The 71,757-nt window shown below is 32.3% G+C and overlaps 6 protein-coding genes across 10 annotated transcripts in view; 4 read left to right on the top strand and 2 right to left on the bottom strand.

Annotated features, from left to right (window-relative positions):
* Nucleotides 1–15,474: 15,474 nt before the first annotated feature.
* Nucleotides 15,475–25,471, top strand: LOC108345595 (paired amphipathic helix protein Sin3-like 2). 5 transcript variants are annotated; one of them, XM_052866838.1, is made up of 23 exons: nt 15,475–15,823; nt 15,954–16,038; nt 16,581–16,784; nt 16,894–17,074; nt 17,149–17,247; nt 17,355–17,528; nt 17,613–17,895; nt 18,620–18,756; nt 19,503–19,578; nt 19,678–19,707; nt 19,963–20,156; nt 20,248–20,402; nt 20,614–20,741; nt 20,895–21,149; nt 21,827–22,495; nt 22,598–22,680; nt 22,848–23,468; nt 23,551–23,648; nt 23,732–23,870; nt 23,948–24,100; nt 24,216–24,379; nt 24,549–24,660; nt 25,006–25,471. In XM_052866838.1, the coding sequence occupies exons 2-23, from the start codon at nt 15,956–15,958 to the stop codon at nt 25,138–25,140; spliced, it is 4,173 nt and encodes a 1,390-aa protein (XP_052722798.1). In that variant the 5' UTR covers nt 15,475–15,823; nt 15,954–15,955; the 3' UTR covers nt 25,141–25,471. The 5 variants fall into 5 exon arrangements, with proteins under 5 accessions (XP_052722798.1, XP_017439700.2, XP_052722800.1 ...); XM_017584211.2 differs by having other exon boundaries at nt 15,475–15,828; XM_052866840.1 differs by lacking the exons at nt 15,475–15,823; nt 15,954–16,038; nt 16,581–16,784; ... (1 more) ...; nt 17,149–17,247; nt 17,355–17,528 and having other exon boundaries at nt 17,756–17,895; nt 18,620–18,841.
* Nucleotides 25,472–25,620: 149 nt separating this feature from the next.
* On the top strand, nt 25,621–29,179 carry LOC108344856 (uncharacterized). Its single transcript, XM_017583373.2, has 3 exons — nt 25,621–26,619; nt 27,039–27,105; nt 28,084–29,179. The coding sequence occupies exons 1-3, from the start codon at nt 26,569–26,571 to the stop codon at nt 28,908–28,910; spliced, it is 945 nt and encodes a 314-aa protein (XP_017438862.1). The 5' UTR covers nt 25,621–26,568; the 3' UTR covers nt 28,911–29,179.
* A 4,397-nt stretch (nt 29,180–33,576) lies between these two features.
* LOC108344890 (probable galacturonosyltransferase-like 10) lies at nt 33,577–35,118 on the top strand. The gene is made up of 2 exons (XM_052866837.1): nt 33,577–33,820; nt 33,916–35,118. Exons 1-2 carry the CDS (start codon nt 33,592–33,594, stop codon nt 34,965–34,967), a joined length of 1,281 nt encoding a protein of 426 aa, XP_052722797.1. The 5' UTR covers nt 33,577–33,591; the 3' UTR covers nt 34,968–35,118.
* Nucleotides 35,119–41,073: 5,955 nt separating this feature from the next.
* On the bottom strand, nt 41,074–44,796 carry LOC108343842 (uncharacterized). Its single transcript, XM_017582249.2, has 5 exons — nt 44,314–44,796; nt 42,759–43,029; nt 42,101–42,199; nt 41,726–41,943; nt 41,074–41,278 (listed from the first exon to the last, which is right to left on the bottom strand). Exons 1-5 carry the CDS (start codon nt 44,721–44,723, stop codon nt 41,203–41,205), a joined length of 1,074 nt encoding a protein of 357 aa, XP_017437738.1. The 5' UTR covers nt 44,724–44,796; the 3' UTR covers nt 41,074–41,202.
* A 13,677-nt stretch (nt 44,797–58,473) lies between these two features.
* Nucleotides 58,474–64,923, top strand: LOC108345656 (alpha-mannosidase 2). The gene is made up of 4 exons (XM_017584312.2): nt 58,474–59,353; nt 60,605–60,754; nt 61,089–61,121; nt 61,747–64,923. Exons 1-4 carry the CDS (start codon nt 58,814–58,816, stop codon nt 64,477–64,479), a joined length of 3,456 nt encoding a protein of 1,151 aa, XP_017439801.1. The 5' UTR covers nt 58,474–58,813; the 3' UTR covers nt 64,480–64,923.
* Nucleotides 64,924–68,608: 3,685 nt separating this feature from the next.
* Nucleotides 68,609–71,757, bottom strand: part of LOC108343775 (uncharacterized) — a 6,114-nt gene continuing 2,965 nt past the window's right edge. Inside the window, exons 9-15 of the mRNA XM_017582152.2 lie at nt 70,716–70,764; nt 70,301–70,417; nt 70,063–70,210; nt 69,592–69,684; nt 69,451–69,519; nt 69,221–69,263; nt 68,609–68,942 (exon numbers count right to left, since the gene is read on the bottom strand). Coding sequence (XP_017437641.1) covers nt 68,842–68,942; nt 69,221–69,263; nt 69,451–69,519; nt 69,592–69,684; nt 70,063–70,210; nt 70,301–70,417; nt 70,716–70,764 — 620 coding nt within the window. The 3' untranslated portion in view covers nt 68,609–68,841. The remainder of the gene's footprint in view (nt 68,943–69,220; nt 69,264–69,450; nt 69,520–69,591; nt 69,685–70,062; nt 70,211–70,300; nt 70,418–70,715; nt 70,765–71,757) is intronic.

Raw genomic sequence — 71,757 nt, 5'->3', positions numbered from 1 at the left:
TGGTCCTTTTTAGAAATTTAATTTTCTTAGAGACAAATTTCCAAACAGTTGATGTGCATAAAACAGTAATCAGTATAGAGAATAGAAAAAATCACACAAGCAATTTTTATCCTGGTTCGATTCAAAAGAATCTACGTCCAGTTGTTAATCACTATAAAAAGTGATTAACGTTTTCACTAAAATTAGTTTCACAAGTTTACAATAGAGTAAATGAAACAGAAAAAAAAATAAAACCTTCCTTCGAACGAACGAACCGGAAGAACAGCAACTTTGCCAACTTGAAGAGAACCGCTCCGACCTTTGACCCACAAAGTGCGAGCTTCTCCTTTTCACAAGACCAGGCAATGCAATGAACTAGCTTTTGGAACTTCCTCAGATCACACTGTATTCTCAAAAGCTTTTTGTTCAACTATCTTTTTCTTTGTTTAATCTTCGCAGAAAAACCACTATATAGCCAGCTGCTCTGAATATCTAAGGTTAAGTTTCAACTGCCACGAATAATCGATTATTGTAAGTGATAATCGATTATTCAAGTCCGTTACAGGGTTTTCAAAATGTGATAATCGATTATATGATGTGATAATCGATTATTCCTGTATGACTCTGTGATAATCGATTATTGTCATTCCATAATCGATTATTGCAGTTAAAAATGCAAGTTTACAAGGTTTACAAGAATTTCCTACTACATTTAATTTCTACAAATTGCTTTTAACTAATTCTAATATCTTCTTCAACTAAAACTTCTTGTAGCATCATCAAAACAAATTTCTTCAAGATTTACCAATACTCCTTATTGGTAACAATCTCCCCCTTTTTGATGATGATCAAAAATTCGATTTTAAAAGCAATTTTGGCTTACCTGCAAAACATACAAGCTAACAGACAACAACAAAGTTAGCAATACCTGTAATAATTTATACTTCCCCTTGTATTATTCTTCTCCCCCTTTTTGATCAGAAGCAAAAAAATCGGATGTTAAAGGCTCCCCCTAAATATGATCTCCCCCTCAATTAAACAAAGGATGCATATAATCAAGAGATCATTTTATTTATGAAAATAAAGATTACATTATAAGAAGACACATAACAAACAGAATTATAACATAGATGAAATGGCAAGCAAACAACAAAACAGTCTAACATAGAATCTATATCTAAAACTCAGGACTAGGAGATCTCTCTGTAGGTTGAATGTTGAGATGATTCTCGATGTTAGATAGGCGAACATCAAGATCAAGAAATTGATCAACCATGTACTCATCAACAGATTGTTGCCACTCATAAATCTCCTCAAAGTGTGTTCTTTGTGCTAGACTCATATCCTCTAATTGCTTAGATAATCTAGCAAAATGTTCTTCCATGGAGAGTGAGGAGGATGAGGGCATGGTAGATGGACCAGCATCAGAAGGAGCAGCAGCATTAACTGGTTCTGCCATATGAGTATCGATATCATCATCTTCATCTGCATCAGGATGGTCATCATCTTTGTGAATGAGAATGCGTCCTCTAGTAATGAATCCCATCTGACGAAAGGTAGTATCGCCAATTTCCGAGCCAACAGCTTGAATGGCTTGGACAAGTTCTCCTTCAACATTTACACCTTTGTACTCCAAGATTCTAGAAATAAGAAGAGCATAAGGAAATTGATAAGAATGGGATTTCTTAGCTTTTACCATAGTGTCAGCAATGAGAGCAGGCCAATCGATGTGTATGTGATTTAGGATCCCATACAGAAGAAGTAGATCCTGTTCAGAGCATTGAGCATGATTGGTTGCTCTAGGACATAGGATCCAGACAAGTAAGTAGTGAATCATCCTTTCTTCAACCTTGAAACCTCCAACAAGCAATTGCCTTCGATTAGTCTGTTGTTCAGGGTGACGTAGGAAGGATTGGAAAGTCAATAATCGATCGAAATCTTGGAGTCCGAGATGAACTTTGACAGCATCATCCCAGATGGGTAGTTGGGCAACGTTGGTCCACACATCATCATCTAAAATTATGCGGACACCCTTGACTTTAGTGGAAATAATCCCATCTCGATATCTTAAGTTGAAATAGAACACTCTGATGAGATCGGGATAAATGCAACCTTTTTGCTCCACCAGATTTGAGAGTCCTTGATCATTAAAAAGCTCTGGAAATTGAAATCCATAGAAACGGAAAAAATCAAGGCGAATATACTTTACCGCCATGATTCTTCTTTCTTGCCAGGAAGTAACATAGTCCGCATGTTTTCCTTGATCTGAAATCCATCCATCAATAGTTGCCGGACGTGGTTGAGAGGAAGAGGATGCTCCAACAGCTCTGTGGCGATGTCTCCTTGAATCTGCCATGGAGAAAAGTTGAGGGAGTGATAGTTTGAGAAAGTGAGTAAAATTGGAGAGATTGAAAGCTCAAGATTTTGATTTCAGCAGTTTCTGGGTGCAAAGAGATGTCTAATAATCGATTATAGGGGCCTATTTATAAGAAGAAGGGAAAAACTAGCCGTTTATGGCCGTTTTTAGCCGTTATGGGAGGCTCCAACGGCTTTATTTTCGAAACTGTTAGCGTGATAATCGATTATCGTAAGTGATAATCGATTATCTGCTCGTTGATCACTTTCCAGAAATTGTGTGATAATCGATTATGTATGAAGATAATCGATTATTTGCTCATGATTTTCCAGGGGTGAATTTGAAGATTCATAATCGATTATTGGGTGGGGTAATCGATTATCTCAGTGTAGAGGATGTTGCGCAGGTTTGTAATAATCGATTATGACCTAATGATAATCGATTATTAACGCTGATCTTACGAAAATTTGCAAAGAACCATAAATATGGAGTCTAAGACATGTCTAATACCCCTAACTCTCTTCTAAGCTCATAGAATCTATCTTTAGGTAGGGCTTTAGTAAAGATATCAGCTAATTGATGTAACGTGTCAATGTATTCAATTTGGCAATCTCCTTTTTGAATGTGATCTCTCAAGAAGTGATGTCTAATTTCAATGTGCTTAGTTCTTGAGTGCATGATGGGGTTCTTAGTTAGGTTGATAGCACTAGTATTATCACATTTCAGAGGAATGTGATCAAGGAAAATATCAAAGTCCTCCAGCTGTTGTTTCATCCATAAGATTTGGGCACAACAATTTCCAACAGCAATGTATTCAGCTTCAGTAGTAGATAAAGCTACACAAGCTTGTTTCTTTGAATGCCAAGACACTAAAGAACAACCCAGAAAATGACAAGTGCCACTAGTACTTTTCCTATCAATTTTACAGCCACCATAGTCTGCATCAGAATAACCTATTAAACTAAGTGAAGCATCAGATGGATACCAAAGTCCAAAAGAAATGGTTCCTTTAAGGTATTTCAAAATCCTTTTGACAGCAATTAGATGAGATTCTTTAGGATTAGCTTGGTACCTAGCACACACACATACACTTTGCATAATGTCTGGTCTACTAGCAGTTAGATACAGTAAGGATCCTATCATTCCTCTAAACATGGTTTCATTTACCCCTTCACCAGATTCATCCTTATCTAAATAGCAAGACGTTGCCATAGGTGTGTTGGCTACTTTACAAGTATCCATACCAAACTTCTTAAGCACTTCTCTACAATATTTAGTTTGGGAGACAAACGTCCCCCCATCTATTTGCTTTATTTGCAGCCCTAAGAAGAAGGTAAGCTCACCCATCATAGACATCTCAAATTCACCTTGCATTATTTGTGCAAATCCCTCACATAATGAATCATTTGTAGACCCAAAAATAATATCATCTACGTATACTTGAACAATCAAGATATGTTTTCCTACTTTCTTAATAAACAGGGTGGAATCAACCTTTCCTCTAGAGAAATCATTTTCAATCAAGAAGGTACTAAGTCTTTCATACCAAGACCTAGGTGCCTGTTTAAGATCATACAAGGCCTTTTTCAACTTATAAACATGATTAGGATATTTAAAATCCTCAAAACCAGGAGGTTGACTAACATATACCTCTTCTTTAATAAAACCATTCAAAAATGCGCTTTTCACATCCATTTGGTACAATTTAAACTTCATCAAAGAGGCATAAGCAAGTAACAATCTAATTGCTTCTAACCTGGTTACTGGAGCGTAAGTTTCATCATAGTCGATACCTTCCTCTTGACAGTAGCCCTTTGCAACTAACCTGGCTTTGTTCTTTGTGATGTTTCCATCTTCATCAAGCTTGTTTCTAAACACCCACTTTGTTCCAATGATTTGAAAATCATCTTGTCTAGGAATGAGTTCCCAAACATCATTCCTTTCAAATTGATTAAGTTCTTCTTGCATAGCAACACACCATTTATCATTTTGAAGAGCTTCCTTTATGTTCTTAGGTTCTACCTGAGACACAAAAGCTACTGTTAAGCAGAAATTATTAAGATTGTGTCTAGTAGTTACCCCTTTTAATATATCTCCGATGATGTTGTCCAGAGAAAGTCCTCTTGGTTGTTGATAGCTTTTAGGATCAACTACTTGATGTTCATTTTGAGTTTCTGGTGGATAGTTTTCATTTAGATACATCTCTTCAAGAGCTTCCCTCAAATAATCCTCATCACCTGCAATTGGTTTATTTGACTCAAGAGGGTTCACCTCAAGGTCCACAATTTCATCAAAGACAACATGCATTGATTCTTCAATTTTCAAGGTTCTTCTGTTAAACACCCTATATGCTTTGCTAGTTAAAGAATATCCTAAGAAGATTGCCTCATCAGATTTAGCATCAAATTTGCCTAGATTATCTTTACCATTATTCAAAACAAAACATTTACATCCAAAGATTTTCAAATGAGATACATTTGGTTTTCTACCGTTAAACAGTTCATAGGGAGTTAGCTTAAGAATAGGCCTAATTAGCATTCTGTTCAACACGTAACAAGCAGTACTAACTGCATCAGCCCAAAAGTATTTTGGCACATTAGATTCATTTAAAAGAGTCCTAGCTAGTTCTTCTAATGACCTATTTTTCCTTTCAACAACACCATTTTGTTGGGGAGTTCTTGGAGCAGAAAAATTATGAGCAATTCCATGTTCTTCACAAAACTTTTCAAAAGATTCATTTTCAAACTCACCACCGTGATCACTTCTCAAGGTTTTGATTTTCAATTCCTTTTCATTTTGAACACGTTTTGCAAACGATTTGAATGCTTTAAAAGCTTCACTTTTAAGGGTTAAGAAGAATGTTCAAGCAAATCTAGTGTAATCATCAACAATCACAAGAGCATAGTAGATTCCACCAAAACTTTTAATTCTAGATGGACCAAACAAGTCCATATGCAGAAGTTCTAAAGGTTTTGATGTTGAAATCATGGTTTTAGATGAGAATGAGGATTTGGTTTGCTTTCCCTTTTGACATGCAGAGCAGAGTTTGTTTTTCTCAAATTTTAAATTTGGCAAACCAATCACAAGATTTTTTGAAATCAATTTATTCAAATGTTGCATATGAATATGTGCAGCTCTTTTATGCCATAGCCAAGGGTTTTCCTCTTTAGCAACTAAACATGTTATATTATGACTAGATGCATTTTCAATATCAATCAAGTAAATGTTATTATGTCTAACACCTTGCAAAGCAATTTCAATAGAATCTTTAAAATATACGGTGCATCTATCACTTTCAAAGGTTACCTTGAGACCCTTGTCACATAATTGACTTATGCTTAGGAGATTGTGTTTGAGACCTTCAACACATAATACGTCCTTTATAGTCAATGTGTTTCCTCCTCCAATGTCTCCAGTTCCAATGATTCTACCTTTGTTGTTATCTCCATAGGTCACAAATCCTTGCTTCTTCTTCTCAAAAGAAATAAACCTTTTCTTGTCACCGGTCATGTGTCTTGAACAACCACTGTCAAGATACCATAGTGACTTCTTTGACTTAGTAAGTTCCTACAAAACAAATTTGAGCAAGACTTTAGGTCCCCAATCTTATTATGGGTCCTTGAGGTTAGTTTATGCAAACATACATCATTTTACAGTTTTAACCCATGCATATTTGCCATTTGGAACACCAAAATGTTTGATGATGCATTTGTTTGAGGTGTGACCAAGTTTCATGCAGTAAAAACAACAAGCCTCATACACTTTATTTTTCACAAAAGTCCCTTTTTCTACCCAAACTCTACGAGTTCTTATCACTTTAGATTTTTTGTGTAGATGCGTGTTTCCACTTCTTGCATTGCTTTTCTCAAAGTTTGTTTTGGCATATGACTTAGACTTAGTTGCCTTTGCAAGTAAATTCTCAAGAATGTCAATATCAAACAGATGACTTTTACACGATAGACATTCAATAGGTTGTACAATAGTATCAGATTCAGATAATGTAGTTTCCAAATTACTAACTTTGTTTCTTAAAACAACTTCGTCATCTAGTACTTTTTCATACCTCAATTTCAATTCATTATGCTCTTTCTTTAGCTTTTTATGAGCAACATCAAGTTTTTCAGATTCATTTAACAAATCAAGAAATGCCTTTTGTAAGTCAAACTCATTACTTGACTCTAAGCTAGAATCACTTACTTGGCTTCCTGCATCTTCTAAGTCTGCCATTAAGCACAAATTTGCTTCTTTATCTGAATCGCTTGAGCTTGAAGAACTAGAAGCATTCTCTTCCCAAGCTATGTAAGCTTTCTTCTTCTTTGGAAACTTTCTTTCTTTCTTTTCTTCACTTTTCTTATTTTTAGGACAGTCAGTCTTCACATGACCTCTTTCTCCACATCCATAACATTTTATGCTTGAAGAAGATCCATGATTTTCTTTCCTTTCTTCACGGTATTTGTCTCTTCCCTTTGCTTTCATAAATTTTGCAAACTTCTTAATCATAAGACTCATGTTTTCTTCATCATCATCGGAGTCATCATCTTCAATCCTTTTAGAGTTCTTTCCTTTGGAGATCTCGGACTTGAAGGCTAGTGTCTTTCTTTTGCCTTGATCTTCTTCAGCCGTCAATCTTCTCAACTCAAGTTCATGCTCACGGAGTTTCCCAAACAAAATTGGCATCGACATTTGAGTAAGATTTTGAGACTCAGAGATGGCAGTCACCTTTGGTTGCCAAGACCTGTCCAATGATTTCAAAATTTTTACATTCAATTCATCAGTATCAAAAGTCTTACCCAACCCTGTCAAGTGGTTCACTATGTGAATGAACCGCTTTTGGACATCAGAAATTGTTTCTCCAGGTTGCATTCTGAACATCTCATACTCCTGAATGAGAGTGTTCTTCCTTGCACGTTTCACATCCTCTGTTCCTTCATGTGTGACTTTGAGAACCTCCCACATTTCTTGTGCTGTCTTACAAACTGAAATTCTATAAAACTCATCAAGTACAACAGCAGATGAAATAATGTTGCGAGCCTTAATATCAAATTGAGCTCTTCTATTTTCCTCTGGAGTCCAGTTGAAGTATGGTTTTTCTACTTCTACACCATCAATAGTTCTTTTTGGAATATAGGGACCATTTAGTACAGCTTCCCAGATGCCTCTGTCAACAGACCCCATAAAAATTTCCATTCTGACTTTCCAGAATGCATAGTTATCACCAGTAAAGAGTGGTGGTCTGTTGATGGAAGCACCCTCGGCATATACTTGAGTTTGATGACTGGCCATTTTCGAAAAATTTGAAAAAATATCAAAGCAAGCTCTGATACCAATTGTTGGAACAATCGGTACCGTTATAGAGTTGCGCAGCGGAATAACTTATAAAGCGGAAGGCGTGTTCGGTCAAACTCTTAATAAGATGGTCCTTTTTAGAAATTTAATTTTCTTAGAGACAAATTTCCAAACAGTTGATGTGCATAAAACAGTAATCAGTATAGAGGATAGAAAAAATCACACAAGCAATTTTTATCCTGGTTCGATTCAAAAGAATCTACGTCCAGTTGTTAATCACTATAAAAAGTGATTAACGTTTTCACTAAAATTAGTTTCACAAGTTTACAATAGAGTAAATGAAACAGAAAAAAAAATAAAACCTTCCTTCGAACGAACGAACCGGAAGAACAGCAACTTTGCCAACTTGAAGAGAACCGCTCCGACCTTTGACCCACAAAGTGCGAGCTTCTCCTTTTCACAAGACCAGGCAATGCAATGAACTAGCTTTTGGAACTTCCTCAGATCACACTGTATTCTCAAAAGCTTTTTGTTCAACTATCTTTTTCTTTGTTTAATCTTCGCAGAAAAACCACTATATAGCCAGCTGCTCTGAATATCTAAGGTTAAGTTTCAACTGCCACGAATAATCGATTATTGTAAGTGATAATCGATTATTCAAGTCCGTTACAGGGTTTTCAAAATGTGATAATCGATTATATGATGTGATAATCGATTATTCCTGTATGACTCTGTGATAATCGATTATTGTCATTCCATAATCGATTATTGCAGTTAAAAATGCAAGTTTACAAGGTTTACAAGAATTTCCTACTACATTTAATTTCTACAAATTGCTTTTAACTAATTCTAATATCTTCTTCAACTAAAACTTCTTGTAGCATCATCAAAACAAATTTCTTCAAGATTTACCAATACTCCTTATTGGTAACAACTTAGACAAGGAAAATAACTTTGAAACCATCACCAACAGTTTCGGAAAGGCCCAAAACCCCTAAGACGACCTAGAGAACGTCCAAAAATGATATCCGGAGCCCCAAAAACCACCCAAAACTATCCTGGATTATTTTTCGACGACAATAATCGATTATCATATGTGATAATCGATTATTTGCGAGAGCTTTGAAGAGGATACAACTCTCTGACTAGAATAATCGATTATCAAGTGAGATAATCGATTATTCTTATCAGTCTGTGACAGTAACGTGATTTTTTTTCTGGTTTTGGTGCATCTTAGACATATTCAAATGAACAATTTCAAATCTGTAACACTAATATTGATATGAAACATGTTTATAGATGAAAGTAAAGTATTGCATTGGTCATTTGGATAGGAATTAGATGTACTAAACCAACTCAATTTCTACTCCAAAACATCAAACTCAATAACTAGAGGACCCCAAACCCAATTTTAACACTTTGTACCTATTCTGACCAATTAGGTGACTCAAACAAGTCACAATCCACTTGCTAAGACTGCCCCCAATTATACCCAGAACCCCTAACTCTCAAATTCACTACCTAACTCTTCATTAAAGTCCTAATTTTATTAACTCAGGACCCAATTTCAATCCTACCATGTTGCTAATGGCTTTGCTCAATTTTATGACCCTAATCAGTTCTAATAGACTCATACCAGCCAGTCCCACTGTCCAATTTCACTCAAGACTCCCTAGGCTCAAATCCTCTACCTCAGTTCTTCTCAAAAGGCATAAAACATTACTCTCTTAACCCTTTACTCTTCTCACAAGACCAACTCATCAATTCCATTCCAACCACTCTTTACTACTCAGTTGGTCAACGGAGAAGAATCAGATGTCTGAACGCATCAGTCTCACCTTCGACGCTGTTGAATATAGTGAAAAACTATATATTAGATTGATCTCTCTTGTGTTAAATACACACATAGGGTTCTCTATTTATAATAGAAGAAATATGGGCTAAGCCCAAAATACAAATGAGAAATAATAACAAACTAACTAAAAGATAAAAGATATAATATATCTAACACTCCCCCTCAAGCTGGAGCATACAAATTGTATGAACTAAGCTTGGAATAGATGAACTCAGTGTTGAACTAGATGATTTGTCTTCAAGAGTGTGAGGCAAACATAGATGGACTAACAGCAGCTTGTGAAACTTCAACTTCAAAAGTGGATGAAGGAAAGCAGTGGTGGACAATGACAAACTGCAAGGACTGATTTCCAATCAATGATGGATGAGTGACAGGATCAACAGTGGTAGCTGAAAGCTAAGAGCTACAAAACTGCAGGGACTACACTAAATCCTCATCAATGATGGCTGGGTGACGGGATCAACAGTAGTAGCTGAAATATACAAAATTGTAGGGACTACACCCATATATATGTGACTTGCAGTGTCTTGGAAACGTACTCCCCCTTAGTGTGAAAGGCGGAAATGTGGAATATCACAGTTGCTGGACCACTAAAACAGAAACAAAATATTAAGCTATAATGCTGAAATAAAGGCATCAAAGATCCAAAGATACGTTGGAGGTCCAAAATTCTTTGCTGGACAACTCCCAAGTGGTGATACTTAGCAGTGTATCACAAGAAGATCGGGCTAACTCTAGCCCAAGAAGAACTGACGCAGATGCGTCTGTCTGAGGCGGTAGCGACTGTAGCGGCAGTTGACTGCTATAAAACTGTAGGGACTAAATTGCCATCACTGATGGGGCCTGTAGTGGCTGGAAGCGACAAAACTACAGGGACTGCCATCACTAACTGACGAGGTGATGGGGGCCTACAGTTGTTGGAAGCATACGGCGCCTGGACAGCGGCAAACGGCGCCCGAACAGCGGCAAACAGTGCCCGGACAGTGGCAAACGGTGCCGAACAACGGCAAACAGTGCCGAACAGCGGCAAACAAAGATGGCAGCAATGGCTGCTCTGAGGGTCTGAACAGAGAGAGGAGGTCCAGACGACGGCTATGGAGGTGTCGCGGAGACTTTCCGGTGGCCAGGGGGCGGCGCGTAAGCTGTACGCGCCTGTTCGCAGCGAACATAGAAGCGGCGCGTGGCGGAGAGTGGGGAAGAATCAGACGCCGGCACCGGCGGGGTTGGCCGTCGCTTGAGGAGACGCTTCAGATCTGCTGGTCACCGGTCGAAACTGTGACGGCGGCCGACGACGGACTGGCCGAAAAGAAGCGTTGCGTGGAGGCGCGTGATTGACAACTGGCTCTCAAAAGTGGCGTGGTTGGCCGTCGCTCGAAGAGACGGTCCAGATCCGCAGGTCACCCATCGAAACTGTGACGGTGGCCGGCGGTGGCGACGGCGGCGGTGGCGGAAAGTGACGGCGACAGCGATAACAGCGACGATAGCGGAAAGCGGCGATGGTCGACGGCAGAGGCGACTGGCTGCACTGAGAAGAAGAGAAAATGGACTGCCGACTAAAACTGTAGGGGCTGCCGGCGGCCATGGCGGCCGGCCACTGGCAGACAGCAGAGATCACTAGAAGAGGATCAGAGAACCTGCTCTGATACCATGTTGAATATAGTGAAAAACTATATATTAGATTGATCTCCCTTGTGTTAAATACACACATAGGGTTCTCTATTTATAATAGAAGAAATATGGGCTAAGCCCAAAATACAAATGAGAAATAATAACAAACTAACTAAAAGATAAAAGATATAATATATCTAACAGACGCCAACACATATGACTAGTCACAACGTACTGGACCAGGCCAGGGCTGCTCTATGATCAGGGATGTGCCAACTCAGGTTTTTAAGATTCCTCTATCCTACCAACACAGTACTCTCAACAAGTCCCAATTCAGTAACCTAAGTTATCCAAACTGCCCTATAGTGTTTTAGACTGTACTTGCCTCATTTCCCTTATCTCACTTCCCTTTACCGTAAGCTAACACAATACCTGCACACCTATTTATTAACCCCAAGACCAACATTACATACTCCAGTCCTCTCCAACAACAGTCAGTACAACCAACAAATATATCCAGGTAAAATCAACATCTGTACAGCATGATCACACAATTTCTTCACTTTCAACCAACACAATCTAAACATGTTCATCGCCAAAACAGCATAACAGTAAAAAGCAAAATAAATCAGACAAGCATATCATACATCATCTAAAATTGTAACTAGCTCCCCTTACCTCAGAGTCGAACTACCAAGCTCACAGGAACGCTCCTTTACGGTGTTTCACCAAATGAGAACTCAACCAAACCCTACAAACCACCAAGGTGGTGACAGTAACAGCTCTTAGAGCTTGATTTAACAAACGCAAATTATAAACAAAACCCCCTAGTAACATACAACCAGTAGCATTGCATGTTCTAGGTTTGAGAATGGAGACAGAGAAGGGAAAAGTTGACTCACCGGTCCAATCGAAAATGCGATCGGTTCAAAAGGAAGCTTTCGGTAGATGAACATTTGAGCACCCTCTCCAACTCAAGATTGAAAGGTTTAAAGAGCTGAAAATTTAGAGAGAAGGCAGAGAGAGTCAGGGCTTGAAATTTTTAGAGAGAGAAACTCAGAAAATTAGAATCTGCTCAACTCTTTCAGATTGACTTAGAGAGATGGGCCAGCTGTCCCACATAGGACCCAAAGACCCTTTTATAAATTTACAGGCCCTTACATATTTAGTGCATCACACAAAATTTGAACATATTAGCATTGAAATTGAAAGTCATTACAGATATATTATATTATGATTGAAATTGGAAGTCATTACAAATTTAAAATTTATATGAATGATAAAGAAGTGGGAGTGGGGATAAGTTTCACAATCACATATTTATTTAAAAAAAAAACGCATCTTTATTTTCATATCAAATTCAATAAGTACAATTTTTTTGTGTCATTTTCATCCCAGTAAATAATAGGTATATATACATATATTTGTGTCCATTGCTGTATATTTTTTTTAGTGTTTTGATATCAACTAATTAATTTTTATAAAATAATAAAAAATATTGCAAAAAAAATAATATTATTATTCAATATAAAAATAATGTATTCTCATTTATTTAATATTAAATATCTTTTAAAAATTATAATTATATACATTTCAAATTATGTTATTAAATAAAATTTTATAAGAATCAAAACATTTATTAAAGTTATAAAACTTATTAAAAAATCGGGTGAGGTTTGCACTCACTTATAAAGTATGAAGATAGACTTTAACCAGACTTTGATACGAGGTTAGAAGTGAACTTTAAGCCTAAACTTAATCCCACAAAACCAGTTTGTAGGATGAGATTTACACCTACTTATAAACTATGAATTGACTTTATCTTTAATCGATGTGAAATTTCTAACATAAACACTTATAAGTATGAAAAAACCATCTATGTGTGATATTTTTTAAACATTTGATGATTTGAATGTGATGTATGAATTTTAAGGTGTATAATTCTTATAATATTGATATTTAAATTTAATAATATAATTCAAAATTTTCTCCAATATTATTAGTTGTGGATGTGATATCTATTTGTAATAATTATGTATTTTACGAAAATAAAAGATAACTTCAACAACAATAGCAAAATAATACCAAGGTTATATTATAGATGTCCATATGAAGTTGACGTGTTCAGTGTTTCGCATAAATAAATATATGTATATTTTGTAACAGAACAATCCTTATTTTTTTTAAAAAATTATTTTAAAAACTCTCAAACTGAAAAATGATACATAATATTGTCTATTTTTCAACTTTGCACTTAATTCTAACTGTGTGATAACCTGATTAGTAGACTTATCTATTATAACTCAGTCCTTACAATTTGATTAAAGATAATTTGTAGTACAAGTTTTAATATAAAAGTTAACCAACATATTATTTTTGGCAATTATTTTAACAACAATTAATAAGCGATATTTTTGTGCAATTATTTTTGAATGAAAGAAATGGTATTTTATAAAAAAAAATAATTCTTTATTATAACAAACAATTTAATAAAAACATGGTGACATTTTTATATTAGATCATTTATTATAATAAAAAATAATTATACAAAATAATATTTAATAAATGTTGTGATGAAACATTATTTTGTCATGATTATATTTTTTATAAAAGTTAACCAAATTAGAAATAAAAATTTCTAAGTCTACATTACACAAAAATACCTAACATAATAAAATAAACATTTTAATACAAATTTTTCATTCACAAAAATGGTACCCAATATATAAACATGAAGGAATACAATTTTTTTCTATATAGATAGTCATTTTAGTCTTACCTTCAAAATTTTACAATAATTAGAACCACTAAAATTAGACTTTATGAATAGACCTAGATAATTGTGATTTTAGTAAAACAAAAACTATTCGAATAAGAAATATTACAACTAGAGAAAACATGTGTCATTTTAATCGTATTTTAAAAGTGAAAATATAAGGTATTACTAAATATTATAATTAAAAAAGTATAAAAATAAAAATAAAAAAAGTATATTTTAAAATTATACTATAATGTGTTTTCTTTATTTATTGGATGTTTAAGACATTTAAACTTTAACAATTGAATAAGGTTGTTACAAGAAGTTATGTGTTATGTGTCTAAGAGAAAATAATAATACTTAAAAATAATTTTAAAAATATTGTTGTATAAGTCAAAACGGACCAAAAACCATTTAAAAAAAAAGTTAATGTACACATCAAACAAGAGCAATATCCATTATATATTGTCTATATTAAATATTATATATCATATATATTAGAGAAAAATTGGGTAGAGTGAGAAAATCCTATGATATACTAGGAAAAACATATTTTTTGTCCATTAGGTTGTCTTCTAATTCTTTTATAAATAAAAATATATGTATTACTATTTATCTAAAGTTTTATTTGTCTTATAAAAAATAAGAGAGTTTTATTATATTAGATATTATATGTATTGATGTTATATTATAATAAAAATATTAATTACATAGAACTGAAAACTGTTAAATACTTATAGTTTATAGTTTAAGTAGAATGTAAACAATTATAATATATGGGGAGTCTTTTCCCATTATTTCTGATATTTTCTTCTCATATGTTTTCATTGTTTTTTATTTTTTTATCAGTGTTTTTTATTATAAATTTTGTATTTAAACAGTAAAAAGATTATAAAAAATAAAATAAGAAAATAATTTATTTATATTAAATAAAAAATTTCAATTTTAATTGGTATAGATTAAAATATTATTAAAGAAAAAATACAAAATAAATTATATTATTTCTATTATACATATACATAAGACTGTGCATATATAGAATAATGAAATTATAATTATAAAGATAAAAATAAATAATTTTTACCATTTAAATTTAAATGTAGGAACTTTTATTTATTTTGTAAATGATTTTTTGAAAATATATTAAATTTAGAAAGAACAATTGAATAAACAAAGTGACTTGAAAGATAAAATTGAACAAAAATGGGAATACAAATTTAGTGAAAACACATTTTCAAATTTTTTTATGATAAAAATAATAAAATTATTATTAAAATTATAAAAACAAATATAAAATAATAAAAATATAAATAAATTTTATAATTTTATTGTAAATATTTTTTATTTTTCAGATAATATTTTATCATAGATAGTTATTTTAATTTAAAAATAAATTTAGTAATATAAATTTGTATATTGATTTATGAATAAATTACAATAAAAATATTTCACAGACCAAAATATAAAAACTTTAAAACCAACAAATAAAACCCATAAACTAGAGAACCAAAAAGATGAAGAAGAAAAGACTATGGGCTTGGATCAACCCACAATAAAGTCCAAAAAAAGAAAAATCAAACACTGAAGGATCCTCCAACAATTGGAATAATAACAACATAAAAACACAACACTTCTCTCAGGTCTTAACATAAATCACCATTTCCTTTCATATATTTTCTCTTCATGTTATTTTAATTTTTGCCTTCTGACTCACAAATTTTGAGTTTGAGTTTTGAGTATTCAGAGTCTGCTTCTTCTCTTTACCCGAATTCTCTCTTTCTCATTCTCTATGTGTATTTTTGTCTCAATTCTTGTTCCAACTTAACTCAAGAGAGGAGCACAAACACACCCAACCGAACCTATTGTTTTGTTTTATTTTGTCTGATCAAACTCCTTCAGTGGTTTTCTTTCTCCTGGTCCTCGGAGATCTAGTCAACTTGTTTTCCAGCAACTTTCAGAGGAAAACAATCTGGGAAACTCAGTAAGGTTCAATTTTTTTCCCTTTTCACTTTCTGGGTCATCTTTGTTTTTGCTCAATTCAAATGGTTTTATGCCAAGAACCATACTTTATTTCTGTTCTTGTTTTAATTGGATTGGTTTTGATTTTGCAGGGATGAAGAGGGCAAGGGATGATATGTACTCTGCCTCTGCCTCTCAATTCAAACGCCCCCCTTTTTCTTCCTCGCGTGCTGATTCGTATGTTTGTTTTTTCTTTTTCCAAGTTTTTGCCCTACTTTTTGTGTGTGTCAATTTTGTGTTTATCCCTCTGTAATTGATATTTTGCCCTATTTTGTACTGCCCAAATGGACCCTGGACTTGTTGTTAAGTTTGTGTTTCACTTGATGGGTTGAATTGTTGCAGAATTTACTTAGGGTTGTGTTCAATTTAACCTGAATTGACTTTGGAATGGGTTATCTTGTGGGATCATGGGTTACAAGAAATGAGTGTGGTAGTTAGGTTATTGCTGAAACAAATTGATTTGTTAAAGCTGGATGCGAGAATCTTATCAGACAAGTAGTATGAGTAGTGTTGCAATTGTAAATTACCTCATTTTTAATTTAGAAGAGGGATACATACGTGGGTTCTCTTGTTTCAACATGAGGACTGAGATATAATAACTCTGGTTAGATAGTTTGTATGTTGAATATGTGGAATGCTTGATATCTTGTAGAGATTAGCATGCCGTGATTATTAGCATTATGGGTATCTGAAAGTGAGTTTGTGTTCTGTGCATGAAGCTATGCACAAGTCCCTGGAAATGGAGGGGGAGGGGGTGGAGGAGGTAGCAATGGAGGTGGTGTTGGTGGGGGAGCAACTACATCCCAGAAGCTGACTACCAATGATGCCTTATCCTATTTGAAGGAAGTCAAAGACATGTTTCAGGACCAAAGAGAGAAGTATGACATGTTCCTTGAGGTCATGAAAGATTTCAAGGCTCAAAGGTAGATTCTTGCCCCCCTCTTTGGCCTTTGCACTGTATGATGATTTTGAATTGCAGAGTTTTGTAGATAAAAAACTATTTATCTCAATTTTTCTTTTGGTTATTTCCAGGACTGACACAGCTGGTGTCATAGCAAGGGTGAAAGAATTGTTTAAAGGGCACAACAATTTGATTTTTGGATTTAACACATTCCTGCCTAAAGGTTATGAGATAACACTGGATGAGGATGAGGCTCCTCCCAAGAAAACAGTTGAATTTGAAGAAGCAATCAGTTTTGTGAACAAGATAAAGGTGAATGAGTTTTTCTGGTGGTTTTGCTGATATAGTTTATTCCTATCTATAATCAATATGTTTTTCTTTTACAGAAACGGTTCCAAAGTGATGAGCATGTTTACAAATCATTCTTGGACATTTTAAACATGTATCGCAAAGAGCACAAGGACATTGGCGAGGTTTATAGTGAGGTAATACGTTTTATCTTTATTCAGGGGCACATTGATGTTTTCTGTGTTCTCTTTAATAGAATATTTGGTTGGAAATTTACACTCTTTCTTTTAAACAAAATTTCTAGGTTGCTACCCTCTTCAAGGACCATCGAGATTTGCTTGAGGAGTTCACTAGATTCTTACCGGATACTTCTGCTGCACCTTCCACACAGCATGCTCCATATAGTCGAAATTCATTGCAGCGCTTTAATGAGCGGAGTTCTACGGCCCCAATGATGCGCCAAATGCCACCAGACAAGGCAGGAAGATTATTCCTATCCCACTATATATGAATCTTGTAAACTGTCTTTTTTAATGATTGGGTTGTGAACATTTTTGTACAGCAACGTTATCGAAGAGAAAGACTTCCTTCTCATGATCATGATATGATTGCTGAACGCCCTGAGATGGATGATGACAAAACAATGTTGAACATACACAAGGAGAGGAAGCGAGACAATAGGGATAGGAGAATGCGTGATCAGGATGAGAGAGAACAAGATCTTGATAATAGCAGGGATTTGAACTTGCAACGTTTTCCTGACAAAAAGAAAGCTGTCAAGAAGGCTGAAGGTTTTGGAATGGCTTCCGAATTTCCTTCTTATGAAGACAAAGATACCTTAAAGAGTAAGTAAGCTTCTGCCTTTCCTACTTAGGGTGACAAAGATACCTTAAAGAGTAAGCAATATTATGCTTTGCGCAAATGCATATGTTTGTTGGTTTTAGATTCATATCTTATTTTAACTTGGCAGTAAGATATGGGTTTCAATATGGTGCAGACTTTTATCTATTTAACTAGTGTGATAATATGCACAATATTGAAGCAAACTTCCACTTAAGAAAACCAAAGAGGATAGGAAACTGTAATAACTTTTCTCTGGTGTCAAACATTCAACTGTAAATACAGAGTAAATCAGTGTAATTATTTGAAATTGGTTGTATAAGCATCACTAAAAAAATTGGGATTTAGAGTTGACCAGTGTGTGCAGTGTTGTAAAATTTAGTGCTTATTTGGAAACCAGTCTGGGGAAATAACTGCTTATTTTTCAAAAGTTCTCGCAGGAAGCTAACGAAAAATAAGTGATTGTTTCTTCAAATCAGGCTAAACCTATCATGCACACAGTTCAAAAAATTCTTAAGCATGTTAAATTTGATCTTCAGGAATTGGTTGGGGTTCATATAGTTCCTTTCTTAGAATTTATATGTCCTGATGGCATCTTTCTTGCTTACAAGTTCTTCTTCCCTCTGATTTTAAATAGATTTGGGGGGATGAATAGCACTGGGATGATCATATTGACCTGTAGTTTCCTAACCTATTATTATTTATTTGTTTATTTTCTATTCATGCCAGGCATGTATAGTCAAGCATTCAGTTTCTGTGAGAAAGTTAAGGAGAAGCTGAGCAGTTCTGATGATTACCAGACATTCTTGAAATGCCTTCATATTTTCAGCAATGGAATAATTAAAAGGAATGATTTGCAAAATTTGGTATGTGCCTGCTTCTGTGAGTCACATACTTAAAAAGTCATGCAAGAAGGCATCTGTCTGCCTTTACACGTATACTTCAATTTGGGTATTCTTGCTGACATTGAGTTATTTTAGTTGTTACTTTCACTATTTATTTAGGAATTCCATAATGTTTCATTAATTGAAGTATGAAGGTTAGTTGGTGTTAGTTTTACTGAGAATTCTAGAAGATGGTTTAAAACATGCATATCAATTCTCATGATAAACTGTTCAATGCTTTGACTGATGGTATATGGTGTTTCAGACAGTTAGTTGTTATTCATATTTTGACTGATGTATATGCTTATTCTTCAGACCATGTTGGTATTTTTTTGTTGCCAGTATTGACATGAAGGATTTAGCTGAAAATTAAATGAAAGGGCTTTACTAGGAAGGCTTTTGGTCCCAGAAAAATGCAGGTTTCATGATAAACATTTAGAGATGACAGAATACAAAATGATTGTATCCAAAACTGTTAGGACAATGGAAAAAACGGGGATTAGTTGATACATTTAGGATATTGATTATTTAGTCACACAATATGCAGAAATCATATTCATATTCTAAGCTTTTGACCCTTTCACACCTTCCTTAGTTTTTGTTCACTTAACTAAAGGATGAGGAGATCTAGGTGGCAAAATTTTTTCACAGGCTCTCAAATGCTTTCTTATAAGTTTTTGTTGCCTCTTCTTGTCTTAATGTATATCATTTCAAAATTTACATTTTAGGTAACTGATTTACTTGGAAAGCATTCAGATCTTATGGACGAATTCAATGATTTCCTGGAGCGTTGTGAAAATATTGGTAGTTGTTTTTTAAATTTTTTTCTTTTCTTTTTCTTCTCTTAATATTATTATTTTTTATTTATTTTCTCAACCCTTGAGATAATATTTTTTTTTGCAGATGGATTCCTTGCTGGTGTCATGAGTAAAAGTATGTTTATATACAATATGTGTATATATATATATATATATATATATATATCTTATCCTCCTTGTGTTTAAGCATTTTTTTCATTTCTTGTTTTGAGGAGGACGGAATTACCATTATCTTCTTTTAAGAAACCTTTCAAATTTGAAACCTAATGCTGAATCATGCTGAGTATTTTAAAGAGTTGGGGGAGGGGGAGTGTTGTTTCTTCCTATATATTAATGGTCAATATTGATGTTGCGAGTATGTTGATTTCAGAATCACTATCTACTGATGCTCATTTGGCAAGACCGTCAAAGTTGGAGGACAAAGACAGAGAGCACAAGCGTGATATGGATGGAGCCAAAGAGAAGGAAAGATACAAGGAGAAATACATGGGAAAATCCATTCAAGAACTTGACCTTAGTGACTGCAAACGTTGTACTCCCAGCTACCGGCTTTTGCCTGCAGATGTATGTAACTTCTATTTGATTCCTTTACTTGTTGGCTTTGTCAATAATGTATAATGTTCTATAACTTGGTTTCTCCCCTCGCATTTTGCAGTATCCAATTCCTACTGCTAGTCAGAGATCTGAGCTTGGTGCTCAAGTATTGAATGACCACTGGGTATCTGTGACTTCTGGAAGTGAGGATTACTCTTTCAAACATATGCGGAGAAATCAGTATGAAGAAAGCTTGTTCAGATGTGAAGATGACAGGTAAAACTTATGCAGGTTTTTTGTGTGTTTATCTCTTACTTAGGTTACCGCATTAACTTTTTATCTTCCTTTTCTGGGATCCAACTATTTTTATTTGTTTCTGTAATCTCTCCTGCCTCCTGGTTTCAGTGTTCCTTTTGGAGTTATTACTATGTCAAAGATTTGTGTATTGAATCATAGGATGATGATATATTTTTTATTTCTGATGCAGATATGAGCTGGACATGTTACTAGAGTCTGTGAGTTCAGCTGCTAAACGAGCAGAGGAATTGTATAATAACATTAATGAAAATAAAATCAGTGTGGAGACTCTGAACCGTATTGAAGAGCACTTTACTGGTATGTGTGAGAATAGCGTCAATCTAAAGTATTATAGAATTTTAATATATATTTTTTATATATATGTGTGTGTGTGTGTGTATGTATGTAAATAATTACTGGTATGTTATTAGATCTTTATGAATTGATTTTGTCTGAGGTTACCAATTGCAGTTCTAAATTTAAGGTGCATTGAACGTCTCTATGGTGATCATGGTCTTGACGTAATAGACATACTGCGGAAAAACCCAACCCATGCCCTTCCTGTAATATTGACTCGACTGAAGCAGAAGCAAGAGGAGTGGAGTAGGTGTCGTTCAGATTTCAATAAAGTATGGGCTGAAATTTATGCTAAAAATCACTACAAATCACTGGATCATCGCAGCTTCTATTTCAAACAACAAGATTCTAAGAATTTGAGCACAAAATGTAAGTTTATTTGCTTTTCTTTCTGTTTATATTTCATGTTGAAAAAGTGCTTATGAAATAGTACGTGCTTATAGCTATGGCATATGCGTGTCAGAAAGTGCATGTACTTCTTAAATCATAATTACCTACACATACTTCAACAATTACCAATATTGTGACACTGGCTGCTTTAAATAAATGATAAATATTTTGAAGCTAACCATTGGCATTGGCATAAGCATGAATTAAGTGCTTATGCACGAAGTGCAAAATTGATTCTAAAATGGTCATTTATATCATCTACTCTTCAACTTTGGCTTAGTCTTACCCAAGTGTTATTTAGAAAGTTTGAGATTGGAATATCCTTAGCGCCTTCTGCTTAATGTTCTTTGAAACTGTGTTAAATTAGAAATACTAAATCATAGGCTGGGTTTGAAAAAGTAAGAGATAGATAGAGAGTGCATATACCTGTTACTCATGGCTGTATTAGGCTGCAAACATTCTTCTTGAAAAACGTCTAATTACCTCCAGGTATATCTAGCAGTTGCTATTTTTGTTGCAGATCTCACAGGATTTTTAAATAAACGAGTTATAAATTGTTCTTGTCAGGCAGCTTTTTTTAAATACTCACACATCATTGCATGTTTCAGTGTTATCTTTTTAGTCAGTTCTAAGATTCTGTGTTTGACATTATACAGCTTTGGTTGCTGAGATTAAAGAAATTAAAGAAAAACAGCAGAAAGAAGATGATATTATTCAGTCTATCGCTGCTGGAAATAAACAGCCTCTAATTCCTCATTTGGAATTTGAATATCCTGATGCTGCTGGGATTCATGAAGACCTGTATAAACTTGTTCGATATTCATGTGAGGAGTTATTCTCAAGTAAAGAGTTGTTAAATAAAATTATGAGGCTGTGGAGTACCTTTTTGGAGCCAATGCTTGGTGTTCCTACCCAGTCTCATGCAACAGAAAGGACAGAGGATAGAAAAACTGGGCATAATGTTCGAAATTTTGGTGTACCGAGCATAGGGGATGACAGAAGCCCTCACGGAGACTCTCTTTCAATGAATTCAAGGTTACCAAAATCTGATAAGAATGAAGCTGATGGTAGACTAACTGACGCAAAGAATGTTCAGCGTGCTAATATGGCAACCAACGATAAAGAAAATGGATCTGTTGGTGGTGAACATGGTTGTAGGGATGATCCATTGATGGACAAAGGACTGAAAAATGTAGAATGCAATGACAAAGCCTCCGGGTTTAGCAAACCATTTACCTCTGATGATCAAGGAGCTAAAAACAGTGTGTCAATTGCAATTAGAGGAGAAAACAGCCTGAACAGGACCAACTTAGCTGCATCACCAGGTAATAAACTTGTTAAATCAATGCACTCAATTCAATTCTTTGACATTTCTGTTTTAATTAATGTTATTATTGTAAGAATCCTAAACTGGTTTATTTTTCTAGCGCGTGCCCTTACTCCATCACAACCAACTGATGTTGATGATTCTGTAGCCAAGTCTCAGGTTGCTAATGTACCATTGGTGGAGGTATGGGTTCTCAATTGAGGCAGATTTAACATGCTTTAGATGAAACGCGCTTAGACAGTTTTTGATCTATTTGCTTTCTATTTATTTTTTTCTTCTTCTTTCTACCTTTTCTGAACCCAAGGTTTTTTTTTTTTCTCTAATTGATAATGCATGTCTCCGTATTTCAGGGATGTGACATGGCAACTCCAGTACCTGTGGCCAATGGTGTTTTAAGTGAAAGCAGTAAAGTTAAAAATCACGATGAATCTGCTGGGCCTTGCAAAATTGAAAAGGAAGAGGGAGAATTATCACCAAATGGTGACTCGGAGGAGGATAACTTTGTTGCCTACAGAGATTCAAATGTGCAGTCAATGGCTAAAGCAAAACACAACACTGAAAGAAGAAAGTATCAGTCTAGAAACGGAGAGGATGAATGTTGTCCTGAGGCTGGAGGTGACAATGATGCAGATGCTGACGATGAGGACAGTGAAAATGTTTCTGAAGCTGGTGAAGATGTCTCAGGCAGTGAATCTGCTGGTGATGAATGCTTTCGGGAAGATCATGAAGAGGAGGAAGATATCGAACAAGATGATGTTGATGGTAAGGCTGAGAGTGAAGGTGAAGCTGAGGGGATCTGTGATGCACAAGCTGGAGGAGACGGCACATCTTTGCCATTGTCAGAAAGGTTCCTTTCATCTGTGAAACCTCTCACAAAGCATGTATCAGCAGTTTCATTTGTTGAAGAAATGAAGGAGTCAAGGGTGTTCTATGGAAATGATGACTTCTATGTGCTTTTTAGACTTCATCAAGTAAGGATAATGTTTTTTCCTGGTGTTTGATATTGAAATATCTTCCTTGGTTCATGTCATAAGCTCTTTTTGAACTTGGCAGACTCTTTATGAGAGGATCTTATCAGCAAAAACAAATTCAATGAACGCGGAATTAAAATGGAAAGCAAAAGATGCTAGCTTACCAGATCCTTATTCAAGGTAAATTTTAACAACTTATTCGAAGTTCTCCCACCAAATCAGTGTTCATTGCCCGTTTGGATTAATTGTTCGTACTCTTTTAGATTTAGGAACGCATTGTACAATTTGTTGGATGGATCTGCTGAAAATGCAAAGTTTGAAGATGAATGCCGAGCAATTATAGGGAACCAATCATACGTGTTATTCACCTTGGACAAGTTAATATACAAATTGGTTAGACAGGTATATTGCCTTATCTTATTTTCTACTTGCTTTTTTACTTGTTTTCCTTTGAAGGTTCTAATTTACCTTTTCTGCAGCTTCAAACTGTTGCAACTGATGAGGTCGACAGTAAGCTTCTCCAATTATATGAATATGAAAGGTCTCGGAAGCCTGGAAAGTTAAATGATTCTGTATATCATGCAAATGCTCATGTCGTCCTTCACGAGGATAATATATATCGGATACAATGTGTAGGTCCTTTGTGCCAAGTCTGAAACCAAAAAAAGATAAAACGAATAGTCAGCTTTCTTAACAGGAGCTTGAGTTCTCGAGGTTATTATTAATTTTGTTGTCATCTTATTGCAGTCCTCTAGCCCCTCACGACTATCCATCCAGTTTATGGACAATATGAATGAAAAGCCTGAATTGTTTGCCGTTTCTATTGATCCAAATTTCTCCTTTTATCTGCACAATGATTTTCTATCTGTCTTTCCCGGCAAAAAGGAACCCCATGGCATCATACTGCACAGGTACAGATTCACCAAGATTAATCTTTTTGGTTTATAACTTCTCTTTTCTGTAATGATAATTGGGGTATTTGTTATAGTAAGCATGAGTAATCTTTAGCCACATGAAAATATTGCCTACCTTTTCAATTAGGTAACACTGACTTTCTGCTTCTAAATTTGTTATGTTCAGAAACAAACGCAAATATGGAAACTTAGATGAGCTTTCTGCAATATGCTCTGCCATGGAAGGTGTTAAAGTAATTAATGGATTGGAATGCAAGATATCTTGCAACTCATCCAAGGTATGCTGTCTTTTAATACTTTTTGGTTTTCCCTTTTTGGCAAATTACTGCTATATTTACAATATCATGGACATAATCTTTCCTCCTTTATGCTCATCTTCTCTCTCTTGATAATGATATAGTCCCACCAAGGGTTTAAGTTGTAGTTAGTGTTGCAGTGTGGTTGTGCTGCAATCAGAAAAACAATGGTGTGGATTTAAGAATTTTGTCTGTCTATCTAGTGTGCCATTCAAAGCACCAAACATTGACAAGGCTATTGAATTTATTCTTTTGCTTTGTAATTTCTGTGAAACCAATGGTTAGAACAATGTTTTGTTTTTGCTTATTGGCAAGTTTCATCTGCAGATTTCTTATGTTCTTGACACACAAGACTTCTTCTTCCGGCCGAGAAAGAGGAGACGAACGCCGGCAGGGACAACAACCTCCCAGTTTCGTAGGGACAGAGAGGAAAGATTCCGCAAATTGTTGGCATGCTCGTAATTTATATCTTCATGAATATTTGGTCTCTAACATCACTATTGAAAACCAGCTGAAGGGACTCACATAATTTGATGTTTATAAGAGTCTTGGTGAAGCAAGATAGGAACCCTTTGGGTTACAATTTTATCTGTTGTTATAGGAACTTGAATTTTCACATGTAAGTTAAGGAGGGGAATATAGATGGGATGTGTAATATGTTTATGAGGTCTCATGTCATGTGCCCTCTTTTGTAAATAGTTTGCTATAAATCTGTAGAATATTTGTTTACCAAATTGTTCATTAGTTGTAACAGTTACTTGGCCCTAGTTTTATACTTGATACTGTTCTTTCACTTTTCATGTTTTCTTCTTTTCTGTTTTGCTATGTTAGCCTCAAAATGTGTTTGCACTTTTATTTTTTACCATTTTGTTTGTAACACCATTTCTTCAATTGTTGGACAATAAATTGTGACATTTTTGGCTTGGACAAAGACTACACAATGGTGACATTTTTGTAGTTAGCTTTTAACAGAACAATGTTTTAAGTGTCTTTGAAAAAGTGATTTAAAATATAAGTTAATCCTACTTTAAAATATAATTTATAAAAAATTGGTTTTCTATATGATATTTTATTACTTCTTTCAAACGTTAATTTTTTTTATTTATTTGCCTTTACCAAATATTATGAATATGTGTGTTTTTATCAGTAAATAATGATTTTTAAACCTTAATAATCGGGATAACTTTGACAAACTGAAAATATTACTTTTAAAAATTAATAGATATTATTGGTCTTTGAGAGCTCCTTAATTTTGAAGGCTCTCCAAGATTCTTTTCGTAAAGATAATTATTCTCTATTGGAACTTAAATAGATATTTCTTTTAGCTGAAAACAGAATATCCCAATTACACAAAATGTGTTAGACACTTATAAAAATAAAATGGTGACTGATAGGTTTTATATTATTATAATTATTATACTTGGTTATTGATTGATTAAACTAGACTAGTCTTGGATGAAAAAAATATTTAATTAATTATAATATTTCTAAATTTCAGTCAGCTAATTTACCAACTATAAATTTATAGTCATAAGATGAACTTCTATCAAGAGTATATTATCTGTTCATCAACTGAATTATCTGTCATCTGAGAGTACCTATTGTCAAATAGGAACTTAGTTGCTAAATTTTGCCCAAAAGAACCTTAAACAACACAAAATCAAAGTTGTACTGTTTTTTTAACAGAAACAAAGTTTTAATGTTTTTGTTCCAATCAAATTCCTAATGTCATATGGAGGTTATGGTGATTACTAAGCCACGTTGATGCAAACACAGAAATAGAAGAGAATCAAACCATCTTTTTGTAACTTCCACTCCCTTCCTATCTTCCTCACCTCTCTCTTTCTCTCTCTGTCCTTCCTTTTATCACAATCTATCTCATTCATTTCAATGGCTTCTGCTTCCATATCTGATCCTTCACTCTCCACGAAGAAGAAAAGGGTAACCTTTATTCCTCTCTGACTATCCCATTTCTCTGTATTTCTTCAAACCATTTTCTCACCTAATATTTGTAACCTGTTGGATTAAAGATGTGATTTTTTGTTAACCCGTGAAGGCATTGATACATTGCATTGCTTTCTCTTTTGTTGGGCATCAAAGGGTAGCAATTTATTCATTCATCTTTTTTTCTAGTTTTTGGGGAAAAAATCTTTTTTTTTTCTTTTTCATGGTTTGGAAAATTTTAATTTTCCCATTTAATTGGCTTTTGGCGTTGTGAATGTTCAGACAAATGGTATCAAGGGTATAGCAATTTTACTTTCTGGCATTTTCTGCTTTTGAAATTTTCATTTTTTTTATGGTGTTTGTGATTTTCGTTTTGTTTCAATTTTTTGTTGGTTTATGGCATTGTGGTTGTTCAGACAAATGGGTCTGCGAAACTGAAGCAAATCAAGCTTGATGTTCGGCGTGAACAATGGCTTTCTCGAGGTACCTCTATGATCTTCATTTTCACCTGCAAATTGTTCATCTAATGGATGCTGTTTTCATGTTCATTAATCCATCATTGACATTGAATTTTCTGTATTGTTTTTCTCCCTTTTCTAATGCTGAATGTATGAACAATTTTATACAGATAGAATTAATTTGCAGATTCTTTTTTTTCTGTTAATTCTCTACAAATGACATCGTTTGTCTCTTTTTCTTGCTGGTGCTTTTGTCTTTACTTTATTGGTTTCATCTATGGTTTCTTAACCTGGGATTTGTTTGGATTAAAGTTTGCAAAGTACCTTTTTGGCCTATTCAAACTTTAATAAAAACATGCAATCGATCTGATACAAAAAGAAAAATCACGTAGTTGTGTGCAAATGTCCTGAATTGTTTAAAAATATCACCAAAGTACTTTCAATAAGACTTTGACATGTTCTATTTTTTATAGAGTAAATTACACTAATCACTTCAGAGGTTTCATGAAATTATACAAACTTTTCCTTCTTTTTGCTACCATGTAGCTTAAGTTGTGAGGTGATACGTGGATAGTGTTGTATTTCATTTCCAACAACTTTTTTGCTCTATCAATCTTCAAGGTTACAATTTTTTTTAATGTAATTGCACACATATAATATAGATAGATCTTCTTTGTATGAACTTTTAAAATGTAGCCTTAAAACTGAGTGGATCTTCATAGCTTGGCATGGTTAGGTTTGGCAGGGCTGGTAATCTTATCTCACATATTTGATGCATCATGTGACCATGTTTCGTATTTCACTATGAATATGAGTACGTGAAATCTAAAACAAAGTAAAGCTAGACTGCATTTTATTCATTAAAGGAGTGTAAGAATGTTCATATTATTATATCTTAACTTAAAAGAAGGTATAAACAATAATTAATGAATTGTTTCAAAATCCTTTGGAAGATACTAAATTTTGTTCATCTGTCTGTCACTGTTACATTGTTCTGTGTTAGTCAAAAAGGGAAGTGAAGTTGACTCAAATGGAAGGCTTGATCATTGTCCTTCATCAAAGAACATTGTCATTGAGGAGAATAAATCATCAATCAAGGAAAATAGAAGGAAAAGAGGAGAGGATATTGAAGGCTCTTGCATCCAGGGTAATGATTCAGGATCCATTATAAATAGTTCCGTTCAAAATAGTGTTGATCTTGATGAGTCAGGGAGTGATTTCTCTGGGAGTAGCAGCAGCAGCAGCATGAGTGCTTGTTTATCAGGGAATGTCAGTGACAAAGAAATGGATGGAAGCCTAGATGACTGGGAGGTTGTAGCTGATGCTTTATATGCAAATGATAATCTATGTTCTGTGGTTTCAGAATCTTCTCCAGTTCAAGAGGCTGCCAAGAATCTCACAGCAGATTTCACAAAACCAGAGTTCAAATCAGCGGTTCATGAATCACATCCAAACCGTCGAGCGTGGAAACCTGACGATGTTCTTCGGCCTCAGGGTTTGCCAAACCTCTCAAAGCAACATGGTTCTCAGTTAAACACAAACTGGCATGGTAACCACAAAACTGTACCTTTTTCATGGCAAACAATAATGTCACAACCTCCTCAATGTCCCATCTGTTATGAAGATTTAGACATGACAGACTCAAGTTTTCTTCCTTGTTCATGTGGGTTCCATCTCTGCCTATTTTGTCACAAAAAGATTGTTGAAGCAGACAGCCGATGTCCGGGCTGCAGAAAACCGTATGATCATGCAGATGGCAATGTTGGATTCGACATGGGAGTCAAGGCTTTCCCCTTTGCACAATCTTTCAGTATGAGTACAGGGTGCTAGGTTCTAGATGACAGATTTTGTTTCTGGAAAACATCATGTAAATGTTATGTTTCTCCTTTCGCTTGATTTATAAGATCAAATTTAGGAGATCAAGTTTCATCAATCAAGAATATGAGTATAATAGTAAATAGGTAGAGGTTTAAACCAAGCAGATAAACTAGTTAGATCTTTGGGAAGTTTGATTTGCATTACCATTGTTTTAGTCATATGCTAATGCAGAAAAGATAGTTAACTTTGAAGATTCAAATTTGAATGATTCTTGCTTTTTTATTTGGTTGTAGAATTGCAGTGCACTATATATCCAACTTCAACTTATATGAAAAATAAAACTTGTTTTCTTTATGAATGTTTTGTGAAGACTAGTTGCTTACATATTAAACATGGTTGTATCATATGACCGTTCAAGATGCTAAAACCGAACAGTCCCGCATCCGGTCGGTTAAGCATCATGAATCGAGCAGTGTCATCAGTTAGAACTTAAACATGACTTAGAGTTAAAGACGATTATATTAAACTAAAATATGATTATTATAAGTTAGATTGTAATTAAATCGGTCTTAATTTGAAGTCTACTATGAAATTTACAAATATAGATTTGAAGTATTGTGATATGTTAATTATATTTAATATGCATTTATTGTTAAACTGTCAAGTATTTGCTGGTTTTGATATTAAAATACTTTCCAAAGATCATCTTCAAGTTTAAGAAAGGGTGACAAAAGTGAAGTGAATAACTAATAATGACTTGTGCAAGGAAGTTGGACAAGCGAAATAAGATGCATTTGATCACATACAGAAACAATCTGTATTAAATTAACATTGGCTAATAGGAAGAACTTTTTGTTGGCAAAACAATCTTGATGGAGAAAGCTACAATAGAACCAAGATTTTGTTCAATTCAAGAAAGTGGGGTTGTTAGTCTTTTTGGGGTCTTATAAAATTAAAAAAAAAAAAAAACTTCATTCCAAATCCAACACAGATTAGTCTATTCTATCACTTGATTAAATTTCTGAAATCATATAGTTAAAATATTTAATCATGGTTTAAGACCAAACATGATAGTTAATATTTCTACTACCATAGTTTTAGACAGAAATTTCATGTTTCAACTGCAATTTTGTCAAACATATTAGTTAAAGAATAAACTATATTTTCACCCTCTTTATTTCGACATTCAACAAACATTCTTAGTGAAATTACACTTTTAGTTTTCTTTTCATTTTCATCTAGGGCTTTCATTTACTAATTTTTTTTCTCACAATTTTACTTTTTACATTTAGAAATTTCAGAGTTTTTGACAAATCAAGATTTGTGTTTGTATTTAGTTTTTATTTTACATTTTAATCCATTAAATACTTCTTCATAGTACCTTAAATGGGTATATTAAGTCTAATTTTCTCAAAATAAAAAAACAAAAAAAATAGGGATTTACTAAAACTAAAAAATAAAATCGAGAAAAAAAAATTAAGAATAAAAATCAAGAATTGGAAATTAATGAGGAGACAAAATTGCAATTTAGATTTTTTTAATACTAGTTAAATACTTTTATTACGCATAAATATTGAGTTTACAATTTGGAAGTATATACTTTAAATAATTTGTACATTACATTTCAATTTTTCATAAATATATGTTAATAGAAATATTCTTTTTAATATATACAATGGATATTAACAAACATTCGAACTATATATTCACAAATATGATTTAAACATGATAGCTTCATAAATATATTTTTCACATGCAAATAACTTAAATATATACACAATTTTAATAAATAATAATAATAAGTATTTAAATTATATTTTTATTACAAAGAACATGTTTCTATTGTGAATAAGATAAAATTAACAACAATTATATATATATATATATATATATATATATATATGACATTTTATTTTCTATTATTACATAATTCGCTTATATATGACTTTATGCATATACATTATTGATGTTATTTTATACAGTTTCTTATGACAGTCTTTATTTTAATTTACTATGAATATGAATCATAATATATTATCATCACTGTATATATAAAAAAAAGGCTACTGACATTTTTATAATATTTGATAAAAGCAAGCACGCAGCACATCGAAATGTACATGTACATAAAATTAGTCAGACAAGTACTAAGGTTTTCTGTTTGTACATAGTTGACTGTTATGCTTTGACATTTGACGAAAGCCATGAAATTTAACTTAAATTCTAGAAAACTGTAATATAAAATAATAAAACACGCTTTGATGCATTGGAAACTGGCATGGAGAGAGACAAAGTTATATATTATTTTAACTGTTAAAACATTGAAAAATCAATTACAAAATTTCACATACTCAATCATTCCTGTAAGTTTAAATTCAAAAATGTAAGACTTTACATTTCTTTTATTTTTAAGGTTAGGTTTAATACTTCTTTTGGTCCCTTGAAAGGGGACAAATGTTCAATTGCGTCCTACATTTTTTAAGAAGTAAATACAATTAAATTTTTTTTGGTAACGGCGTTAATTTTTTAACGGGCCAGCTGACAGGTGTACTGAAGTTTGCAACATGTCTGAGGAAGGTTATCAGTGGCTGTGTTTAGGGTTTACAACATGGCTGTGTGAGGCAATAGTGTTCTTACATGGCAATGTTTTTTTTTTCTTTTTTTTTTTGAAAGCGGGATCAGAAACAGCTCCAAAGCCTTTTCGTTCTTCAGCAGCTCAGGAAATATCATTTCCAGTACTTAGAATATTGAGTTTACAATAAATCATTACAAACAATCGTTGGTGATTAAGTTTCAAATATGAACATTTAATGCCTGTGAGAATTTCTCATCTTAGAATTACAAAGAATTCTAAGATAATTCATCCTGCATATAGATAATTCTATCTTTCAGACCAACTAGGCTATTACAGACAACTAACTAATTGATGAAATTACAAAGAATAAATCACTTGCATGATTTTCAGAGTGAGAATTGCTCATCTTAGAATTGGAATCCAACTACTAACGGTGTGAATGCATCAATTAGAACCCAGGTGAGATTCCAATAACCGGAGGCGCTAACCTCCACCCAGACGGCCACCGCGCCACTTCTTCGAACCAGCCACCGCACCACCACCTCTACCGGTCTCAGCGTCGACGGCGACCTCAAGCGCCACCGGAACCACTGCCGCTGGCCACAGCCTCAGATCCCCTTTTCCTCCTCGCTCATCTCTGCGCGTGAGAGCATCTCCCATCTTGCGTCCTCGCCGCTGCTGCCGACGCCAACGACGACCGTCGCGAGTTGCAGCGCAAAGCGCTAAGCTCTCCCATCTCTTTCTCTTCTTTGTTCGCAAAAGGGGGTCGTTTCCCTCTTCTCCGCATTTGAGAACGACAACCCATGGAGGGTTTTGCCTCCGCTGCACGTGCGCCACCACTAGGTTACACACGTTTACCCTCACACAGCCACGTATTAACCTCACACAGCCACGTATTAACCTTCCCTAGACACGTTGCAAACTTCAGTACATCCTGTCAGCTGGCCCGTTAAAAAATTAACACCGTTACCAAAAAGGATTTAATTACACACTTTTTACACAAGTTGGAACAACATTGAACTTCTAAAAAAATGTAGGATCCAATTGAACATTTAGCCCTTGCGAGGGACCAAAAGAGGTATTAAACCTTAAGGTTACTATCCAAAATGAGTTCTTAAAAGTATTTGTATAATGTTTTTTATTTTAAAAAAAATTAAAATACTTTTATTTATTATCTTATAGCAAGCTCGGTAAGACTAAGACTGTGTTTCACTTGAAAGAGAGAAATTAGGAAAGAGTGAGTGAATGAATTTGAGAGTGAATTGATTGTTATTTATTTAAATAAATTTGAAGGTAAATGAGGATGAATTTGGAAATAAAATTTACTATAATTAGTGTGGGATTTAATTGATGTGATAGATAAAAAAAATTGTTTAATTAATAAAAATTGAAATTATTAAAATGCTCTTAATTATTAAAGTAATATAAAATAATAATATTTAATTGTAAAAATGTTTATAAAGAGTAAAAAAATAATTTTATAAAGAGTAATATTAAAATTAATTTTAATATTATACAAAAATTTTATTTTCAAATATTTATTATTTGTAAGTGATTATCAAGCAAACCATTAATGTTTAGCATCATGTTATATATATATATATATATATATATATATATATATATATATATATATATATATATATATATATATATATGTCTCTAAGAAATATATTAAAGGTTTGTATTGTCTAGAAATAATTTTATATAATATTGTATGTATAAACATGTACAAATCTCATTTTTAATAATTGATTAGAACTAAAATGTATTTTTTAAAACTGAGATAAAAACGTGAAGACGGAGAATAAAATTTGAAATTTCTCTTACATTAATATTGTTGAACTTAGACACGTTCCTTGTATCCAACCAAGAATATTAAATAAGATAGAATTCTGGAAAATAATAAATAAAGTGCAATGTACTGTGATGAAAATTCAAAGCACGTGGTCACAGTGGTATCTGACTTCAATGCATTATGAACCAAACCGAAAGTGGGAACCGGTTTTTGTTTTTCACTCAAAAAGTGGAAACGTTTTAGCATCGAAGGTGAAACCGATGTTTTTCTTCTTCACCTTTTCGATCATAGAATAATTCAAAACACACACAAAGGTAATAATGGTAGAAACACACATAATAAGAAGGTTCCTTGTAGAACTTATTTTACTCGGTCACACCACATCACAAGAAAACGCGTTTATCTGTCACAAACGCGTTTCAGTTCTTGTGTTCCATTTGTTTATATATGTATATAAAAACATACCCTTTTGCCTTTTCTCTTGCTTTTTCAAATCCAATTCTCTCAATTTCTCTTTTCTCAATCCGTTTTGTTCTTTCATTGAAAAGGGTACTGGTGAACAGTGAATTGTGAATAGTGAATAGTGATGTTTCTCTCTAGATTTTTTGTGCTTGTGTTCACAGCTTGCTTTCTTCTGTTTCCAGCCAATGGAATTAGATCTTTTGCTGGTTATGAAACTGAGGTTGAAGTTGATTCCTTTGTGCAATTCAGAGAAGCCCCTGAATACAGAAACCAGAAAAAGTGTACTCTGCTTGATTCAAGCAATGTTCCAATGGCATCTTCATGTGATCCTTCACTTGTGCATATTGCAATGACCATTGATTGGCACTACTTGAGAGGGTCCATTGCTGCAGTGCACTCTGTGTTGAAACACACTTCCTGCCCTCAGAATCTGTTCTTTCACTTCATAGCATCAGATGCAAGATTGGAGAGCAGGGATGAGTTTGAAAGGATTGTTCAAACCTCCTTTCCTTCCTTGAGGTTTGAAGTTTATGTGTTTGAGGAAAGTCTTGTTGGCAACCTGATATCTCCTTCCATCAGGGAAGCACTTGACAACCCGCTTAACTATGCAAGAACTTACCTGGCTGATTTGCTTGATCCCTGCATTGAGAGGGTTATATACTTGGACTCTGATGTTATAGTTGTTGGTGATGTTCAAGAGCTTTGGAAGGTTCCATTGACAGGGTCAAGGGTGATTGGTGCTCCTGAATATTGCTATGCAAACTTCACCAGATACTTCTCCTATGAGTTTTGGTCCAGTGCTGAGTTCTCTGAGGTGTTTGAAGGGAAAAGGCCTTGCTACTTCAACACTGGGGTGATGGTGATGGACTTGTTGAGGTGGAGAGAGGGTGATTACACAAGGAAGATTGAGAAGTGGATGGAGATTCAAAAGGAGAGAAGGATCTACAAGTTAGGGTCACTCCCTCCTTTTTTGTTAGTTTTTGGTGGTGATGTTGAGGCTATTGATCATAGATGGAACCAACATGGTCTTGGAGGGGATAATGTTAGAAACAGTTGCAGAACTTTGCATCCTGGTTCTGTCAGTTTGCTGCATTGGAGTGGGAAAGGGAAGCCATGGACAAGGCTTGATGCTAAGAAGCCTTGCTCAGTGGACTTTCTCTGGGCACCTTACGATCTCTATATACCTTCTCAGCATAAGAGAATTGCTACTGCTACAATGCATTCGCCATTTTAGACATAAGTTTATATTGGTTTATCTGATTCATCTGTTCTGATTTTTTTTGACAGACAGAACAATCAACAGATTTTGTAATGTTTGTTCATAGTTTTTCAATAGTGTAGTTACAAAGAATATATCACAGGGAACATGTCGATGCAATTGGATATACTGAGTTTAGACAAAATTTGATGTACTTTCTTCCAATCAAAATTGAAGTTTTAATTGGATTTTCATTAAAGGATTATGTAAATTATAAAGTGAAAAATTTTACTTGAAGAATTTTATTAAGTTGCTTGTGTTGTTTTTCCATCAAAAAATAACGAAATTTCATTTTCATTAGTTGTGTAATCAATGTTGTATTAAATCGTTCTCTCAAATTTTAGTTACGATTAAAGAATAGCATAAAAACATTTGTTTGTTTAGCTTACGAGTTACAAGACGTATAAGTTCAATGGAAATGAGATAGGCGTTTAATATATTTTCTTATCCAAAATAAATGAATGAAGTTATATAAGAAATAATATTATTATTTCTTGCTCAAAATTTTAAGGAGATTATAAGTTTTTTTACTTTTTTTTCTTTGTTGTATATGGTTATTTTTCTAAGTTTAACCATTATAAAACTCTCAATTTTACACTTGAATCCTTGATGATAATGGATTTTAAGTGTAAATTTCTTTATATATTGTGTTTTTAAGTGTAAATTTCTTTGTTGTATATGGTTATTTTTGTAAGTTTAATCATTATAAAACTCTCAATTTTACACTTGAATCCTTGAAAATGGTTTTTAAGTGTAAATTTCTTTATATATTGTGTTTTTTTATGATTATGCTTCCATATTATTTAAAATGTTGATAAATAAACTAACTCAACAAAACATATTAGAGTGTTTTAGTGTCTATAAATTTACTATTTACAATTAATAGTTTACTCGTATTATGAATTAATGTTACAAATATTTTTAAATCACTAAATTCTTTCTTTAATATATATTTTAATTAAGAATTCAGGCATCTTCAACAATCAATTTCTTTTTATAATTTTTGTATTTAGAGATGAAATGATAGATAGATTAAAAAGATAAAATTGAAAAGAAAATAGATGAAGAAAGTGGAGATGAAAATTTTGTAAAAATGTAAATTACACTAAAGTAAATTATCAAGAATAAAATAAAAGAAATAAATGAAAAGGATGACTCAAATTGCTATAACCAACATTAAATTTTTCATTTCTTAATGTTTATGGTGTTCTCATAATGTTTGAAATTGTATTCACAATTTGTCATTACACTTGAATATTTTTCCCCCTTCTAATAAAATAAAAGAAAAATTACATAAATGAAATGCTTTAAAACTCACATTATGTCAAGTGTAGGCATTCTTTTCTCTATGTCTTGAAAGCACTTTCTTTCGATTCTTCTCCCCTTCACCATTTCATCCCATTCAACTTCATTATGGCAATATGTTCTTCACTCCTTTAATTTGATTATTTTTTATGCCTTCAACACATTGATATAATTGTCCATAAGTAACAGTATTTTTTAAGGATCATGATTTGCTCGAAATCTCTTTCACAAATACTTCTTATCTAACTTTTAATTAAAATAATTAAAAATGAAATACTAATTTAATTTGAAAGAGAATGACTTATTCGAGAAAAATCTATCCCATGTATAAATAGTATAAAAGAGTGAGAATTGAGAATAAATTTTAAAAAATTATGAAAATGAACAAGTTTTGTTAACTTAGTATAACTTTTTGACTCGATTTATATAATACAATCATGACACAATTTTTTTATAATAAAATTATACTAAGTTATCACAATTTTTTTTATATTTTTATGAAATTTATCCATTTTATCAAAATAGTGCATTTTTTTCCAAATTATTAAAATTGATAAAAAAATTTAAAAAATTATGAAAACGAACAACTCGGAAACGACTTCAAAACAATTCACCTAATGATTTTAAAAGTTAAGAATTTAAGATGATTAGTTGATTAAGTTCATGATCTTAATACAAAGAGTATAATTTCCTTATTAAATAATTGATTATGAAATTAGAATGTATGTCAAGGAATTATTTTGAAATGATTTAAATGAATGCAAAATAACAGGAATCCCAGTAATTATAAAGGTTTAAATGGGAAGAAAATAGTTAAAGTTGAGTCCCCCATCATTCGTTATCATTATACTATAGTTTGTATGAGACCACAACAAAAACACCCATCAAATAATATTAAGTATTATATCTGTAAATTAAATTATCGTATTTAAATGATTTCTGTAAAATTTAATATTTTGATAAAAATGAATAAGAGTATAAAGGCAAAATGTGAGAAATATTACCTTAAATATAAAAGTTAAAATGTAATTAAATTCTAAAACTATTATAAGAGAATGTTGGTCTAAATTATTGGTCCATGGTACAGAAAAAAAATATTTATTTTATTGTGGGTGACAATAGATTTCTCTGAAAGAAAAGATGGTAGTTATTACTTAGCTGTAAGTCACAGAGAGAAGAGAAGATATAAATGAGAAGAAGAAATATGATTATATGACATTAGGACCCTACAATTAATAAGTATGGCACATGTCAAAACATAGAATATTGGAACAATGTCTTGCTGGCTAATGTGTCTGCTTCCACATAACAAAAGCTAAACAACATTGGCCAAACCAAATTCACATCACGTGCTACATTTGGAAAATGTTTAATTATCACGTGCTACATTTGGAAAATGTTTAATTATAATTGTAGTTCGATTCAGGGTGATTTTGATTTAGATACTCCAAATTTAAAACAATTTTTTAGGTTTTTTAATATTGAAAAAATAAAGCTTTTTAATCTTTTAAATAATAAATTTGACGGGGAAATGAGTTATATTAAAAGTAATTTTAACTTTCTTGTATAATTTGTATTATTATTGCCTTTTATTTGTGATGAGTTTGTAAAATATTTAGGACTTATTTGAATAAGAAGAAAATTATTATTTATATTTTGAAAAGATAGATAAGTAAAAAAAAAAACTCATTTAAAAAATTGCACAAATTGACAATACCGTAAAGATAGAACAAGTACATTTTGTTGTAATAATTTTTGGAGTTATTTTCTAATTAGATAGTTTTAACATTTAATACTTATATATAATTATATCAAATGATAGTCGGATCAACCATAAATCCGACCCATAAATAAATCATTATCAAAATCAAAGAGTCAAATCTATCAAAATAATTAACTTTAATATAAACATCTTAAAAATAAATAATGATTAAAGTAGATTTTGACATCAGATTAGTCTTGTTTGTACCGTTGACTTCAAACCTACGTTCCCAAACAATAATAATTATTATATAAAAAAGTTTCGAACTAATATTTAGTATATACATATTTTTTCCTTTGTACCCTTATAAACATAATTAATACTAAGGGTGTGTTATTTTGGGGGTATTTGGGGGAGATGATTTGGGGAATATGATTTGAATGGATTTGAGTAGATTTGAGGGTAATTTTTTTGTTGTTTTTTTGAGGGTAATTGAGAGTGGATTTGGAAGTAAAGTTTGTGAGAATTAGTGTAGGATTTGATTGATGTGATAAATTTTAAAAATTTGTTTAATTGGTAGAAAATTAAGATTACCAAATTGCCCCTACTTATAAAAGTATTATAAAATGTTATTTTGTAATGTTATATTTAATTGTATAAATGTTTAAAAAGAGAAAAAAATTATGAAAAATTGTAAAAATTAATTTTTAAAAATTATAAAAATTAAATTGTAGTAAAATGAATGTATTTTAAATTGTAGAATTCAATTGTAACATTATTAAGTACGAAGTGATATCAATTTATTTGTCAAATGTGAGAATGATTAACATTAATCAAACAACCACAATTAAGTACTAAGTTATAATATCACACGACCTAAAAAAAAGTTGAATGAATTCAACATACAAATATTGTTTGAGAAATACAATGGTTAGCATGTTGCTTCAGAATTTTAAAGTAAATTTATATTATATATTATATTTTATATTTTATTTTGTAATTTTATTTTAAAAATTTATAAAATATATATGTTTTAAAATATTTGTGATTATTTACCAGTGTAGACTTTAAAACATTTATAAATATTTTCTAAATGAATATTCAACCTATAACAAGACAAATTTTTTTATTATAAATCGAGTTGTAGGTAAAGTATTTGTAATCCAACTCATTGCCATTTTAGAAAAAATGTGTCAAAAGCATATATTTTTACAAATATATATAAATTTCACATATCACAATGGCATATTAATTTAGAAGATTTGCACATAAAAATTGTTGTTACCTGCGTAAAAAACAACCATATAATACTTTGTTTGCTTTAAAATATTAACAAGCCTCGTATTATTTTAAAGCCAAAATTGTATACTAAAAGAATAATGATATAACAGTAATATCCATCTGCAAAATAAATAATGATGAATGAAATAATGAAAGCAATTTAAGCATTATTATTACGTATGTATTAAAGAACAGAAGAAAAGAAATGAACAACTGAAGATGTAACAAACATCGGAAAATTTCCAACCTGATTGCAAACAACTATGATTAGAGAGGAAAGCTTACCAATGCACCTCTCAGTCCAAAACATAAACCTGCAAGACATGGTTAGCATGTTGCTTCAGAAATAAACAAAATCCTTGAACTCCAACTCTGCCTGCTTTAACACGTTAAAAAACAGTTTTTTAAAACCTCCACACCACCGTACTCCTCCTCCTCTCCAACTCCATCCCCATCAACATCTTCTTCTCCATGGAACACATGTCCCTCCCCTCACGCATCCCCTTCTTCATGTCATCCGTAACTCAGTCTCTGCCTCCAAGGGTAGTGCTACCAAACCACCCTCCATCACCCTCCATCATGTGCTGTCTTCTCTACAACCCCAACGGTGCCACCACCTCCATGCATCAACCTTAACACCCTGCACTTAACCAACGACGAAGGAAGCCATGCACGAATGAATGTGTAACCAACTCACACACCACAACCTGCCAAAAGGGACCAACTCATGCACACCACGCCTGCAACCGGAGCCGGTCTGTAACACGTTCTGGAAAACTGTAACCGGTTACAAGCCTCTGTAACCGAATACGGGTTTCTTCGAAAAACCTGAATCACCTTGTAACCGGTTATGGCTGCTGTAATCGGTTACGCCAACCATAACCGGTTACGCTATCTTGTAACCGAGTACGCGTGCTGCTGACTCTGTTCTTCTTTCACCAAGCTTGTTCTTTCACCAAGCTACATCCACTTTACTCTGTGCATTGCTTCTTTCTCGTGAAACCACAGTGCATGTTTTAACTTTTTTCTTAGCTTTGGAATCGGTTATTGATATGTACCCTTGACCATGTAATCGGTTACCCTTCATGTAATCGGTTATTCGGTGCACTGTGCTATCTGGATACCATTTACGTACGTGGAATTTAATATAAAGCTCGGGGCACACTCGACATTTCACTTAAAATCAGTGCAAATCTTCTCACATCCGCGGGTGATGAAAACTGGATGAATCCTGCAAATTCGTCCGCGTTTTTCCTCGCCAATCCTTTCATACGAACACGACGTAACCTTCAATTCTTCGCTATGTAATTCGCATGAACAGTAAATTCGGTTCATGCGAACACAGCCTAAATTGTGTTTTGTGTAACTACTCTTCTATTATTTTTATTCTTATAAATACAATTAGCTTTATTAGTTACTATAATGGAAATCACAGATATTATAAAAATTAACAAAATGTAACTGTTTTATGCATATTCACTTTTTTTAATTTTAACAATATTTTTTCATTAAAATAAAAAGGTTAAGACAAATATTTAAACGTGTTTCCACTTACAGTAAGGAAATATATTTGTTTATTATCTTCATTGTAATTTTTAATTAGACAATTTTATATAAGCATACTTAAAATAATAGTTTCTTTTAATTTTAAATTATAAACCAATGAGGTATGTTAAACAAGGGTTTCATTTTTACTTAATCTAATATTAATTATTTAAAAAAGATTAATCACTTCATACAACCTAAGTATAGAGTAAGACCCATAAATGAGTATTCACAATCAAGAGAAAGAGAGCCAGGAGCAAGGAGATTATTTATTTCCCACTAAGACTTTTTCATTGAACGAAAAAAAAATTATGAGAAGGGAGAAGGGATATAAATAGAAAAAGAGGAAGAAAAGAATATACATGTCTATGAGCTTCCCTACAACAGTCCAACGACACAACTCAGATGCAGTCTATTCTCCAACCCTCTCAAGTGGTGACCCAATAACATACACCTGCCAACACAAACAAATCTTCAGATGATTACACACAAAAACACTTAATAGGCTAAAGTAACTAAGGGTTCTACTCATTAAGAAAAGTAAGGAAAATATGTCTACATGTGCTCACAAAATGTATGGACGATTTTAAGAATCATGCATATCATTGTTCATAAATTGGGTCAAATTTTAAGAATCATGTATATCATTGTTCATAAATTGGGTCAAACAGGCTAATAAATATTTAAAAGATAATTTTATATTAGTTTATGAATAAATATTTTTCTAACATTTATTTATTATTGATTCAAATCTTATTTGAAATGTAAATGTGGTGTTTTCACCGGTTCAATGGATAATCAAGTTTTGATAACATTAATGTATGTAATTAATTTTAGAATATGAATAATTCAAATTTACACTAACAGTTTAAAAAGGACAATGAAAATAAAATGTACTAACCAGAAAAGCAACTTTGCTAGGTAATCCCGAGAAGTGGTTAACGTATCACTAAACTCCTCACTACTGTCTGAGTGATTGTCCAGGTTTCCTTCAACTGATTTTTCCGTTACATTAGAGTTATTAGCATCATCTCCAAAGAATCTTCTCAATATGTTCCGAACAAGTTGGTTAATTATATCCTCCACTTCTACTGAGGAAGGTCGAGACATTTCAGACACCTGCCACACAAGTTACACAGCACAAGATTCATAAACTGAAACGAGTGACAGTGCCAAAATTAATGGAAACAAGGGAGAGAGAGGGGGAGGGAAAGGACTTCATGCAAACTTTCAATTGCAAGGAAATACAAAATAAATACAAGCAGCGAGACATTACCATATCAGGATCTAGAGATCGAAGATATTCCAACAAATTGTTCCAGTTTCCCTTGTCATGTTCTAATTGCATCATTTCCTTCTTTTGGGCATTCAGCTCCTGAAAACAAAAGGAACATATCTACGTCAACTTTCATTCTTTGAGCTTTCCTTTTAAATGGTCCCAGAGTTATAAAACACTTCTTCCGTCCACTTGGAGGAGCACGGACTAAAGAGACTGAAAGTAAGAGCAGAGACGAGGAAGTTTTTCTTCATTTTTACGTTAAATTCCCCCTTGATTGCGAAATTTTATAAAAAAATGACAAAACAAGTTCATTCATTATTCAATTTAAACCATCATCATTTCATAATTCTCTCAACTTAAAAATGAAAAGTTATCTCCTTCCCTTCCCCTCCAGAATCCCCCATCCCAAACAAAAGTGACTATCAATAGAAATCATGATGTACCACGTATATTTGGCAGGAACAGAAGAATATATTTGACATGTTCTAAATAATAGTTCATTCATCAATATGAGATCCTTGTTCCAAATTCCAAATACTCCAACTCAAAATCCAACTTACCAGGCGTACACATAAGAAGAAAACATTTATAAATGCAGCTAATCAGCAATCATTGTGTTTAGAAAATTGGACTAAATAAAAAGAAAAAGAGCTACCTTTGTCACACTTGTCAACTCAGACTGCAACTGCTGGATGTAACTCAAAGCTTGAGGAGGCAAATCACCAAACTCTTTCAGGCTACCATTGCCGTTGCAATTTTCAAAATGATTAAAAACCTCCATTTTCTCATTACCCTCTGTTTTTGCTCCATCCTTCACCTCAAAAACCCCCGAATGTGTTCCACCATCCGATCCCTCATCCCTGGTACCAGATATATCCAGATTCCTTGCCAGAGACATCCTGTACTCTGCATTCCACAGAGTATACCTAACAAGGAAGAGAATAAAAGTTCAATGAAAACAAAATCCTTCAATCTAGCACATAAACTATCAAGTGATTGCCCCTCCCAAAATCATATTTTCACCGTGATATTATCTTAAAAAGCATAATAACTAAATTTATCATACATTTTTTCATTGTGTCACTGTTTTGAATGTTGGCGGATAAACTTCTTTCAAGGTACTTACAAGGGGAAAAGAACAAAACAAAACGAAGCTTTTCCCATGGGTCGAAATCAATTTGACCACTTTAACTTCTACAAAAATTCTCTTACCTAACTTCTTCAAAATTCAAGGTGCATAATTTCATTTTAAATTCTGGGAAAAGTATAAATTTTTGTCTTAATATAAAGCTCCATAACCACTCATAGAATGACAAAAAAAAGGTATGCATTGATCTTCCCCAGTGTTGTTTAAGCAAGAAACTCAATTTATAAAGAAATTCAACTCAATTCGTTGTCCCCTTTCCTTCATAAGGGCTTATAAACTATTTTTTCAAAACAAAACAAAGACTTAGAGAAGAAAAAAAAAACAAGAAACTAGATTGAATTGAACCTTCCGTGAGCTAATGAGCTAAAATGAATTAAGCTCGTGATGATATAAGAGAAGTAGTTCAGTTCATGTTACCTTCTTATTTTATGAGGTACATCATAAAATGAATTTTGTTCTCTTTTAACCTAAAATCAATTAGTGCAACTGTCGTTTACAAGATTTCTCACATCCAACATCTTTGAAACATTAAGTAAACAAGTTGATTTAGCCTTGTTAGCTCACAAGAACGGTTCAATTAACTTTACCTTCTTATTTTCTTCTCTTACAAGTGCTCAAACATGAAATCCATAAAATGAATTAAGCTTCTATCTCGTAATCCAAAATCAATTCTTATACAGATTAATTTGAGTTTTACTTTCTTATTTTCTTCTATTAAGAGTGCTAAAACATGAAATAGATGAAAATAAAATGAATTAAGCTTCTCTCATAATCTAAAATCAACTCATGTACATGTCTATTACAAAATCTCTCTCATCAAACTTCTTTGAAAGATGAAATATCTAAGTTGATTTTAGCTAGTTAGCTCAGGAGAAAAGTTAAATTCATTTAACTTCTTATTTTCTAGGTCTACGAATGTTAAGGGAGAAATTCATCGAAAACAATAATTTTACACTTGAACAGATTCGGCCACGAAATTGGTACTAGAGTAGCAATTGAATTGAACGAGAAAAGAAATCTCAAACAAATTAATTAGAGAAGATAGTTGTTGTTCGTTCGTTACCCGGTGACGATGGAGGAGAAGAGGAGGCGGTGGAGGGGGTGTTTGGAGACGGTGACGGTTACGGCGAAGTGGTCGGAGGGGAGGAGGCCGAGTATGGTGGAGATGGTCTGCTTCATGGAGTCGCGCGCAGCGGGGGACACGCCCTTGGAGATGGCGGAGTTGTCGAGGAGCTCGATGCGGCGGAGCATGGCGGCGATGACGGTGAATCCGCGGTTGAAGTTGCGCGTGGTTACGGCGTCGTCAGAGAAGCCGTCGACGACGCAGTAAAGGAGGAAGCGGCGGCGGCGGCGTGTGAGCGGAAGGAGGTGAACGGACGGTGGGGGAATAGGAGGAGGCTTGGAAGGGAGAAACTGAAAGAGTGACCGATCGGTGACGCGGGGTTGGATGACGGACCGAAAGGAGAGTGCCATGGAATCGTGCTACAGGCGGGTGAGGTAAAGCCAGCTTATCTTTCTTTGCGATTTTATTCACAGAGTGGTGATCTTCTGTTCTGATCTGTTATTACTTGCCTACTCTACCAAACGGTTCAATTCGGTTCGATTCAACCGCTCTAACACTGAACCGGATTTGCAATCGTCCATTACTGATTTTAAGAAACTAATTAGTAACTACCAATTTAATCTTCGAAATTATCTCTGGCAGAATTATTCATTATTTCTTTGAAAATAAGATTTTTTTTATTATTTCTTTGAATTATGCATCATTTTAATTTTAACACTTTTAATTTACACAAACAGAATAAAAAGAGTATAATTTGTTGTTTTATTAAAAGTGTTATACACACACACAAAAATGTTCTATAATTTTTTATACCATTTCATACTTTTGATATTATTTATTAGTTTTCATTGTATAATATTTTTTGCTTTCCGTTGTTTGCTAAGCAAATAAGTTTTTATGAATTTTTCATTATAATATGAAATAAAAGTTCTCCATTATTGCAAGGTGCCCCTGATATTTTACATAATTACAGATTCCCCTTTTTACATTGATTGTTCTGAATTTATGAAGAAGAATCTTCTGATGTTGTTCTTTCTTGCCTTCCCAACCCCAAACTACAACATCCAACCCAAAAAAATTAGGGAAGAAAGTACATAGAAATTGAAAATATATAACAGTCTATTTGTGTGAAATTGATTTTAAAATAACTTAAAGATAATCATTTTTCAATTTTCAAATAAATAATACTTTTTTTCAAAAATATAATATTTTAATTTATTTTATTAAATTAATAAAATAGAATAATGATAAATATTATTAACTTGTCACACAGTTTCAAATAATTCCTAGTAAGCGTTTTCATCAATTTAATTTGAAAAACTAAACAAACCTATTTTCATGAATTTAAAAATAAAAATAGTATGGCAAAATTGAAATCGTACTTAAAATTAATAAGATGAAATAAACTATTAATCCAAATAATTTATGCTAATTCATGTAAAAGTAGAAACAAAAGAGTATCCTATTACTCAGAAATTTTGGACATATAAAGCTCTATAGGAAAAAACTAAAAAATGTTTATAAAGAAATTAGATGTGATTAGCAATTTAAATTATATATATATATATAATAATAATTAAATGGGTTAAGATTATTATATTTTATTAGTTTATTTATTAAAGGGATTAGATAAATTTGTGATTAAAGATATATATGTTATTAGATATTAATTGTATAGAGAATAATATTTTAATTTAATAAAGAGTCAAATTAAAAATATTAAAAATTAATGAAATAATGGACAGAAGGAATTATGGAATTTATTTGTAAATACTTATTATTATTATTTCTTTATTTTAATTTTTATAAGAAAAAAAACCTAAATTGTTCTATAATTAAAAAATTATGTACTATTATTCCATTTACATTATTTTTAATATAATTAACTATAATTTAATTTATTGATAGAGTTTGATTGTTTTATTGTTTTGACTGATATTCTAACATAAATATAATATTTTGTTAGAATTTATTAGTTTATAATAATATTTATTAGACATTTTATATCACTTTTGGGATAAAAAGAAATTAAACACCAATTTTTTTTTAAAAAAAAAAAAAGAAGGAAAACGTTAGTTATGTATGATAATCATGAAATTGGAATACGAAATTTTCAAGGGTTGAATGATTGAAAAAAAAAGAGAGGTATATCTAAAATGAAAATGAAATGACATTAAAAGAAAACAAGAAGTATGCATCTAAAGTAGGTCCCTTTCCTATTCCAAACACCAATAAAACTCATTAAATATTTCAAAATGGACCACTTTTCGAATCTCAAATTGTGGCTTATATTCATTCTTAGCTCCAAACATCACAAATAAAACCATTTTAATTTTTAATAAATACTAAATTTAATTTATATTCTTTTAACATTTTTCTTTAAATTAACTAAATTATTCAAACTTATTACGGTTTTCTCAATGCCTAGAATTAACTCTTAAGATTTAAGTCACAACTATATCATGAGAAATGCTAAAAACCTACGCTGTTTATTAATTAAAATTTAATAAAACTTAAAATATTTAAATCCCACTTGAATTTTTTTGTAATCTTACACTTTTCAATAAATTATACCTATGAGACAAAGTGCTAGAAAAAAAAATCTTCATGCATTTGTTTTTTCGTATCTCCAAAACTTTAACTCTATTTTTTCATTAAAAGTCATTCGGTTTCAAAGTTGATTAAAAGTTTTATAGATTTCAAAAACTACTAAAACTTTAATCGATTTTTAAAGCCAAATTTCGAAAACTAATTAAATAAATTTCTTAATTGATTTTTTAAAATTAGTTAAATAAATTCTTTAATCCGTTTTCAAAAATTAGTTAAAAAAATTTCTTAACCAATTTTTAAAAAAATTGTTAAGATTCCATATTATCTTACAACTATTTTTATTAATTTTTAATAATAATTTAATTAAATAACTCAATTTAATATTTTATTATTAAAATTCTTAATCAAATTTCAAAAACTAATTAAATAAATTTCTTAAATGTTTAATCGATTTTTGAAAATTAGTTAACAAAATTTCTTAACCGATTTTTTAAAAAATCGTTAAGGTTCCATATTATCTTACAATTATTTTTATTAATTTTTAATAATAATTTAATTAAATAACTCGATTTAATTTTTTTAATAATAATCTTATATATTCTTTTTTTTCTGTATTTCCAAAATTTAGCTCTATTTTTTTTATTAAAAATCAATCGGCTTTCAAAGTTGATTAAAAGTTTCATAGATTTCAAAAACTACTAAAACTTTAATCGATTTTTAAAGCTGTTATTAACCAAATTTCCAAAACTAATTAAATAAATTTTTTATTTTTGAAAACGGGTTAAATAAATTCTTTAATCGATTTTTGAGAGAATTATTTAAGAGAATTTAAAAAATTCGTTAAGGTTCCCTATTATCTTACAACTATTTTTATTAATTTTTTAATAATCCTTTAATTAAATAACTCAATTTAATATTTTATTATTAAAAGACATTACTGGTTTAGTTGTTTAGAAAACAAATCGGTTATCAAATCAAAAAATTTCTTGAACAAAATGTTACAAGATAATAAGTTTCTATAAAAATAATAATAATATAATTTCATGTGCTAGATTTTAATGTGACTCTTCTTCCATGGGTACCATCCGTCGTGATTTGACCTACATGACAATTTGAGCAAAAAAGTTTGTTTTATTTCTATTTCAAAAATTACAGGTCAATTTAGGTAACATGAATATAGTTGTTAAAAGTTGTCAAGTAACTGATTTAGTTTTGAATTTTCTTATTCTGTACTTAATAAAATTCTTAAAGTAATGTTTATGAAAAAAAAATAAACAAACTAAATTCTTGTTAAATATCTCACATATAAGATAAATTTATTTATATAGTATAAACGTCATTTTATAAGATTAAATTAAATTTAAAATTCATTTTATAAAATTTTCTTTATTAAAATTTACAAAATTAATATCCATTAGATGTAATAGATTTTCAATAAGTGTTCAAATTCCTTTACTTAGTTATTTGTCAGACCCATTAAAAAAAAACGCATCCAAAAATCCCAAGTAGTGGGATTCAGGTGTCAGGAAGTGAGTGATCGTCTCAGTTAGTGGATAACATGTGGATGCATGGGAATGATCGTTCGTTTTTGACGACCGCAGTATTTAAGGCCAAAATTTAAAATATCGTGTCACTTCTCTGCATGCCTTTCTTCTTCTCCAAACTGCTGAATACATTTTCTCCTCCTTCTCTCTAAGAAAAACCTTACCATTTCTTCTCCTATCACCTCTCAAGCACCGTTGAAGCACTCTCGGCGTCAACAGCTTCCAGTTGAACCGATCAGTTTGTAATTCTGAGCTGGTGAGTGTCTTTCTCTCTAGTACGTACGTTTAAGTCTTGCATGCAACTCTAGTTATGGTCGCCTGAGTGGATGGTAGTATTCTGAGTGTTTCTAGTTTTCTCCGTAGTTCATTATTCCTAACAACGTGATCGTCGAACGTGAGTTCTGTGGTAGAGGGAAGCTTTATTCTGCTTAGTTTGAGCGTTCGTTCACGTGTCGAGGTAAGAGAAGCTTATATAATTTGATTTATATTCTTGTTGAACGTTAGAGTGTTGTATGACATGTTGTTTGAATTATTGGTTGAGTATGAAATATGTATGTGTTGGTTGTTTTGAAAGTTTGGATGGATGACTGATGTATGTTGTGAATTGAACTGAGTTAGAATTGATATTCAATATGGGATAGTATGGACGAACGTTATTAGCGAGCGTTCGGTTCTCTTGGGAGTACCTAGTCTTACCTTAGTTCTCAAGATCTTGGGGATAGAGTACAAGAATCTTCCTGTAATAATAGATAGGATTAGTTAAACTTTGACCTAGAGTTCATATTAACCATTTTGTTACTCTTTAAACGTCCGTTTACATTAAGTTCTTCTTCTACAAGGAATTTCGTTAGTGGGGTTCGTGTTATAATGATAGAGATGTATAATGAGTGTTCGGCTTAAGTGGAGTTCTTCTTTAGACTTCCTAAACAGTTTAGTTAAATGTGTTACATACTACTTAAGGTCTTAGGCGTTGTCGTTCTTTTCATTCAGAATAAGTGGTGGATCAATTGTATAGATTTATATTCATTTGTTTTAGGTAAGTTTATTAGCGATCGGACTTGGACCATGAGTTCAGTCTCAGTAGCGCTCGTTCCTGATAATTCCTTGGTCTTGGACCAGCACTCGTTCAAATAGTATCCGGTTTTCTACAGAGCTCGGTCTTAAAACCAAGCACTGGGTCTCGTCCCCGTAATATAGTATTACTGTGTTTAGAATCAAAGTCTTCATTCAAACTAGATAGCGTTGTTACCCCATAGTTTCTCATCAGTATGTTGTTCGTACAAGTCAATGTTGGTCTTTAAAAGGTGTTCGGCCTCGAGACTTAGTACTCGGTCTAGGCTCCGTAGCGTTCGGTTGAACTTTTAGGAGTTGGTTGATTGAGGTAGGTGAGTAGTGCCCAGTTTCGTCAGTTTTTAAGAAGCGTTTTCCAGTCGTTCTTATGTTATAATAGAAGTGTATGATCTCTTACTATGTAAATGTATAGATGATTAAATATGAGAAGAATTGTGATGTGATGTGTATGAAATAATTGATTATGAACGAGTATTTCAGGGAGGAATATCTCAGAATTTGGTTATTGGTTGGTAAAGTATGAATGTGGGCAAATCTTAGTTGGCGGTTCATCCTGATATTCCATGATTACTCGTTCTCATGTAGAGAGGAGTAAGTCACGTGTGGGAATGGCAGGAGGTCCTAGTCCTTATGGTTAATTTGGATGGAACGGACTAACCTTGTGATGACAAACTCCTAGCTAAGGGTCCAATCACAAGAAGCATGGCCAAACAAATTCAAGAAGGATTAAAATCATTTCCAAAAGAAGGAGCTAAACTCTTATTTACTTGGGCTATCATGAAGTATTTCTAGACCTTGTATTAAGGGTCAAGTAGTATAGGGTATATTTTTAAGGCCTTGTATAATGGGCCAAGTATTGTATGGTTTGTAATATTAGCTTAAAAGAGTGTGTCCCACCATGGGACATGATGGCCACATGGCAAGCTCTTAGTGAAGACACTTCTTAAAAAGGAAGTGGCCATGTGTCACTTTCCAAGTGGAGAAACTCTTCCTAAAGTGGATTGTCACATGTCACTCTAAGAGTGGAAAGCTTTTGCAAAAGTGGATTGTCACATGGCACTTTAAGAGTGGAGGAACTTTACAAAAGTGGATTGCCACATGGCACTCTAAGAGTGGAGAAACTTTGTAAAAGAGGATTGCCACATGTCTCTTTAAGAGTGGATAGTTTTTAGGGTTTCTTGTCTACTTTGGAGACACCTTTATCTATAAATAGAAGGGTCTCCTTCCTTGTAAAATCACTTGATGAATTTGAATGTTATTATGCCAAAATGTGTGCAAACATATCTTGTCTCAAGTCAAGGCTAGAGCATCCCATGAGGTCCCTCTAACAACCCTTCTCTAGAGTTGGCCCAACCTCTCCGGAGATCCATCAAACACCTCCATCCTACCACAAATACTCACCAACATTGTGAGCCCACCACCATATCCATTACTTCCGCACAAATTCCACCTCCATAGCTTCATCTTCGCGCTTTGGCCCAACCTAGCTCGAGGAGGACGCTATCACCTTGGATGACAGCTGTTGAGGGCATCCCAGTTACTACATCACCCAGGTGCACGAACGTCGTAGCTACACAAGATTCATACAGTCCGGACAGTCAGGGTCAAGTGGTCGTTATTTGCATGCATGTTTGTATGAATTATGAGGGGGTTGTTGTTTGTTTTATTGTGAATATTGCATGATGTGTTTGGATAAATTAAATTACATAAGCTTACCCTGTTTCTTTTCATTTGTGTCTGTGGCGTTCGTTTTGTCGTTGTCTTGTTGCAATGATCATCCATGTGGATGTGAGCAGAGGTAGAAGAGTTGCTGGGAGAAGTATTGGAAAACGTGGAGGAGGTGAAGGTCGAACCTTAGGGACGTTCGGTCTGTTTTTAGTTATACATTTTTGTAAGAACGTTTGATGTGTTCCTTTTGTAGAACGTTCGTTCTAGTGGCAATTGGATTAGGGGCTTTGAATTTTATACTGTTATGTAAGGTTGTTCGGCCGAAATGGTACTTTAGACGAACGTTAAACTGAACTATATTATTGTTAATATGTGATGACTCTCGTATATGGTTTTACACTGTATATTTTTGAGATGTTACATTATTTATATAAAGTATTTTATAAAAGCTTAAAACAATATTGCATAAAACTTTTTCTAATATATATTTTAAAATAAAACTTCGGAAGTTTTAAGTTTTTTACAAATTTAATTATTTATAATTGAGTATGTATTAAATTTTTTATATTAAATATTTATAATTTTTTATATTTTTTCAATTGAATTTTATTAAATATAAAACTATGTCTCTAATATAAATGATATTTTGTTAATATATAAATAATATTTATTGTTTTTATTAGAATGTTTTGGATAATATATGAATTTTTTTTACAATAACAACATAGACATCATCGTCTTGACCGTATAATGGTGATGGTTTTATTATCCAACATATTTTTTTAAATATTGTAATTAGTTTTACTTGATTATAAAATCTCACATTTTTAACTCATACAAACAAGTAATTAATATAAAAAAAATAAAATAATAATCACACTAATCACTTAATATAAAAATTTAATTAAAAACATGTATTTTAAACATTCAATAAAAAAATTAATTAAAAATACTTTATCATATAATAGACTTTGAAACTTATAAATATACATTGGTTTCTTTTTCATAATTTAAGTACTTCCAATTTTATTATCAATATATTGTTATGTTCAACTTGGAATTTTAACGGTTGTGCAGCAAGCTGTTGGGCCCACTAAAAAGCTGTAATTAGACTTTAATTTGAGCACATTCAGCAGTGTTATGATAAAATATAACATGATGGGACAATAAGTTCATGTGTTACCGTTCATGGTATTTTCAACTAAATAATTGTAAGTAGTTGATTATCAATGCAATTATAAATTCGATAACATGATTAGAAGAACAAATTTTAACATAAATCAGTGGAATGTTTGTAATATGGACCTCTTTAATCTTATCCATTGTTATGTGCAAGGTTGATTTAATACTTTAAAGTATTTTATATCTAATTTCCTAATCAATTAATTTTACATAATTCGACACTTATATTGATTATTTTTTTTTTGTATTTATTGTGAGATATGTTTTTAGAGAAAAAAACATGTTTGATATATAACTTTGGATGTTGCGTTCCATATTATGAATGTTAATAGATATAATAGTTTATGAACTTAATCGTGTTTAGAGTCTTATTCTTCAAGAAAGTAATCAAGCTTCTTAATGAAAATTTAGTTTTCAATAGTAAAAAAAGTTTTTTTTTAATGTCATCTAAGTTAATTTTTATTTGATCTCTTTGTTATAAAGCAGAAGGGATCAAGAATAGAAGATGGTGAGATTTGAAATTAATGACTTTTATTTTACAAAATGTATGGCAATTTTAATTTAATCATAAAATTTAAATAAAGTTTAAGTAATTTTTCTAAAGTAGGTTTTAATTTCTGTATTTATATTTCCTTTTAAGTCTCATGGTCTTATTATTAAGATTGCAATTTGCAATTTATTTTGTTTATATTTATTGTTAAAATATAATATAGTTATGTTGACATGTTTACATTAAATTATGCAATCATTATATTCACCAATTTAAAGTTTGAATGACGTATTTTATAAATCATACTCTATACAAACTAAATCAAACATTAATCACAAACTTAAGGTTTTATGACATCAAATTTACATCAATAAGTAAAATTATTTTTAACATGATAAAACATATAATTTAGCTTTTCTCTCCTGTTTTTGACAATTCTAACTACTCTAACTCCAAAATACCTATAACTTAAGAGGATGTTCTATCTATACATAAAAACATCATAAAACAATCAAATCATACAATTATGATGACCTATTAAAGACTTATATAGAATATTTAAATAATACATGTAACCAAGAAAATATTACATGCAAACTATAATAAACAAATTCGACCAAAAGGAAAAATAACATAAACTAAACTTCCTCAAACAAAAAAACTAATAGAAAAAGCTTACCAAGAGAATCACTTCAAACCGATTAAAGGAAAGTAAGAAAAAGTAGATAAAAGATAAAGAAATTTAGAAAAATATTTTAGAAAGATAATGTAGTTTAAAGTAATGAAAATTGTTTATAAATTTTTTATTTATATTTAAACATTTTAATATTAAAATAATCGAGTCACACAATTTTAAGATACTATCAATTTTAAAATATTATACTTTTTAAAACCTTTGCATTATTCAATAAATTAAAATTAATATGATAAGAACAAGGTGATTATATGTGAAATTCGAGACTAATATAACTTTTATCAATAATGTCTTTTAATTTCTTAAATTACAAGTATTACATGTATAAACTCTAAACACTAAATTTAAGAGACTGAAATAACTTTTTAAAATCTTAAACAAAAAGTCTATTAAAATATTTTTTAAAAAAGTTAAAACCTTCTAAAACTTTTTCTAAGTAAGAACATAAAAGACTAAAAAGCAAGACTCGTTCTAAAATTTAAGATGCTGAAAAGAAAATTAAGTTAAAATAGAATACAATATCTTTACAAACAAACAATATATAGATTCAAGAAATATCTTCTTATCTAGGCTTGTGGGTCTACATTTTATTTTCTTCACCGTAGAATTTGTAATGATTAAAATATAAGAGGGTCTTAATCTGATTATAACATAGGTGGAAATAAAATATAATATGTAGTCAAGGATAAATAATAGAAAAAATGGATTTTTTTTTCATCAAATTCAGAAAATAAAGCTGTAAGAAACACATAACACTCTAAAAATTGTTTTTGTTTTATCTTTTAAATATTAGTGTCAATCACAACATGATTTAATGTAGACTGAGGCTAAATTGACGATAAAATTAGATAAATTTTTTAAAATTAGCACAAACTTGATTGCACTGTTCATATGTTCGGGTGAACCTGGCCCTAGCTACTAATAGTTTACGGGGCTTTTCTTAAATGCACCCTCTTTTGCTAAACACACATCTGAAAATTTCAAAATTTCATTCCACCTTTTTATTCGTTTGTAAAAGTAAATTTACTTTTAATATTTCAAGATTAAAATTTGTATGCACATGAGCCTCTAATCGTTGTTTTAGAAAAGAATCAACCAATGAGTTTAAAATATTTTTTAAAAAAACTATTCACATGTCAAAAAGATAAAAAATTATATATATTTGTTAGAAAAATCAAGTATGAGTCGAAGTGATTAATAAAAGTGAAAAAATTGAACTACGTATAAAAAATAAAATTTATAAATCTATTGTTTTAAAGTTTTAAGTTGAAGTTCATATCAGTTTTTTATATAAATTTTTGAAGAAAAAAATTAAAACAATATAAACTGTAGATAAAGTGGCAAGTAACCTTGAGTGTATTTTTAACTCTATTATCTCTAAATAAGACAAATCCTTTTTGTTTTACATGAAAAGGTCTTTCATGAGAAATTAGAATAGGAAAAATGTAAAAAGAAGACTTCATTAGGATGTGATATGTGAAGTAATTTAAACCAAGTTTCCTTCTTAAATCTTATCTTTCAGTCATTCTTTGAATTGACTAGACTTTGCCTTAAGTTTTCTTTCTTTAAGAAAATGTTGTGATTTTCCGAAAACATAATAAACTAAACATTTGTTAAAAGACTTATAATTATTTTCTTCTTTTTTTCCTTTATCTGTCAGAGAAATTTGTCCAAGCATATTAAAAGTGTCAAAAACTAATAGATTGTATATTAAGAGTAAATTATAATTCAAAGTTTAGTTGCTTAAGTTGTCCTGAGTTTCAATTTTAGTTAATGTCTTTTGGTTTTGGAAATAACTTATTTAGACGGCATGTTATATATGTAACAATCAAACTTTGTGACTTCAGATCAAATATAAAAGCACTAAATAAGAAAGCATGTATATAAATAAATATACATACATCATATAAAATAATTACCAAACATATGGCTTTTTGTTTTTTCCAAAAAGGAAAGATAAATTTACCAAAATTTAAATATATGTGTCTCATCTAAATGTGTTAATATACAGTCATCAATATTACTAAAAAAACACAAACAAAACAAAGTTACAATAAAAGTAATGATGTAATTAAGACTATGTATATAATTAGTTTATTTGTTTAGATTAACGCACATATCCCATCATAGACAATAAAACGTAAAATACTTAATAATTATAAGGTCTTATTATTAGTATCAATTTTAAATAAATTTGAATATCAATAAAATGTAATTTTAAATATAATTTTCAATAATACTATTATATTTCTATTTCAACATAATTTTCTTTTAGAAAGAGAAAAAAAAGTTAAAAGAAATCATTACTTAAATACTATTATCTCAATCAAGTAATAGAGAGTAACTATGTAAGGATTTACCGCTTAAGCAACTAACCATAAATTTACTAACTAATGTGAGTTGTAAAGTAAACTATGAAGTGACTAAATAAAAATTTAAGAGTTTAAAATTAATTTAAAATATTGTAATAAAGTTTCTTTGTCCATTACAATACTTAAACCATGAAGAACCTTTGGAGTCAAATAAAAATGAGCAATTAACCAACATTTAATTGATATGCACGTTCCAAAGAAGGAAGAAAGATTTTGTTAAAAAAACCAAATCAAGTAACTAATTAGAGCTTTAGTAGCGAATGTTAGTTGTAAAGTAGACCATATCTCACCGTTTAAGTGACCAAATGAAAGTTTAAACAAGGAGTAAAAACTATTTTAAAACATTGCAACAAAACCTCTTTGTCCAATCTAATGCTCAAGCATCAAAGAGTCTTTAGATCCAAGCAAGGAGATCGCTTGAGTTACCAGCTAACGTTCAAGTGTCATGTACGTTCTTAATAAGGAAGAAACATTTTATTGAAGGAACCAAAATATTAGGCAATGCGGGACAGTTCAACCCGCATGCTACAAGAAAAAGTGTAGGACGGACTGAGTATTTTAGTCTGTTGGTCCGCTTAGGTCCGTCCCGCATAACCTCAGCCTACGCGGGCCAACATTGGACTGGTCTGCATTGACTTAATTTCCTATAATTCGGTAGTACCAACATAACATATAATGTGTGTTTCTTCTAAGGAACTTACTCATTCACATTTTTTTCTCTAGTTCACCCAAAAGTAGTTTGCTCATTCGCGTCTCATTCATTCAAAAGTAGTTCCATCATTCACTTTTTTCCCTTATTTATATTTTCAATAGGCTTGTACTTAAAAATTAGAAATTATAAAATTATGATTGTTACTTATTTTAAGAAATGAATCATAAAAATTATTATTTTTACTAATTTAATTAGATAAAAATAAAGTTACTAAAATCTTGTACCCTAATATTTTACAAAAGAAAAAAATTACAAAACAAATATATTTTTACGCAGGTTGCAAATCGGCCTAAGACCAAACATTACGCATAATAGGTAAAAAATATTAGCCCACATTTCTTATGTGAGGAAAATCGATTTGACATATTTTTTCACTCACCAAATGCGAGACGAGTCAAAATGCGACGGACCGGCCCGCATTACCACTCCTACAAAATATTCTCTAATGATGCATTCGTTAATTCTTTGATCCCCTATCATCTCATCATAGTAAAGTCCATGTCATTGAGGAAGTCCTCATATCTACCAGAGAATAAATCAGACAAGAGATGAGAGAGAAAATGAATGAGATTAAGAATGAGTATTGTGGTATGCGAGTACAATTGTTAGCAGACGTGCGAGCAGAGTTAGCCTCTCCCTTAGGCTAGCCGAGGAATCCTTCTCAAGAATCTTCTCCTATTTGTTTAAGCACAAAGGAGAATTGTGATGTTTCCCCTAAAAAAAGGCTTCCTCCACTATTTATGGAGACTATGAGCTATTTAATGATGATGTCATTAAGTGCTTGGTAGCTTTAGGTAATTTGTTTAATTATATTCTTTGATCTATTTTACAAATATTATTTGGTTATCTTAGGTAAAATGTATACATTTAGGTTAACCATAGACCATGAAACCATTACAATTGATATGACGAGGGTGGTGGTTGTAGACATCTGAGATGATATTGCTCAAGTCCCTGTGCCCACTTAAGAGGTTAAGACAATGGGGTAGGCCTTTGAAAATTTTATCATTTCACCAGTTAGATTAGCAAAAGAAATTGTAAAGGAGATAATTGTCCCTAATTGTTTAAATTATTCATTTTCTTTTATTAGTGTACACTAATATTTTTTAAGTCTTTAATATATATACTAGGTTGAAGCATAAGGAGAGGAAGATGTGAATAAATCCTACCACAATTACTACAACAGACAATTTTAAAACAATTTGGTGGATTGATAACGAATATCTCCCTAATACCTATAAAGTTATAAATGTCTCCTTAAGTCACAAAGGGGACATCCCACTTTATTGTTTTTATATGTCAGAAGGATATTTTTAAAGAAAGAGAAATAACAAATTTTCTTAGCATCTTATTTGATATAATAATTATTGTTTATCATTCTATTACTATTTATTATAGTAGGTAAATATTATTTCAATAAAAAAATTTATGTTAATTTTATATACATGACATAAATACTAATATACTCAGTTATTATATATTAATTCTCAAATAACTTAAAAAAAACAATTAAAACACATTTTATCACCTGTTCGCAGATTCATGAGTAAAAATAATTTTCTATAATTCTAAATACCATCGTATATCTATCTTTATATAAATATTAAAAACAAAATATAATTATTTCAAAAATTGAAAGATGAAAACTAAAAAAAGTATTTTACTGACACGCAAATAAATTTTACTTATAAGTTATTTAAAAAATAAGAAACATAAAAGCTCTTCTCCACAGAAGTTATAATAATTTTCTTAAACGAAACAATTTTTATTTATCATTCTTGAACAAAGTTATTTTAGTACATTTTTTTCAAAAGGAAGGAGTCTTCTTAAACTCTTATTTCTTTTGTAATGTTATATTTTATTATTTTCTGTTCATGACCAACAGACTGCATAACTTTCAAAGTTCCCAAAGTCTTGCAGTACAGAAGACAACACAACACAACATTGGCACCTTCCAAAACCAAAACACATTGACAATTCCAAAGTAAGCATCAAAATATCCTATGAATTCCATTTCCATTTGCATTTCCTTTTGCACACACTTCACTCCACAACACAAACACACCCCAAAAAACACAGTCCCAGGTCGAAAACTCCCATGATTTGAATTCATTTCCTTCCAAACCCTCTCTTCATCTTTTTCTCACAGATCCCCACCAAAACCAACCCAAAACCTCGTTTTTTGCACAACCCAATTCCCAATTCACCAAACCAAACATGCCCTTCTCCTCTCGCCGAACACCCTGGGCCTCATCGATCCTCCCATCCTCCAACCCCAAATCCAAGGTACCCAGAAAGGGAAGACGACGCGCCTGGCTCACAGACTTCATCTTTTCCAATTTCTTCACTATTGGCCTCGTTATCTCACTTTCCTTGTTCCTCCTCATCCTCCTCCGATTCGGGGTCCCCAAACCCATCGCCACGCACTTCCGCACGCGCTCTTCACGAGCCCGGAAGCCCTTTGGGCGGAAGCCCCTTCCCAACGTCTTGAACACCAGCGCGCTCGCCGGTGCCGGCGCTGTTGACATCACCACCAAGGCGCTGTACAATAAAATTGAGTTTTTGGATGTTGACGGCGGCGCGTGGAAGCAGGGGTGGAGCGTGACTTACCGGGGGAACGAGTGGGACGCGGAGAAGCTGAAGGTGTTCGTGGTGCCCCACTCGCATAACGATCCTGGGTGGAAGCTCACTGTGGAGGAGTACTACGATAGGCAATCAAGACACATACTTGACACCATTGTGCAAACACTGACCAAGGTCAAGTCATATCTCATCCTTGCTTTTTATGGGCTTTGGAGTTTATATTTTCTGAATTGTAAATGATTGATTAAGTTACACTGTTTTTCAAATATCAATAGGTGTAAGTGTAACGTTTTTTTAAACAGACCCTTGAGAGTTTGTGTTGGGTTACAAAATGGAGGGTTGTGGAGAGAAATTTTACTAAAACTCAGAGTATTAGTATTGATCCCGTATACACTGTCTTTCAATTACAAGCTGGCTTAATTGATTTGTTAAGCTATTTACTGACAGTGTAAAGAGTTCTTATGTCGACGACTTAACTTAGATCACCATGTATGATAGGTTTGTTAACTCTGTATACATTGTCGTTCAATTACAAATTTTGTGTATGACAAGTTTGTTGACTTTCATAGTAGAGTGTATTGTCTATGTATCTGTGGAAATAAGCTTGTTGACACTTTATAGCATTATGATCCAATTACAGATTGTCATGTTTGACAAGTCTGTTGACTTTCATGATAGAGTGAATTTGAAAGTCATATTAAGGATGATTTCTGATTAGTTGGCGATATAAAAACTTCTTCGTTAACAAAGCATGATTGTTAACACTTTATGTGGGTGTCTGCAGTTGGTTAAGTAAGTTTGGATTTTGGTTCATGAGAAGTGATGTGAGGTGCGTGTGGATATGGCTTTAGTTTATTTGTTGAGTGATTTACCATGACCAATTAGATTTTGTGTTAGTGGGTTGTGACTTATGTTGTCAGTGAAACTGGGGGAGGTTATATGGTACAATTTTTTCTTGGTTGAACGTTTGAACTACTTAATTAAGCACTTTAAAGCTTAGAATGAATGATAGGGCACTGCATGTTACGACTAAAATGGTATGTGTTGAAATTAAATATTATAATGTTATTATTTAAATGTTTGATTAGATTATGGTGATTAAGTTAACAAGTGCCCCACTTGAATGAACAACAGAGTAGTTGAGTAAATTTGTGTTGCTGGATTGAAGTAGTTAACTTGCTGCTTTGAAACAGTGGATTACGCACTGGTTGTGCATGTGATAACAAAAGTGGTAGACATTGAAAGTACTGTTTTTATTTTTTAATTTGATAACATTTGCATGTTAGGATGTAGAGCAGGAAAATATAAGCCTCAACGAAATGGGGCTGATAAATCTGTCAGTTCCATAGGTAGCTCCTTTTATTCTATTCTTGTGTTTAGGAGAAAGTTCTGCTATAATATTGACTGGATGATCGGGGTATGTAGGATTCTCGCCGGAAGTTCATATGGGAGGAAATGTCGTACTTAGAGAGATGGTGGAGGGATGCATCTGATGAGATGAAGGAATCCTTCATCAATTTGGTGAAAAATGGACAGTTAGAAATTGTTGGAGGCGGCTGGGTGATGAATGATGAGGTAATATTATGTTGATTTTGACACTTTTCCTGTTTACTGTTAATAGCACGTATGCATATGTTGATACTTCATTCCTGGTGAGGTAATTATTATGACATGAGAATTTGTGGAAGGTAGGTTTTGTGATGTTTTTCTTTTCATCATATTGTTTTGTTGTTTAAGCTTTTAGAATTTTAGGACCTTCAAGTTTGCTCTCTTTTTAATGAAGTTTATGCTCTAGGGACATGCAGGTCTATGGAATGTCCAAATGAAAATTCCTGTAAACAAATATGATTACAGGTGATTTTATTGCTTGTGGAAAATTGACTTTTTAACGGTTTTCTCATTCCTGCAGGCCAATTCCCATTATTTTGCTATAATTGAACAGGTATGCTGAAAGTTTTGTCTATTTCTACAACTTTTTATTAGTTATTATTTTAAAACTAGAACTTTTAGTTAGTTTGTTGGAATGCATTTTATCATGTACCTATAATTAGTGGTGGTCAAAATTTAAAACCATTGTTTTTCTCATTTTGTAGGTAACTTAATCAGGTCTTATAATGTGCTTATGTAGATTGATGCAAAAGCATCTCATATACATACACTCTCAGACACACATATATAAACCAACATGTTTATTTTACGTGCAATATTCTGTTGTATGAGCTGTATTTTATGAATTTAGTTTATTATTATAATTGCTATCTCAAGCATCAAGTTAGAGCTTGTAAACAGTGATGTCAAATAAATTTCAATAACACATAAAGCCTAGGGTACTTTGTATACTATAAATTTCTAGTGAGCATTCCTTTTCTTAATACTCCTAAACTCATTATTATTGGACTGCATTCTCAAGTTTGGGCAACATGGTATTCATTCATTAGAAGAGAAAATTATGTTTCCTTGTTTCAGCTTGTCCATGTGTTTGTGATTTCATATGCATATCAAACTATGATCTTTTTGCTTTAGGGTGTATTTTGTGTGTCCTTAATCTTTAGACTATTGTGTAACAGGTAACAGAGGGGAATATGTGGTTGAACGACACCATTGGTTTTGTTCCAAAAAATTCTTGGGCTATAGATCCATTTGGCTACTCGTCTACCATGGCATATCTTCTCCGTCGCATGGGTTTTGACAATATGCTTATACAGAGAACTCATTATGAGGTGAAGAAGGAGCTTGCATGGCATAAAAATTTAGAATACATATGGCGTCAAAGCTGGGACACAGATGAAACCACTGATATATTTGTCCACATGATGCCCTTTTATTCATATGATATACCTCATACATGTGGCCCAGAACCTGCTGTTTGTTGTCAGTTTGATTTTGCACGCATGCAGGGTTTTGTTTATGAACAATGTCCATGGGGGCAATATCCTGTGGAGACCACTCAGGAAAATGTTCAGGAAAGAGCTCTTAAATTGCTGGATCAATACAGGAAAAAGTCAACTTTGTACCGAACCAATACACTTCTTGTTCCTCTTGGAGATGATTTTCGGTATATTAATATCGAAGAAGCAGAAGCACAATTCAGAAATTACCAAATGTTGTTTGATTATATCAATTCAAACCCCAGTTTGAACGCAGAGGCAAAGTTTGGTACTTTGGAGGACTACTTTGTAACGCTGCGTGAAGAAGCAGAGAGAATAAATTACTCATTTCCTGGTGAAATAGGATCTGGACTGGTTGAAGGTTTTCCTTCTCTATCAGGTGACTTTTTCACTTATTCTGATCGGCAACAAGACTATTGGAGCGGTTATTATGTTTCACGACCCTTCTTCAAGGCTGTTGATAGGGTACTAGAACAGACACTTCGTGCCACTGAAATGATGGTAGCTCTAATACTTAGCTGCTGTCGGAGATCACATTGTGAAAAGTTTGCCATGGGGTTTTCCTATAAGTTGACAGCTGCTAGAAGGAACTTGGCTCTTTTTCAGCATCATGACGGTGTAACTGGTACTGCAAAAGATCACGTGGTTATGGACTATGGAATGCGCATGCATACTTCTTTACTGGACTTGCAGATTTTTATGTCCAAGGCAGTTGAGGCTCTTCTTGGAATCCGCTACGATAAATTAGATCACAGTCCTTCCCAGTTTGAGCCAGCAATAATCAGATCTAAATATGATGCTCAGCCATTGCATAAAGTGATTGGTGTTCATGAGAGTTCTTACCAATCAGTGGTTTTTTTTAATCCTTTGGAGCAAACTAGCGAAGAAGTTGTGATGCTAGTTGTTGACAGTCCTGATGTTACTGTTGTTGACTCTAACTGGAGTTGTGTTCAGAGCCAAATTTTGCCAGAGCTGCAGCATCATAATAGTAAGATCTTTACTGGGAAACATCGACTTTACTGGGAAGTTTCTGTTCCTGCTTTGGGATTGGAAACTTATTATATTTCCAATGGTTTTGATGAGTGTGAAAAGGCCAAGCCTGCAAAGTTGAAAATCTTCTCTAAGTCTAACTCAATTGCCTGTCCTAAACCCTATTCTTGTGTGAAAATAGAGGCTGATGAGGTTGAAATTGAGAATCAGAATCATAAACTAACTTTTGATGTAAAGTACGGTTTGTTACAGAAGATAATCTCAAAAAATAATTCCCCAAATACTGTAAGAGAGGAAATTGGTTTGTATTCTAGTTCTGGTGGGGCATACTTGTTCAAGCCCAATGGTGATGCCCAGCCAATTATTGAAGAAGGTGGGAAATTGCTGGTCTCAGAAGGCCCTTTGATGCAGGAAGTATACTCTTATCCTAGGACAACTTGGGAGAAAGCTCCCATTTCTCATAGCACCCGAATATACAGTGGAGAGAGTACAGTCCAAGGGTTTGTCATTGAAAAGGAATATCATGTTGAGCTCCTTGGCCATGAATTCAATGATAAGGAATTGATAGTTAGATATAAAACAGATATTGATAACAAGAAGATTTTTTATTCAGATCTAAATGGATTTCAAATGAGCCGAAGAGAAACCTACGACAAGATTCCTCTGCAAGGCAATTACTACCCTCTGCCCTCTCTTGCATTCATACAGGGGTCAAATGGTCATCGGTTTTCCGTCCATTCCCGGCAATCATTAGGTGTGGCAAGCCTTAAAAGCGGATGGCTAGAGATAATGCTTGATCGTCGGTTGGTAAGAGATGATGGTCGGGGTCTCGGACAAGGAGTGATGGATAACCGTGTGATGAATGTTGTCTTCCATCTAACCATGGAAAACAATGTTTCTGCCACATCAAATTTGGCTTCCACCCCATTCCCTTACAGCCCTTCTCTTTTATCTCACTGTGTTGGTTCTCATTTGAACTATCCATTACATACATTCATTTCCAAGAAACCACAGGACAAGTCTGCGAAGCCACCACCTAGATCATTTTCTCCTCTTGCTGCTCCCTTGCCGTGTGACTTGCACATAGTGAACTTTAAGGTTCCCAAGCCTTTAAAATTTTTGCAGCTACCACTTGAAGGTCCTAGATTCGCTCTAATTTTGCACAGACGACATTGGGATTCTTCATACTGTCGGAAGGGAAGATCACAATGCACTAATCTGGGTAATGTGACTGTGAATCTGTTCAGCATGTTCAAGGATCTTACAGTCTCAAAAGCCAAAGCAACTTCCTTGAATCTCTTGCATGAAGACCCTGAAGTGATGGGATTCTCAGAGCAATTTGGAGATCTTGCACAAGAGGGGCATGTGGCCATATCTCCAATGGAAATACAAGCTTACAAGTTGGAATTGAGGCCACAATAGAGTACTCATTACTGAGTGGCTGCTTCTGGTTTAAGCTGAACCACAGGGAATTCTTGGACTCATTTAAGATGAATTTTTTGCTGAATTTTTTAACTGCACTGCCCCATTGATGATAGGGTTGGACTGCTTTCTCACTGGTGCAGGTAAGAGAATGTCCAAGCAAAAAGGAGCTGCATTGGTTGAGGAAGCTTGACAGTGGACTTTTGTTGAGTGCTGTTATGATAACATGAATGAGATATTGTAGCATCTGCGGCTCCTTGTCTGTTTTGTGCTTTGCCGTAGCATTTGTTTACCTTTTTCATGGACCTGAAAGATGAGTTTTGCTTTGTCCACGTATGTTATTGTATAACATGTCTCTAACAGACTAGGTACATGTACAGATTTATACCTCTGTGCTAGGGAGAGTGTAATCTTTTTTTGACTTGAGCTCAACATTTTGCAAAATCATAGTTGTTATCCTTCACCACTATTAAAATAATCTAATCTGGAAAAAGGATGAAATAACCATTAAGGACAAATTTCAAAAGTTCACTGAGTACTTGCTTGTCAGGTTTTGTTATCTGGTGTTGGTCATGGAATCAATAATAGAAAGTTTTTATTGAATGTACATTGCATTAACAATTATGGTAAGGTATACTATAATGTTTTTTACGGTTTTAATTTTGGTGTTCTTAATTAGTATTTTATGACATTGGTATTGAGTTTGGTTTCTTGGTATATTTTGGTAAAAAAAAATAAGGCAAAAGGCATAATTTCTCATGTTTGATTATGACAATGGTATTGAGTTTTGTGATGGTTTTTCATATGGTCATACATGGAAATGATAGGTTTACCTTTGTCATTCTTGAAATCTTTTATCAGAGTAATAAACACAAGAAGTTTATAACAACTCATTCATTCTGTTCAACTAATTGAAGTAAACTGATTTTGACGATTTGAGAGATGCTGTATTAAAATAACAAACAAACTAAAAAAAATAAAAATTAGATAATACCATCCCACAAGACACGGTAACATTCCGGTTACAAAACATAAACAACATTCTTATACGTAATCCACCAACACAACCAAACAAAAACATTCACAATTGGAATACACAAATGTAAAAAATGTTTCCTAATTAATTATTACCAGAAAATTGTTTTGTTAAAGAAATAAACATTAATCCCTAAATTTATAGGTCACAGTTTTTATTAATTGATAATATAAAAAATGATAAATATGTTGGATCCAAATTTTTTGAGAAATGAAAGAATTAACTTTTTGATAAATATTTTTTGAAAGTAAACAAAAAAATAAATAAAAAAATTTATCACCTCAAACCAATTACCTTGCTGGTTGCATCCACTTACCATACATAAATCTCTTTGCCATTAGGATTCAATTTTACCATTATTTACTCTATTTAAAAGTTTCCATTTCCATTTAATCCAAGCTATTTTTCTATCCTTAGTCCCCCATCTTCCTTTGATTTGCATAGAATTTTCAATCTAAGCTATTTTTCTATCCTTAGTCCCCGAGTCCCAGAGAAAGTGCCTTTGTACTTTAAGCTCTTTACAAGCACTTTTGAGACCTTTGAAGAAGGCTAAATAGAATAATGAAAGTGCTAAAATTACAATTTTTGTGAATTAATGTTGATTGAGATGAGAATGAATATACAAATAACATGCTGGAGTGAGACAATCAATATGAAGTTGCACCAACAAAACACCAAAGGAGGCAAGGAAAGGGAAGAGACATATGGTAGAGACACAAGTAAAAAGATGTGAAAGCTTAATTAGAATAACATTTAGAATCTTTTGATTTGTTTTTTTATCTGTATATATTTTTTTAAAGTTTTGTAAGTAGTCTTGTAAAAGGGTTAAAGAACCCCACGTACCCTAGTATTAATATGTTTTTTGTTGATAAAAAAAAATAAAAATTAGATACTTAATTTGAAAAAAAAATTTACTAGGTGCTAAAAAAAAATGATAGTATATAAGAAACTTATAACTTATTTAACCTTAAAAGAGCATATATAAAATGTGTGGAATATTTGTTCGTGTTAAAAATCTTAAAATATTAATTATTTATATGGTATTAACAATTAACAGATTAATAAGTATTATTTAATTCCCAAATCATTCGTGTATAAAATCATATAATACGATAATAAAGTTTTGTAAAAATAATTGTTTATAATTAAATTAAAAGATGATAAAAATACTATAAAAAATAAACAATATCTAAATATTTCATTTAAAAAGAAAAGTTAATGCAAATATTTCTATAACGGGTAAAAATAACCTATTGACAGGTAAACCAGTAACATACTTCTAGGCGTTATAGTAGATCTATGCATTTTATGACGTAACAGAAAATTACATCATAGTTTGAACATATTATGAGATAATTTCTGTAACCAGTCATAATATGCATAATTTATTATGACAAATTTTCATTTATCACTCATAATATTGCGAAACGTATTATGACGTAGTTGTGTTTACCTGGTATAATATGTGGTGTATTATGATGTAGATATTTTTACCAATCATAACATATTGAATGTATTATGACGTATAATTTTTACCTATCATAAGAAATGGTTTTCAGAATCAACGTATTATGACGTACATTGTTTAGTACGTCATAATATATGTTTTTTTAAATTTGATTATTACAATTGACATTCAATGAATTTATAATCATATTTCTATATTATCATATGATGGAATCAATTTATAATCAATATAGCTTCAAATGAACAAATTCAATTCAGCTAAATAGAATTCATTTCAAACATTAAATTGTTTAATAATATTTAATACATCATTTATACATGAAACTATATATTAAATCCAAATGTTCCATTAATGTACATACATTATTGAATTGTAGCCAAGTTTCTACTAACACTTAAAATAATAGAAGCTTAGTTCTTTCTAATGTTTTCAATGTCTGCAGCTTTCATGGAGATGAATCATTAAAGATCTACAAGTAAAATAATGGAGTTAAAACAATATTGTAATGAATAGTTAGATAAATATTTAATTAGTTTTTTAATACCTTATTTCATGATTCAGTAATGTTTGTACAAATAATGATATGCATGTATTTCATTACATAATACCCATACTCATAGCTGTCCAATTGACGTCGACATTGCAAATTAAATACAAATAATCAAGACTCATTCAAACACGTAATATCAGATTATACTCTAGCTAGTCTTTGCACCATAGCTTTGATCAATTTTTCTAAATCAAATTTCACAAAATCAATAACACAACCAATTCCTCGTAATAAATATTGTATGCAAAAAAGAGGTGTAACTATGTCATTAATTATTTTCGCAATAATAGTACAGATTTTTCCGAATATTTCCCAAACGCGTAGCTTGAAAGCTTTTTAATAACATTTCAGAAATAGTTTCCTAGAAAATTTGACTATTTGAAAAATAAATCATTTTTGTCATCACACTACAAAATGGTGCACAAAAGAAAATACGGGTGTACAAGAAGCAATTATCATGTAGTATCAGGAGATTCTTTTCTACATTTTACAAGTGCAAGTTTCTTCCTGTATCCCCATTCAAAAAAACATTCCATTTTATTATTTTAGAGTGTATAATCCAGAAATTAAAAATGACTTGCATAATTCAAAAGTCAATAGCTTTTAAGTTATATAATTCGAAAATTAAAAATAATTTCGAAATTGTATAATCTGAAAATTACTTAATTTCTGAATTTCATAATTTGAAAGTCATTTTTGACTGTTTTGTACATACAATTAGAAAGTCTTTTTTAAGAAATTTTTTTTATTGGATTTCATAATCTAAAAATAAAAAAATAACCTAGTATAATTCAGAAAAGACAATAGATCTCTCTGAGGGTCTAAGAGGAAACTTACGAAAGTGCATCAAAATTTTTTAAAACCTCAATTTTATAGAAACAACATCAGTAGTTTTTACAAACTTAAGTTCAATCCAAACTTTCACTTAAAACCTCAATTTTATAGAAACAACATCAGTAGTTTTTATAAACTTAAGTTCAATCCAAACTTTGTAAAGTTTAAGTCAAACATGTAATATCTGTTGGAGTCATGATCTAACTGTAACGTTTAAGTTTATGATGTAAAGTTTAGTGATGGATTGATGTAACAGTGTGATTTACACATTGGTCCATTTGTGTACATAAAATAAGCAAGGGAAAAAAATATTGTAATGTACATAACTCCATAATTAAGCCAAAATTCCTTACTCTTCTTGTATGTTGTATCTAAACTTAACTTGCATTCCTAGATCAAACAAATTAGAGAAAGAAATGGTAAAACCAAAATGCTCCAAGCCTCTTTTTAGGATGTAAAACTCCCTTCTTCAGATTACAAGATGATTTCTTCTTGCACACTGACATTAAGAGTTTTGTTGGGAAGAACAATGCAGTTGAACACTACCACCTCATCTTCAACAGTTACAGCTTCCCCTAAATGATCATTATCACAAAGGAGAAAAGGAAAAAGGTCACAACTGAAATGGTGTTTATAGGACACAGTTCTTTAAACACTTTTGGCATTGTTTTCTAATCCAGATTAGAGTTTACCTCTGTAATTTTCAAAATGGAAGTTTTCATTAAGATCAACACAGATTAATAAGTTAAAACTTCAATTTTATATGTTTAACTGAAGAACATCACCAAAAGTACCTACCAAAACTGTAAATCAGTTTTCTTCATAAACAAATTAAGAAAGCAGAAGTTTGTACCTAGAATGGTTGTGCCAAGTCTTGCATTATAGTTACCATCAGCCTGAACCATTAAAATGACTATAGGTGAGCCACAGTAAGCAAGAGTGCTTGTAAAAGTTAAAATTCAAATGCCTTAGACATGTTGATGGCTGAAATGGAACTTTTCTTTTGTTCAAAATTTTCTCCATCTTTTTGCTTTATGCTCTTTCACATTTGCACCAGTTTAATTAAAAATGTACTGAACTTGCCTGCACATGTGACCATCTTCCAAGTGATGACTTCCATCCAATAATCGAGTTTGTGACGAAAGCATTTTCCTGTCAGAAGAACAATTGCATTTTCTTATACACTGTAAATACTTATTCACATCTAACCATTCAGTTCCTTACCATAATTTCAACATCATCCAAGATGATACAACCGCTCAACCTGACGCCAGCACCTACACGAACATTTGCTGAGATAGAAACATTGGGACCAATCTGTTCAATGAAGAGAAGAAAAACTTACTTTATATTTCATGTCAAGTATTTGTTTAACCTACAAACATTTTATAATTGCAATAATGCAATGTGCACTGTTTATTCAATCTTGATTGAAAGTCTGAATAAAAATCTTTCCAACATCATCTGTCCAACAAACAGTTTAACCTAACAAATAAATTCTAACTTGCAATGGAATCAATGCACCCTTAAAACAATTATTTGGAAATATTGTATAAATTCTAGTCAAGTATTTTTTCCCTTCAAGAACAGATCTATATAATCTTTACGACTTTAGCAGAAATGCATACTACAGCAAATTTAATTTTTGTCTATAAAGGTAAAGTATTTACAATTTTGAGAAGGCAATGGAGTTACCTTCGCAGATGGATGAACTTTTGCAGAGGGATGAATATATACATTGCCAGAAACTGTTGCACTCTTAATACCATCTCCACTGGCCAAAAGATCAGGTGAAGTATACCGGAATTGAGCAAGATACAATTCTGAGCATTTCAATGACATTCTGTTCATGTAAGTGTATAATATAAGTTAAACCTAATAATGTTTCCTATATTAAATCTTGAGACAGTGTTAAGATACAATGCAACCCTACCCAGGAGTTTTAATTTGCTCCCAGAAATCCATTGTCTCATACGTATATAATTGCTTCTTCCCAGCTAGAGGTGATAATATATTCTGATCCAGTCTTACAAAATCTGCAGGAATATTCCTGAAGGGAAAATGTGTCCATGAGCCTCTGAAGATATTGTAGTTTTCAACGAGGAAAAGATGTGCAAAGAAAAGGGTGAATTCTTTGTAGCCAATGTGACAAGTAGAGGAAGAAAAGCAATGAGGGCTAGATATTTGTCTTACGCTGAGCAAGATTAACTTAATCCCTAAAAGAGAAAATTACAGTCAAGTGTAGAGACTCTTTTACATTTAACTCACATCTGAGCCAATATCCATGCACCCATTAAAAATAGTTTTGAATTCTTTTCAAAATAAAAAAAAAATGGTAATTAGTCAACCTTGAGGCAGATTGGAGTGTTTCAAAGTTGGAGAGACGTCGTAGATTAGCTGCAAAGGTGTCAATAAATTAAGTCAATTTCCAATGATGTAACCAAACAGCAAACAAAGCAAACAAAGTCGATAGATGTTAAGAACTGGTCTTTAAACCTAACTCAACCCTACAAAACTGGTTTGAAAAGTGAGATCTGCACCACTTATATATTGTAAATTATATTTATCTTTAGTCTATGTGGGACTTCCAACATCCCCCCTCATGTTGAGACATATACAATTTGAGCGTGAGATTAGACATTAAAGAGTGATCCGATAGTGGGTGGAATAATAGACTCAACAAACAACAAAATTCACTAGGATAACTATGGCTCTCAAACCATGTTAAGAAATGGACTTTAAGCCTAACTCAATTCTACAAAACTAGTTTGTTAGGTGAAGTTTGCATCCACTTATATATTATAAGTTAACCTTATCTTTAGTCTATGTGGGATTTCCAATAGTAGATATAGTGAAAAAACCAAAAGGTATGAAAGATTTTCAAGTTCTTAGACATGAATGCCATAAATCGATGTTAGAAATATGTAAAGCTACAAATACACCATATATAATGGAGCCAAGTTAAAAAAAAATATGTTTGATAGCTTTAGTATGCAGAGGACCTTCTCATCATATTCCATTATGAAGCATCCCAATTTTTCTTTTAAGTAATAACTATAAGAAATATAATAAATGACAGAATAAAATGGGTTAAACTACGTATTTCATCGTTACATGGGTCACCTTGTCACAACTTAAATTTGATTTCTATATCTTTTTTGTTCCTATAAGAGAAAAAGTTTTCAAAATAGACACCAGCCTTTGTATGCCATAAAACCATTCTCCCCTTGTTGGTGTGGCTAATAGTTGTTGGTGACATGACATGGTAGTTACACATTTTTTATTAAGATATATATTGGTCTCTATACAATTCGCACAATTTTGATTTAGTCCTTGTGTAGATATTTTTTGTAGTCCTAAGTTGCCCAAACGTTTTCAAAACCTATCAGC

This window comes from Vigna angularis, chromosome 8 (assembly GCF_016808095.1).
Source record: "Vigna angularis cultivar LongXiaoDou No.4 chromosome 8, ASM1680809v1, whole genome shotgun sequence".
Taxonomy (NCBI): Eukaryota; Viridiplantae; Streptophyta; class Magnoliopsida; order Fabales; family Fabaceae; genus Vigna; species Vigna angularis.
Note: the sequence above shows the minus strand (reverse complement) of the source record. Positions and strands in the feature narration are given on the sequence as shown.

What these genes read in the sequence shown, in the direction of transcription:
- LOC108345595 (XM_052866838.1), top strand. Translation starts at nt 15,956, where the DNA reads ATGAAGAGGGCAAGGGATGATATGTACTCTGCCTCTGCCTCTCAATTC. An exon ending in GGAATGATTTGCAAAATTTG is followed by an intron (nt 18,757 to 19,502) that starts GTATGTGCCTGC and finishes TTTACATTTTAG; the next exon opens with GTAACTGATTTACTTGGAAA. An exon ending in TTACCAGATCCTTATTCAAG is followed by an intron (nt 23,649 to 23,731) that starts GTAAATTTTAAC and finishes GTACTCTTTTAG; the next exon opens with ATTTAGGAACGCATTGTACA.
- LOC108344856 (XM_017583373.2), top strand. Translation starts at nt 26,569, where the DNA reads ATGGCTTCTGCTTCCATATCTGATCCTTCACTCTCCACGAAGAAGAAA. An exon ending in TCTCCACGAAGAAGAAAAGG is followed by an intron (nt 26,620 to 27,038) that starts GTAACCTTTATT and finishes GTGGTTGTTCAG; the next exon opens with ACAAATGGGTCTGCGAAACT. An exon ending in TGAACAATGGCTTTCTCGAG is followed by an intron (nt 27,106 to 28,083) that starts GTACCTCTATGA and finishes GTTCTGTGTTAG; the next exon opens with TCAAAAAGGGAAGTGAAGTT.
- LOC108344890 (XM_052866837.1), top strand. Translation starts at nt 33,592, where the DNA reads ATGGTAGAAACACACATAATAAGAAGGTTCCTTGTAGAACTTATTTTA. An exon ending in TTGTTCTTTCATTGAAAAGG is followed by an intron (nt 33,821 to 33,915) that starts GTACTGGTGAAC and finishes TTCTGTTTCCAG; the next exon opens with CCAATGGAATTAGATCTTTT.
- LOC108343842 (XM_017582249.2), bottom strand. Translation starts at nt 44,723, where the DNA reads ATGGCACTCTCCTTTCGGTCCGTCATCCAACCCCGCGTCACCGATCGG. An exon ending in TTCTCCTCCATCGTCACCGG is followed by an intron (nt 43,030 to 44,313) that starts GTAACGAACGAA and finishes CTTCCTTGTTAG; the next exon opens with GTATACTCTGTGGAATGCAG. An exon ending in GATCTCTAGATCCTGATATG is followed by an intron (nt 41,944 to 42,100) that starts GTAATGTCTCGC and finishes CTTGTGTGGCAG; the next exon opens with GTGTCTGAAATGTCTCGACC.
- LOC108345656 (XM_017584312.2), top strand. Translation starts at nt 58,814, where the DNA reads ATGCCCTTCTCCTCTCGCCGAACACCCTGGGCCTCATCGATCCTCCCA. An exon ending in TTGTGCAAACACTGACCAAG is followed by an intron (nt 59,354 to 60,604) that starts GTCAAGTCATAT and finishes CGGGGTATGTAG; the next exon opens with GATTCTCGCCGGAAGTTCAT. An exon ending in GCTGGGTGATGAATGATGAG is followed by an intron (nt 60,755 to 61,088) that starts GTAATATTATGT and finishes TCATTCCTGCAG; the next exon opens with GCCAATTCCCATTATTTTGC.